Source organism: Solanum stenotomum, chromosome 1 (assembly GCF_019186545.1).
Source record: "Solanum stenotomum isolate F172 chromosome 1, ASM1918654v1, whole genome shotgun sequence".
Classification (NCBI taxonomy): domain Eukaryota; kingdom Viridiplantae; phylum Streptophyta; class Magnoliopsida; order Solanales; family Solanaceae; genus Solanum; species Solanum stenotomum.
In genome coordinates this window covers 94,355,033-94,410,325 of record NC_064282.1, presented here as the reverse complement: position 1 = coordinate 94,410,325, position 55,293 = coordinate 94,355,033, and the positions used below count along the sequence as shown (strand labels likewise).

General features: G+C 33.1%; 2 protein-coding genes, 1 non-coding gene and 5 pseudogenes across 3 annotated transcripts; 5 read left to right on the top strand and 3 right to left on the bottom strand.

Annotated features, from left to right (window-relative positions):
- Positions 1-19,103: 19,103 nt before the first annotated feature.
- On the bottom strand, positions 19,104-19,970 carry LOC125859437 (endoribonuclease Dicer homolog 2-like; annotated as a pseudogene).
- Positions 19,971-20,117: 147 nt separating this feature from the next.
- LOC125859427 (endoribonuclease Dicer homolog 2-like) lies at positions 20,118-21,222 on the top strand (annotated as a pseudogene).
- A 2,594-nt stretch (positions 21,223-23,816) lies between these two features.
- On the top strand, positions 23,817-26,380 carry LOC125859419 (endoribonuclease Dicer homolog 2-like; annotated as a pseudogene).
- Positions 26,381-29,660: 3,280 nt separating this feature from the next.
- LOC125859411 (endoribonuclease Dicer homolog 2-like) lies at positions 29,661-30,649 on the bottom strand (annotated as a pseudogene).
- A 291-nt stretch (positions 30,650-30,940) lies between these two features.
- Positions 30,941-31,703, top strand: LOC125859401 (endoribonuclease Dicer homolog 2-like; annotated as a pseudogene).
- A 2,259-nt stretch (positions 31,704-33,962) lies between these two features.
- Positions 33,963-37,417, top strand: LOC125870341 (uncharacterized). The gene is made up of 3 exons (XM_049550753.1): positions 33,963-34,290; positions 35,609-35,936; positions 36,814-37,417. The coding sequence occupies exons 1-3, from the start codon at positions 34,140-34,142 to the stop codon at positions 37,013-37,015; spliced, it is 681 nt and encodes a 226-aa protein (XP_049406710.1). The 5' UTR covers positions 33,963-34,139; the 3' UTR covers positions 37,016-37,417.
- A 602-nt stretch (positions 37,418-38,019) lies between these two features.
- On the bottom strand, positions 38,020-39,093 carry LOC125870326 (NDR1/HIN1-like protein 13). The gene has a single exon (XM_049550730.1). The coding sequence runs from the start codon at positions 38,967-38,969 to the stop codon at positions 38,157-38,159; it is 813 nt and encodes a 270-aa protein (XP_049406687.1). The 5' UTR covers positions 38,970-39,093; the 3' UTR covers positions 38,020-38,156.
- A 7,050-nt stretch (positions 39,094-46,143) lies between these two features.
- TRNAC-GCA (transfer RNA cysteine (anticodon GCA)) lies at positions 46,144-46,215 on the top strand. Its single transcript has one exon. It is a non-coding gene; the product is annotated as a tRNA-Cys (tRNA).
- The last annotated feature ends 9,078 nt before the right edge of the window (positions 46,216-55,293 follow it).

Here is a 55,293-nt window from a genome sequence, read left to right as displayed (position 1 = left end):
CAGTATAACTAGAAACTGATTGTAGCAGTTCACTCAACTTCTTCCCCCAATATTCAACTAAAATCTCAATACTTATTTTAACAACATTACCACAATGACACGATTTCTTAATTATAACTAATATTATTGCAAAAATTCATTAATTATTGAACAAGCACGATTATTTGAAGTATCATTAAAAATTAGCAGCAAAAGTAGAAAATAAAATCATAATTAATGAACCTAATGAGGAATTAATAAAGTGTTTTAGAGCTTATCATCAAAAGGTAAAACCTAACATGGATTTTTTTAAAAAAATTAAGCGAATTTTGAAACTTACACTGGATCGAGGGGGCTGTAGCCCGTGAAGCAGTTGTGGCCGTGAAATTCGCCAATGGAGGTGCTGCTGCTGCGGACATCATCGCCGGTAGAGAGACTACAGAATTCATCACCGGTGGAGGAAGACGAAGTGCCGATAAATAATGGGAAATAATCTGCGGTTTTTATTTCATACATATAATAAATATTTTTTAAAAAAATATATAAAGTGTAAACCTGAGCAAAAAAGATAATGGAAGGGAGTATTAGAATACTAAAAGATATGGATAAAGGGTATTTTTAAACGTTTTTCTATAGTCGAGGGGTATTTTTATTTTTTCCTGAATTTTATATTTTATAATAGTTTTTTAATGAGGTCTTTTTTTTTTAATCAAAGTAATCAACGAATATTTTATAAATAGAGACCTCGTGAGGTCGTTTTTTAAATATATTTTTTAAATTTTTTTTAAATCTTTGGAGATCTGATGAGGTTGTTATGTTTTCTTTGAAATTTAAAATTAACCTCGTAAGGTCATGGAGAATCTAATCATACACTTAATTTGCAGGAGCATTGAATATAGTTTCAAGTGCAATCACATGTATATAAATACGAACTATACTATATAAAGCTACAGTCTAAAATCATACATGTTACAATTGTTCGTTCCAACACTTTTTGAAGAAGAAAACTTCAAAGAATCTTCACGTGAACTTTACTAGAATTGTAGAAGGAAAAAGGAGAATAAGCGAAAGAAGTGTCGATTCTTTTGAAATTGTAGGGAATGAAAGATACGTTAATTTCTCCTATGAGAACCCTTTTCTAATAGTTGTATTTTCATTATATATATATATATATATATATTCTTCTCACATGGATTCGAATTGACCCACATGAGTGACCCAATCCAATTTCCTTCAAGTCGCTATTATTATTTGGCGGATTTTCTTTTTGATTTGAACGACATCATGAGGTCTCTTGCTTTAAAAAAAAAAGTTGAAAAATGTTTTGTGGAATAAAGACCCCATGAGGTCTTTTTTGGCGATTTGCTTTTTAGGTCTTTTTTTACTATTTTTTAATAGCGACACTCTCGTTTGAGTATTTAACTTGCTTAAGGGGATCACTTAGACTGATAGGTTACCCGGTACTTTGGACTATTCTTAGACCAGGAAAATTAAAATAGATTCGTGATCAACACCCAAACCAAAAATTTTAGGATCCAGCCACAACAACAACTTTTAGATGTGATTGTATGCCTTCGTCGGGTGTTGGTGTATGAGTTATACCCAGATATGTTGCCTAACGAGGAGCATAAGAGGTTTGAGATGTTCTAGAAAATAGATCTACTTTAGTTTCACATTGGACAAGGAGAGAACAGTTATGACTTTCTTGTGAGTTGTCATGAGACGTTACAAAATGTGGTGTTGGTGGAATCCCACATAGTGGATTACACTTTTTTTCACATGTGTGGCCTATCTAAGAAGTGGTGGCGGTTTGATGTCGATACTAGACTAACAGGTTCATTCCCTGTAACTTGCAAGAGGAGAAGTGGAGTTAGTTTGAGCACTTGACTTAAGATGGTATTTCAAATCGATTTTGGGACAAGATTTCATGCCTTGTTTCACTATGCTTTGGTGATTTTGCCAGATAAGACCAATAATTTGTCAATGCATGAGAAGTTTGACTTATCATATCCATGTAGTAACTTGTTAGACAACCTCGTCTAGAGCCTCATTTCAAAGAGTAATCGAGGTGGCCATGGAGGTTGAGCTTATTTGCCGCAAGGAATTTAGGGATTTGACGGACAAGAGGTCTTGAACTTCTTGTTATTTTAGTGGTACCTCATCTCGAGGTAGGGGATCTTTAAGGAGGGGTTTTCATCCTCGGTTCAGTGTACATGTTCATGTAGCTATTCAAGCGTCTGAGGGAGATTATTCTGGACAAGGCATCTACAACTCGGGTCAAAACTTATCAGGATTGTTGTTAGAGGTTTTCAGGTTATGATGACCATTCAATATATTCGGATACTTGTCAGTATATGTTTGTTCCTAGTCCTAGTATGAGTGTGGTGAGTCATGTAAATCAATAGAGATTTCTACAGACTTAGAGAGGGAAGCTGACATCAATAGTGTTTTGTAAACCGTTGTTTCATTTCCAATTTTATAAAATTGAAAAGTTCTTTTAAAAAAAAGTGAGTAAAATTTTCAAATTCAACTTGAAAAAAATGAACAATTTAAAACACTTATATCGTAAAAAAAATATGTTATTTTAAGAAAAGTAAATACAATTTATATATCACGATTTTTATGAGAAGATGACAATGAAAAAAAACACGTATTTCTTTTTGTCACATTCACATTAGCTGGTCTTGATTCATTCATATCTAATAACCACCCATTAACGCGAGGTATGCCTATTTTAAGAAGAAAAAAATTGGATCATAATTCACGAAGTTTTAGTTCCTCTAAAAAGAACACACAAAACTTTTCTTTAAACATGGAGAAAGTTAAAGAAGATATTGTGTTGGCAGGTTCAGTGCGACATCATGGATTAGAAAATTGGAAAATGATGGCTGTCAAATTCTCAAATTTCATTCCTGATCGACATCGATGTATTCTTCAATTTTCGTATGTAGAATGTCAGGTCGAGTATGAAAGTTTAAAAAGGCGTTCTAAGTGTCTATATCAGACATTACTGAAGAAGAAGATGATGTGAGTGCATTCATATGTTGATGACAGATAAACTTACTAAGACTTATTGAGATTATTGGTCAGAGCAAGTCAAACTAAGGGATACTTCATCTTTTTCATAAATCCCTCCTTTTTTCCTTTTTAATTATTCTTTACTTATGATGTTTGACGAATTATGAGTTTTCACTAATGTTTTGTTTGATCCACATTTATATGATGGTTTTTATAAAAACAAAATTTCTTAGGAGATACAAAATATATCCAAAGATATATTATCTTTTCTAAAGTATAGGTGTTGGAGCACAAATAAAGTATCACTAATTGGTACAATATGCACTAATTTTTTTAAATTTTTTTTTCCAAATAAAATGTTCTTGATTCCATTTTACTATTACCAGCAAAAAAAAAAAACCACTATCACTAAATATCAAAACTCCATTGTTAAAATATTTAGGGAAAAATTGTTAAACAATGCCATTAACTATATATTTTTTAATAACAAATTTCCTAGCTAATTCATGTTTTTCTTATAAAATCACTAATTGATTGTTAGCTTTGATAATTGGCCCCAAATAATTATTCATTAATTTTGGCTACGTTTATTGTCCAAATTTAGGTTGTAAATCTATTTTTTTGGTACACTTAAAAACACCTAAAAAGGAAAAAATAAATTTTGATAAGTCGAATTGCTTAATTCTCCCAAGAGAAAAAACTTTATATTATTTTTGGGGGAAAATGCATAAGTACCCCCCCCCCCCCGTCTATGCCCAAAATCTCTGAGACACACCTAACATTTACTAAGGTCCTATCCCCTCCCCCCCCGAACTTATTTGTTAATTAATTTTCTACCCCTTTTCGGCCTACGTGGCACTATCCTTGAAAAAATTGTCAACACGCGCTGGGCCCACAAGATAGTGCCACGTAGGCCGAAAAGGGGTAGAAAATTATATATAAAATAAGTTCGGGGGGTAATAGGACCTTAGTAAAGGTTAGGTGTGTCTCAAGAATTTTGGGCATAGGCTGGGGGGTACTTATGCATTTTCCCTATTTTTGGTGACTTTCCAAACTAGAAATTCTTCTTTATTTTAAAAAATAAAATAAAATTGGAGTTAGAGAAAGAGAAAATGGAGGAGGGGATTACAAGGTAGGGTCAAACCCTCACCAATAAATTAAAAATTCAGCTAGTCAACCAACATAGCTACTAAGATTCTCCAACTAGCAATTCTTTGTATGTTACGATCTTTATTTCTCAAAGAGTCTGTAAGATTATTTATAATCTCTCTTCGAATGCATATTTTATCCTTCATTTCTATCAAGTGTTTATAATTTTCACTAATAGCAATATGAGAGTGAAATTATATATCCACATTGTTTTATTATAAATTGACAGCAAAAATGTAATATGATTATTGATATCTTTAATTATGCTATGTTTATGTAGGAAAAAAATTCTGAATTTTTTCAAATAAGAAGCTGAAGAAAGAATAAAGTTAAATGAAGAAAAAAAGAGATGATAAATCCTAATGACAAAATGGAGAATATTAATCAAGATTTCATAAAAATTCTTGATGTGGTGAGATCTCACAAGCATTATTGTCTTTTAGAATCTCAACTTCTCAGAAAGGTAAATACTTGCTAATCTATATATATATGTTGTGGTTTCTTATACTTATATTTGTACTTTAATTATATACTAAAACTTAGACAATTAAAAAGAATACTTTCTTTCTTCTATTTCATGTGACGTTCTTTCCTCTTTAATCTATTATAAAAAAAAATAGTATTTTCTTAATTGAAACATGATGAAGTTTGAACCTCATATCTTTTGTATCTTTAAAGACGTGTTTACTTTGACTCTACATGGAACAAAGAATTCTAAAACTTGTGGTCTTGGATACGTTGTAATAATTGTGTGACTATAAAACTTCTCACTAATGATAAAATAAAAAATGTATAGCTTGATTATTTTCAAATATAGACATATGTCATATTTTTTTTAATAGATTGATAGTAAAATGGTGTTACATAAAATCGGAAAAAAGGAGTATCTGACATGTTTAATACCAAAGTCTTTTTTTTTTCTTTTTAAACTCATTATTGTGAGGTCAAATTTACAGTATAAAGATCATAAAACATGGATTGTATATTCGTTATTAGTGCTAATATTTATATTTTTTTCAAGAAGATATATATTATACTAAACAAATTAAGCAGCATATGGATTTCTACATTATTCAAAACATGTTAGAACAAGATAGGTTTTTTGAACTTGGAAAATGCCAATTTCTTTAAAGATATTTTATTAATTTTCAGCAACGTCATTGTTTATTACCCGAATGAAACTCTTCAATATTTTCTCGCGCCTGAACTCAGAGCCATTATTGTGAGAAACCCTAATTATGTCGCGAAATTGTGTGTGGATTAGCAGCAGCAGGCAAACCAATGTTGGCCAAACAAAAATTGGAGAACAGGGCATATTATGCACATAACAAAGCTCAAGAAGGTGAGTCGTTGGTGAGGAGGAGTACGAGAGTGAGAAATAAGGCTTGCGAATTCAAGAACGATCAGGATAATGATTGCAAAGGTAAACAAAGAAGAATGACAAAGTAAAAATAAGAATATTTTGGAAATAATGAGTGAAGCTTACTAGAAGGTGGTCAAATTTATAGATGTTTTTTAGGTATATTAAATTTCTTTTGTTTTCTAGTTCCGGTAATATTTCATAGTTTATTATCAATGTAGATTAGAGACTATAATTAATTTCCTAACCTTATCATGTGCTTTTTTTTCTCAAGATTTTATGTTTTGAACAGCAAAAAATGTCTCATAATTGAATTAACATAATTCAGTTGATGATATGAACAATTGTTTTGAATGTGATTTGCATCAACTTCTTTTTTTTTTTTTCAGGAAAAAAAATATTCATAAAATTGTTAGTATATTTGAACATTTTAATATTATTTTATTTTTAAATTGTCTCCTATCCTATCATCCTCTATTGCCCACTCTTCCTAGGAAAACGTTAGGAGAACATTGGGAGTAATTGTCTTTTATTTAGTGACTTAACGTGGTCAGTCATGGCCATAACTTCTCATTGAAACTATATTATATCACTCATTATTTTATCGTTTTATGTTTTGTAATGGGATAAAGCACAAGTCCCCCTAGAATATGACCAAAAATCTCAGAGACACACCTAAACTTAACTAGGGTCCTATTACCTCCCCCCCGAACTCATTATTTTCATATTTTTGTGCACCTTTTGTGCTGACGTGGCACGTTTAACCACCCAAGTAAGTTGTGTTTGTACATACTCGCCTTCCACGTGTGTAAATATATATATATATTATTTTTTTAAAAATTAATTTTTACTAAAAACAATTATTAAAATTTTTTCTTATTTTCTTTATCTTATGTTTAAATTAAGTTAATACACTTTTTTTACCTTGTACCGAAACTTCTGATTTTTACCTTCATTCATTGTTTTTGTATTGATTTTATTTTCTTTATCTTTCATTTTGATTTGATTTCAAATTTAATTCCAAATGTCTTGTATTTAAAATAACTTAATTTTGAACTGATATCAAAATAAGTGAAGAAAACCAAAATAAAACATCAAAAAATAAAACGTTAAAATTAAAGGGCACTTTTAAATTTTTTATTTTAAAAAAATATACATAATTTTTTTAAAAAAAAAATTGAAAGTGAAAAGATAACAAATTAATTTTTAAAAATTTAAAGTGAGAGAGAAATTAAAATAAATATTTTATAAAGAAAGAAATAAAAATAATTAAATGTATATAAGTTTTATAATCAATAAATATGTGTACTAACTAATTATAAAATTACTAATCAATAAATAACATGTGTCCTATTTGTGCACTCATCGCTTGTCTTCAAGTGAGTGTGCACACTTTCTATGCCATATTAGTGTATGTAGTATATTTATTCCATTTTAAATTAGTTTAGGGGGGGGGGGGGGGATAGGACCTAGTTAAATTTAGGTGTATTTCTGAGATTTCGGTCATAGTCCACAGGGGTACTTGTGCCTTATCCCTTTTGTAATCTATGTAACCTCTAGGCCATTTATCTACCCAATTTAATACCCAATAATCTTCCTTTTTGTTGCAAGGAAGAATTTATCCCCTATAAATAGTTATGATCTTACTCTATTAGCAGAACATTGAGAATAATTGTCTTTTGTTTAGTAACTGAACGTGGTCAACCATGGCCATAACTTCTCATTAAAACTCCATTATTTTATCTTTTTTTTGTTTTGTGATTCATGTAACCTCTTGGTCATTTATCTACCAAATTTACTATCACATAATCTTCCTATTCATTGCAAGGAAAATTTTCTCCCCTATAAATAGTGATGGTCTTACTTTTTTGGCAGAACTTTGAGAGTAATTGCCTTTTGTTTAGTGACTGAACGTGGTCAGCCATATTGGCCACAACTTCTCATTGAAACTCCATTATTTCACTCATTATTCTATCTTTCTATGTCTTCTAACTCATGTAACCTCTAGGTCATCAATTATCTACAAAATTTACTACCCCGTAATATTCTTATTCATTGCAAGGAAGAATGTCTCCCCTATAAATAGTGATGGTCTTACTTTGTTAGCACAACGTTGGAGTAATTGCCATTTATTTAGTGACTGAATGTGGTCAGCCATATTGGCCATAACTTCTCATTGAACTCTATTATTTCACTTATTATTCTATCTTTTTATGTCTTGAAACTTATGTAACCTCTAGGTCATTTGTCTATCCAATTTACTACTCCATAATCTTCCTATTCATGGAAAAGAAAGAATGTCTCCACTACAAATAATGATGATCTTACTTTTTTCGGTGTATAAAAAAATATAAAGTGCATAAAAGTGAGTAAAAAAAAGTTCTTATTAGTTGAAGGGAAATGTTGTTTTTATGAAGCTTTGGATTCAATTTTTGTCTCGTACTTGTTGACTTGTACTTTGAGATTGAGGTATGTTGTCCGGAGAGGACAAGTTAAGAAGATTATTGCTGGACTGGTGAAAAGACTTGTTGCCATGGGCTTAAATCTCCTTAAAAAGAGCAAGATATATATTCATGTCTCAACCTGGAAATTTATTTTCTTTATAGGGAAAAATGCATAAGTACCCCCCCCCCCCGAACTTATTATATATATAATTTTCTACCCCTTTTCGGCCTACGTGGCACTATCTTGTGGGCCCAGCGTGTGTTGACAATTTTTTCAAGGATTGTGCCACGTAGGCCGAAAAGGGGTAGAAAATTAATTAAAAAATAAGTTCGGGGGGGTAATAGGACTTTAGTAAAGGTTAGGTGTGTCTCAGGGATTTTGGGCATAGGCTGGGGATACTTATGCATTTTCCCTTTTATTTTCAATTGTAATTTTGTAATTTCACCAACAAAACTACTTGACTTTCCCATATTAATATATATCATCCTGTAATTTTTTTATTTTATTTTTTTTAACAAAAACTATACTATCTAATCAGTTGAAGAATATCTACGCATAAACCTAAATTTGTTTCTCTATTGCTATTTTATTGTCATATTTTTTTCCTTACAACCATGTTATGAACTTTTCTTTTGAATCGTGGGTCTATTAGAAATAATATTTTTATCACACAAAGATATGAGTAAAATATGTGTACGTCTTAATTCTTACCCTCCTCAAACTCACTTGTGAGATTATACCGAATGTTCACTACTAGAAAAACCAACTTCCAAAGAGGTCTGAATAAACCCATCTTTTGAATTGTGGATCAATTAGAAAAAAACTCTTTATCCCACAAAGATAGGGATAAGATATGTGTACATCCTACCTCCTAGATTCAACTGTAAGATGAATATGTTTTTCACTACTAAAATTTGATATTGGGCAAGACCTCATTAACATCAAGCTATGGTGATGTTAAAAAAATTGATCATAAATCTTGACAAATTGCCTTACAAAAAGTCATGGTGATCATCAAAAATTTGTCCACAAACCTGGATGAATCACCATAATATTTTCAGCATTAACGATAATATCATATTGTTTGATTTATCTCTTGATATATTTGGGATAATTCTGAAGGAAGTGGAACTGATACACTCCCTACTAGTATTGTTGAGCTATGTCCATTTATACTTTGTAATTTCATCATTCTCTTGCTATTAAACTAAAACTATGCTCTTGAAAACTCAACGATATATTAATGTGTGCGTAGAACTTTTCCAGCCCATTTCAATGGTATGTTTTTTCTTTACTAACCATGAATAGCTTGATTCTACGGGTTGAAATCTCTCTTTTCGAAAGGGTTAAACACGGTGAAGTTTGGCATTTTAGCTAAACAACTTTGTGATGAATTTACCAATTATGGGATAACGAGTGATGAACTTGTAGAAGTGATAGCTATGAGAAAGAAAGTCGCGAAGGACACTACGATAGCAATTTGGAATGCTAGTTTATCCATTAATATTTTCTTAAATGTATTTTTAAGGTTAGTTAACATTTCTCTTTCTTGACCTTCCTAGTAAGGTTGTAACTTAAAGAACTCTTAATTACCATTCCTATATTCCATTGTGCTAATCTAGGAATTCTTCCTTTTTGCCCCCATTCTTTGTCCTCAATTAATTGAAATGTTTTTATTTTTCGAGTTATCCCAAAATGTTGTTCGTATATTTATGAGGAAGCATCTCACCTATATTTCTTTGCACTTTTCAATNNCTTCATGCAAGGTGATTCAAACCAAAGGTAGGATTTTCTACCTTTAAGTCTGTGACATGAGTACTTGAACATGAGCCCGATTTCAATGTTTACCAGATTCCTCTACTATATAAGTCTAATGGTTAGGGGGACATAATTTCTTTAGATTTTCTTGATTACGGTGTATTAGAGTTTGATAGCTAAAGAGTAAATCATCCTTGGTCATTGTGCATATTGTGAGTTCGTTGAGAGAATCAACAAATTCGATTCATATTGTTCTCAAATTTTTGGAGGAGCTAGAAAACTCTTCAGGATTACTTATCTTTGGTGATCAATAAATCTCTCATAGTATCATTATCTACCATAGATGGAATTTTGATTTCTTATATTCCTACACAATCCGAATGTAAGTAGTTGTGATGGGGGATGAAGGTATTCTCTATATGAGGAACTCACGAAAATCTTGGCAATTTCATATTTTAACTGTTTTGAAAAAATTACATGATTGACATTTCTTTACCATATTTGATATTCCAATACTTTCTAAATTACCCTGAAAACCCTTTTTAAAGAATTTTTTTTTGGTCGTATAGGCCATTTTATTAATTATCAAAAAATGAAAATAAAGTTTTGGCCCAAGCCCAAAATAGAACAATCAAAACAACCTATTTCTAATCTGATTAGGGTAAAGCCCACTTTCATTAACCCTATCTATAAAAGCTAACTTCAACTTCCTCTTGAGATCACTTTCATTTATTCTTACTATGTTGCCTCCTTGCTCACGACTGAATGTTACTCTACTCCTTCTTCTCTTATGGGTTGTACCAGATCCCTATTCCAACGTTCTCATCTCTCTTCTTCTCATACAAGATGTGTCACTCAACCAAGGTAATGTAACTCCTATCTTTTCCCTTCTTTTATTCATCACTGTTCTAACTCTTTGTTGTTTATCCATGTGAAATAATTTTTTGTTAGAAAAACTTATTCTAGAATTTTGAAATTTTCTTTTGAGTTTAAAAATTGGCTAAAAGGGAAAAGTCATTTATGGGGAGAATCAAAGGAAACTCTTCAATTTCTTACCTAGAAGATGTTAATTACTTTATTTCAAATCACACATGTATTCATTACACATTACTAATATATATTTAGTGATTTGAGATTAAAACTTAAAATATTTAAGATTATATTCATGTAGTGGTGTTCTATACATATCATGATGTAATATGGATTAGTCATCATGGATATGAAGACCATCAAGTCGATTCGAAGTAATTTGGATACCTTAGAAGATTAATGAAAGAAGTATGGAAGATTTAAAATATACTAGAATGAAAATTTAAGCAAGAGGTGACTACATATTAAATAATTAATAGGCCAGACTTTCCTTCGTTTTAGCTTAAGGGTATTGTTTTAACTAGCTTAGGTTAGTTTATCTACTATTATAAATAGCAGAAACGAGGGTTTGTTTTAGGGGTTGGTTCTTGAATGAACATTTGATGTTTATGCTACTTTGTGAATTTGGGGAAACCCTCACATCTGTCCAATTGAACCCTCTTGATTATTTGGGTAAGTCTTCACTTTTATGAGTTCAATTTATTTTCACCTTTATATTTTACTCTAGTAATTAAATGCCTTTTAGTTGATAGATTGTCCTTTTTTTCTTCTAAACCTCTCTGTCTTTCTTTGTGTTTCTTAATAGTATATTTTGTTTGCTTGATTGTGGTTCACTTTATTGTTCTTGCATCTAGAATTACATCAAGTATCTCTCCATCTTCCTTTCTATTTCTAAACCATATATCTTGCTTGCTTGATCGTGGTACTAGGTAAGTCTATCCTTCAAGGAATAAATAGAAGAAATCACCTAGATTTTTTCCACCGCTGAAAATTGTACTTGATAGCTCATGGTTCTCAACTTACTTCCTTGTCGACCAGGTAATGTTTTGATTGCATGCTAAAAAAATAATATTTCTGATGCAAAAGGAATTTTCCTCTAGTGAACAATAAATTGAATTGCCTTTTTATTATGTTCCATGAACCCTACTATTCTAGGTAGGTATTAAGTAAATTTTGGTGCACCTCCAATCTCTGAAATTCTTTATGTCTTCATAATCCAATTATTAGGTTACCGTAGAGCGGGGATTGGAAGTATAACTTATACATGTCACCTATATATCCATTCCTTCTCGCCCTGATCAAAAAAACCAAGAGAATTGACCCCAACTAGCTTAGAATTGACACGTAATTGTTGTTTATATCAATTTTTGTTTGACAAATGTCTTTATCATAACTTTCACATAATGCCTTATGATGTAAACCTTTTATACTAGTATGATCAATATAATGCTAGCTTCGATATTCACTTAAAATTTGCTTACTTTAATAGTGGATTACTTAGCATTGGGTGTTATAGTGGGTGTTCAAGAGTTATTATTGTCCAGATACCTAATGGAAAGTGTCACTTGGCTTGGACCTTAGTGATCCATAGCTTATGTAAAAATATAGGACATAAGAGGAAACTTGTTAGCATTGTGTGTTGCAGGAGTTATTATTGTCTAGATACCTAATGCAAAGTGTGATTGGCTTGGACCGCAGTGATCCATAATGTCATGTCTCGCCACTTCACTGTTCAGATTCGGCATCAGGATAAGGGAGAAAATCTAAAGTTGTGGAGAGGTTAGTAGAACACTTTAGAACACCCTAGATATTTTCAAGAAGGCTTTAGACTTCCCTAGAACTTGTAGAGAATTCTAGAATAGGACTAAAGTGTAAATGTTGTAGAGAATTGTAAAGTAAATAAAATTTACACTTTAGGACCTTAGGCAATAATATAAATAGAGGGCCTCTCATTGGCAAGATGGTCCAACCAAGTGTAAAGCATTCGACAAAGTAATACAAAGCCTTCTTCCAAAGCTTTTCAAGTCTTTCTTGCATTCTCTTAGCTGTCTTAGTTTGAAAAGTCTTACTTGGGCTTACAAGACTATGAAAGATTCGTGAGTAAGTTGTCAGGTGTTGCACGAAACATTAGTGAGACTCTAAGTCTCCGACAACGTGGTATTAGAGCAAAGGTTTGTACTAAGGGAATGACCAACGAAGGAGATATAAACGTTGCTAGCACCACCAACATTAGGATGGATGGTGGTAGGAAGATCTGCAAAGGAAAGAAGCACCACAAGAGTAGTAAGAAAATGTTGTTCGACCCTACACCAAGCGAGGCGCTAACATGTCACCCACCTTCGACCATTGAAGTAAGTGATGATGAGCATGGTGAGGAGGCCATTGACGTCACCGCCAAAGAGGAATGGATCACAAGGGTTGAAATGGCGAGGCAGACCATGGAGATATTAGGTCGGCGTTTGAATAAGGTTGATGGAAGTTCAAGACTGTAGAAGACTTCACCCTTGAGGAAAACAACAACGTCTACAAAGAGTTGGAGGGCCGCCAGTGTGCCGAGTTTGAGATGAATGAGGCCATCGCTTTCTTAGAGTGTCGGCTCATTGATGCGCTAAGTATGATTGAAGCCATGAGATCCGAGAAGAAAGCACTCAAAGAGGGCGTTGAAGCTGAATGATTTACGTCATCAGACCGAGATAGGGAAGCCATCGTCGAGGCTCCCAAGCCACATATGTTCAAAGGCATCCGTGATGCCCAAGAGGTGGAGAACTTCTTATGGCACTTGGAGAATTACTTCAAGTGTAGTTGGGTAAAGAGCGACGAAAATAAGATGAACATTGTCGTGTTGTATCTTTCAGATATGGCCATGCTATGGTGGAGGGACAAGAAAACTAAGATAGGGAACGGGCGGTGCACCATAAACACTTGGGCATAATTTCGAGAAGAGTTATAGAAGGCATTTTTCCCTAACAACGTCATCTATGAGGCCAAACGCAAGTTAATGGAATTTAAGAAAACAAACAGCATTCGAGCATACGTGAAATAGTTCATTACTCTCACGGTTCAAATTCCTAACTTGACGAACGAAGACATGTTGTTCCACTTCATGGATGGATTGAAAATTGCGCTAAGATGAAGTTGGAATGATGGCATGTTAGGACCATAGATGAGGCCATCATACAAGTCGAAGTCTTGACTGACTTCAAGCATGACATGCATGATAAGGTGAAGGTGAAGGACGCGAGGACTAGTCATGTTAAAGGTGGGAAAGATCATGTCCTAGCTAAGGAGCAGCAGGCACAGTCTAAATAACACGACTCCTACAAGTCGAACGATAAGCGGTTCGGGCGCCAGAGCTACACGGAGAGGAAGACGCATACTATAAAAGGAGATGGTTGCTACATATGTGGTGGACCGCATGGTTATACCAGGTGCCCGGAAAGGAAGAACCTTGGTGCTATCCTACAGGTGTAAGGAGAATGACACACAAGAGAAAGGGCAGGATGCGGGCACGACCTAGCTAGCCATGGTCGGGCTATGCAGGGATATTGCCAAGAAGACGGAGAAGTCGGAAGACTATAACACACAATATGTAGAAATCTCCATTAATGGACGACCAACTCGTGCCATGGTAGACTCCGGTTCAGAAGCCAACATTACGACCAAGACGCGACAACAAGGTTGGGGCTAAGTTACAATCCAAATAACACCCACCTCAAGACTGTAAATGCACACCCTACTCCCGTGTGTGGAGTTGCCCAAAGAGTAAGCATCACGTTGGGTAAGTGGCAAGGTAAGACTAAATTTACCGTAGCTTCTTTAGATGTATTTGATATCAGTCTTGGGCAAGAATTCATCCAAAAGTGTCATACGATGATCGATCCCTACCTCCAACGACTCATGGTCATGGAGCGAGAAGGTTCATGCATGGTACATCTAGTTAATGCGCGAAAGAAGGAAGAACATGCCCAATTGTAGGCTATGCGGATCCTGAAGGACCTTAAAACAAGAGAGCCGACGTTCATAGCCACCATTTCAAGTTTGGGAGAAGACAATGGTGCCAAAGAGGCATTGCCACCAGTCATTGAGAAGGTTCTTAAAGAGAATAAAAATATGATGCCGAATGAGATGCCAACGAATTTAACTCCTAGGCGCAAGGTAGATCACAAGATCGAGTTGGAGGTTAGAACTAATCCACCCGCACATGCACCCTATCGCATGGCTCCACCCGAGTTAGAAGAGCTAAGGAAGTAGCTGAAGGAGCTCCTTGAGGCCGGTCACATTCACCCATCCAAAACACCTTATGGCACGCCAGTCTTTTTTCAAAAGAAGAAAGATGGGTCATAGAGACTATGCATCGACTACCGGGCTCTTAATAAGGTAACCATAAAAAATAAATACCATATCCCTCTTATTGCCGATTTGATAGACTTGGACATGCCAAGTATTTCACCAAGGTGGATCTTCGTAAAGGTTACTATCAGTTTCGCATTGCAGAAGTGGATGAGCAAAAAATGGTGTGCGTGACGAGATTTAGAACATACAAGTGGTTGGTGATGCCCTTCGGCTTAACCAACGCACCCACCACCTTTTGCACGTTGATGAACAAAATATTTATTCTCTACTTGGATCAGTTTATGGTAGTATATTTAGATGATATCATCATCTATAACTACACCTTGGAGGAGCACGTGGAGAACTTGAAGAAGGTTTACCAAGTCTTACAGGATAACCAACTCTATATCAAGTAGGAGAATTGCGAGTTCGCCCAGCACGAGGTACACTTCTTAGGGCAAATAATTTACCAAGGTGAACTGCGGATGGATGAAGCGAAGATACGTGCGATCAAAAAGTGGGAGGAACCCACAAAAGTGATCAAGTTGAGATCTTTCCTTGGACTTGCGAACTATTAGCGCAGATTCATAAGTGGATACTCCTCTAAGGCCACTCCGCTGACCGAGTTATTGTAGAAGAATAAGTTGTGGGTTTGGAGCGAGGAGTGCCAAAGGGTTCTCGAAAACCTCAAGGCCGCTGTGACTGAAGAGTCGGTCTTGACGCTGCCCGACTTCTGAAAGAACTTTGAGGTAGATACAGATGCTTCAAATTTCGCCATTGGGGGAGTATTGATGCAAGATAGACACCCAATAACATTTAAGAGCCACAAATTGAATGAGACCGAACGACGCTACACGGTGTAGGAAAAAGAGATGACAGTCATCTTACATTGCCTACGCACGTGGAGACACTAGTTACTAGGCTCCAAGTTAGTGGTTAAGACCAACAAGGAGGCCACTAGCTAATTCCGATCACAAAAAAATATCACCCCGAAGTAATTTAGGTGGCAATACTTTCTAGCCGAGTTTGACTACATCTTAGAGTATAAGCCGGGAAGGGGCAATGTAGTGGCCGACGCACTAAGTAGGAAGGTTGAGCTCGCTTCCATCACTACAACTCATTGTGACATCTAGGATGATATCAAGGATGGCATGCAAAACGATCCAAAGGCAAAGAAACTCATGGAATTGGTCGCCCAATGCAAGACAAGACGTTTTTGGGTGGAAGACCATCTCCTACTCACTACCGGTCAAAGGGTCTATGTGCCCAAGTTTGGGTCTATTAGGCGGCAAATCCACGGCGCACTGTGGTTGGGCATCCAAGGAAGTGACGAACTAGGGCGTTGATTGAGGAAATCTATTATTGGCCACGCATGTGAGACGACATAGAATGCTACATATAGACATGTCTGGTGTGTCAGCAGGACAAGGTGGAGCAGAGGCAATCGAGAGGGCTACTTGAGCCACTACCTGTAATAGAACGCCCATGGGAGAGCATGACTATGGACTTCATCATTTCCTTACCCAAGTCCGATGGGTATGGAATGATAAAGGTCGTGGTGGACATATTTTCAAAATATGCTACTTTCATGCCTGCCACAGCCGGTTGCATCGCTTAGGAGGCAGTCATGTTATTTTTCAAAAACGTGGATAAGTATTGGGGGATGCCAAGACATATCATTAGTGATCAAGACTGTCGCTTAACCGGGAACTTTTGGTGGGAGTTGTTTGAGATACTTGGCACGGAGCTTCACTTCTCCACAAGTTTCCACCCACAAATAGACGGGTAAGCCGAGCACGTCAATTCCCTACTAGAGTGTTATCTAAGGAACTACGTAAGTGCAGACTCGAAAAATTGGGCAGACTCCTAGACATGGAGCAATTTTCTTACAATTTGCAAAGGAGTGAGTCCACCGGGCGCACACCATTTGAGTTGGCGACTAGCCAACAACCCTAAACTCCACATTTGTTACCTGTCGCTTTTCATGGAAAGAGTTTGGGACCCTACCATCTTTCCAAAGGATGGGAGAAATAACTCAACACTGCCAAGTCCGACTTAGACAAGGCAACCAAAAGGATGAAAAAATTTGCTGACTGTAATCGACGTCCCACGAATTACCAAGTTGGAGACATGGTCTTGGTGAAGTTCAACCCAAGATAGTTTAAAGTACTAAGGATCGTACATTAGAACTTATTGCGAAAATATGAGGTCCCGTTCAAGATCATTGCTAAGGTAGGAAAGATCTCCAACAAAGTGGAGTTACCTCCATACTTCAAGATACATCTAGTCTTTCATGTGAGCGTCTTCAAGCTATACCATGAGGACAAAGATGATCCCAGCCAGAACTAGTCAAAATGGGCAACCATAACTATCATTGCCTCGCATAATTGAAAAATCAAGTCTATCATAGACTATCAAGCAAGAAGGAAGCGAGGACAACAAGTAAGTGCCATATTCCTTGTACATTGGAAGGTACAATCTTTGGAGGAGGCCACATGGGAGAGATATAAAGATTTTTGGTAGTTTAAGGACCGAATTCGGGAGTTCTTGCAGCAATGCGCCACACTCATTGCATCAACAAGTGGGGGAGAGTGTCATGTCCTGCCACTTCACTGTTCAAATTTGGCATCGAGATAAGGGAGAAGAATATAGAGTTGTTGAGAGGTTAGTAGAACACTTTAGAACTCCCTAGATATTTTCAAAAAGTCTTTAGAATTCCCCAGAACTTGTAGAGAATTCTAGAATAGAACTAAAGTGTAAATATTGTAAGAACTTGTAAAGTGAATAGTATTTACACTTAGGTCCTTAGGAGGTAGTATAAATAGAGGTCCTCTCATTTGCAAACTGATCCAACCAAGTGTAAAGCATTCACAAAGTAATACAAAGCCTTCTTCCAAAGCTTTCCCAGTCTTTCTTGCATTCTCTTAGCAATCTTAGTTTGAAAAGGCTTACTTGAGCTTACAAGACTGTGAAAGATTCGTGAGTAAGTTGCCAGGTGTCGCACGGAATATTAGTGAGACTCTAAGTTCGTGACACATAGCCTATGTAAAATATAGGACAAAAAAGAAAACTTGTTCTTCTATTAATAATAATAATCTTTTTTTCTATATTAAAGTATTTAGGCAACCTATTAAATGTTGAGACATTTAATACTAGAATTTTGGTAATTTGAATGAGAATGCTTTGTGTACATTGACAGTAATGATATTGAAACACAATTTAAACATGTCCTAAGCTACAAGTGTGTTAAGCTCGTTCGGGAGGATGTTCCCACTAATCGTGACTTAACAAATTGTCACCCTTTTCTTGAGGAAGTGACCTATCTCATAGAGTTCCACAAATTTTTGGTATCTATAAATTCCCACTACTTCAAGGCTTGTCAGAGTGTAAACCTGATAAACTCAAAGATGATACTTGAAGTACCCATAAAAATGGAGTTTCATTTTTTGCGGTTTGTGGCTTCATATATGCATTTTATTTGTGAGAGAAGAGATGAAGAGTAAATTAGGTCACACTAGGCGTGCAAATTTATTTGCACTATTTTTTTTGAAATATAAAAAAAATATTACAATCACAGAATAAATAAAAACGAATGAGTTTATTCATAAAGATTATGAGTACAAATATATTTATCCCTTGATTCTCCTCTCATAAGATTTCTCCATGATTCAAAGGCTATTAGTGTCACTCAAACTAGGATGATGTGGACCTTCTTAGGATTTATTTGATCTTCGTGAAATGATTTTACAGATCTTGTTAAAGTATTTGGTTGTCAAGAAGAGTGCTCCCATATCCTGATCACTTCACGAATATTTCATGAATATATGAAATTTTAGAGATGCCTATTCAAAGAAATAGGCTAGAGTTTAGTGTAAGTAGTCTCCAAAAATCCTAAATGAAATTGGACTCATTTTGTAGAGTCCCACAAATTTTGATGTCTCAAATGTCAAGCTCTTGTCCCATGAATTTTTTGGGTCACATAGTTCACTTAACAGTCTTGCTGGATAGAGTTTTATTGGTTGAGGTCTAATCAACTATTCCAGAAGAGGTCTTATGCTTAGAAATGTAGTATCTTTGTCGAAACTAGTATCAACAAAGATCGCTCTCTAGCAAGGGACTCAAAATCATCTCCAAGCACCTTTGGGAAAGTAGTTCCACTCTCCCATCCAAACGTGGACACAAGATCCAATTTCTAAAAATCCTCAACAGTACAACATAGCTGCCTTTGCAGATCGGGCGAGGCAAGAACAATATTAATGTGCTTATGCAGGCTAGCCTTGTCTATAATTTGAGCATAACATTCATTATTTACAAAAGTAGACCTCAAATAAGTAATTAGTCTTGGATTCAGTCTCGAATATTTGAAATAGAGATGTGTTGTAATAACATAACCTAGCACTATATCTCCAAGAAATTCCAAGTGCTAATAGCATCTTGGTATCTCAGGTAGCATGTAAGATCCGTGAGTTAGCGCTTTAACAAGCAACAAAGGGTCATAAAACTTGTAATGTAGCAATGATTTCCAAGTACCGTATAATGACTAGCTTCTCAACATTCATGAGGAAGTGCCTTAGCATAGGTGCATCAATAAAATCAATGTCCATCCCGATCCATTTCATAAATGATAAAGTTGCTACTTCCTCGCCTGAGTTGAGGTAGGCACCTATTAGTGCCTCAACTACATCAACTACTCTCTTGCTTCTAATCTCCTACTTTACCCTACTATCTATACATTTTTACTGAAGGAAAACTCTTTGCCAAAGTTTTAAACTTGAGAATTATCCTTAAGAATGAGCCCCATTTTAAGATTGAATGGTTCATTACGGATAAATCTCATAAATTTACGAGCACATCCAAGCTTGAACAATGCAACACTAAAAATTATTTTATATTTCTTAATGTTGAAAAGACCCTCATGATGATTTTCATAAGTCTTAAACAATTGTATACCGATAGCATATTTGAGAAAAGAGTCTCAAAGTTACCTAAGTGATTTCAAATGAAACTTCTGGAGGCATTTCTTTGTTGTCATCACTTCCAAAACCTTAGCAGTTGGGATAAAAAGTTTTAGTTTGCAGTGATAAAAAAGAATTATTTTCAAGTTTATTCTGATGGCTTCCCCTATAAAGTCTAAAGGTTCTAGCACGGCAGATAGTTATTGGCGAAAGATTCTTGACCTAGAGAATCTTATGAATCTAAGTTAAACATGTATGGCAGTGAATCTGTTCAGGTGAATTATAACAAATTCACTGCCATACGTGTATACCTTAGAATTCATAAGATTCTCGAGGTCTAAAATCTTTCGCAATACCTATCTGTTGTGCTACAACCTTTAGACTTTACAGGGAAGCAGTCATGCCGAATAAACTTAAAAAGAAAACTTTTGGATCACTACAAGCTAAAACTTTGTATCCCAACTGCTAAGGTTTTGGAAGTAATGACAATAAAGAAATGCCTCTAAAAGTTACATTTGGAATCACTTGGGAAACTTGGAGACTCTTTTCTTGAATGTGATGTTAGTATACAACTGTTTAAGACTTATGAAAGTCATCACGAGGGTTTTCTCAAAATTAAGAAAAATAAAATCATTTCCAATGTTACACTGTGCAAGTTTGGATGTGCTCGTAAAATATCAAAATTCATCCATAATGAACCATTCAATCTTAAAGCGTGAATCATTCATGATGATAATTCTCAAGTTCACAACTTTGATTAAGAGTTCATGTTGCCTTCAATAAAAATGTATAGTAGGCTAAGGCAAACGATTAGAAATAGTAAGAAGTAGTTGATGTGGTTGAGGCACTATTAGGTGCCTATCTCAACTTGTGTGGGGAAGTAGCGGCTTTACCATTTATGAAATGGCTTTGGTTGCACAGTGATTTTGTCGATGCACCTATGCCAAGACACTTCCCTGTGAATGCTGAGAAACTAGTTAATGTCTGGTACTTTGAATCCCTGCTACATTACAAGTTCAATTATCCTTTAGTTCTTGTTGAAGCTCTAACTCAAGGATCATACATGCTACCTGAGATTCCACGATGATGTTAACGTTCGGAGTTTCTTGGAGATGCAGTTCTAGATTATGTTGTTACAACACATCTCTATTTAAAATATTCAAACTGACTCCATGACTAATTATTGATTTGAGGTCTGCTTCTTTAAACAATGAATGATATGCTCAATCTGCAGGTAAGGTTGGCCTGAACAAGCACCTTCTTTATGCCTCGCCAAATCTACAAAGGCAGATATGTTGCACTGTTGAGGATTTTTGAGAAATTGGATCTTATGTCCACATTCGTATGGGAGGCTGAAACTACTTCCCAAATGTGCTTGGAGATGTTGTTGGGTCCGTTGTTTTGGCGATCTTTGTTGATTCTAGCTCCAACAAAGATACTAGTACATTTATAAACATAAGACCTCTTCTGGAACCGTTGATTACACCTCAAACAATAAAACTCCAGCCAACAAGAGAGTTCAGTGAACTATGTGACCATAAAGGTTTTTAAAAAAAGTAATCAGTTTCTTCATGAGACAAGAACTCGACATTCGTAGTTATCAAAATTGTGTGGCACTCTACCAGATGAGTCAAATTTCAGTTAGGATTCTTGTAAACTACTCCTAGCTTACACTATATAAAGGGTAGTATATCCCTTAGAGAGGGATCTTCAAAATTTCATAAATTCATGAAATATTTACAAAGGTATCAATATGTGGGTGGACTCTTCTTGATAACCAAATACTTCAAAAAAAGATCCACAAAAACCTCTTTACATGGATATCAAATAAAATTCATTTAAGGTGCAAATTATCCTACAAAAGAATCAAGAAAGGGACATAATTGTACCCAAACTGTTAATTAATAAAATATTCTTGTTTCGTCATATTTATTTTGTGGTCGGAGTTTATTTTCCATATATAAGATTTATTGCAAACAAATTTTGTCTCCTTGAACCCTAACTAAAATTTATAATTTTTTTTGGGGTTTGATTAGTTCGATCGGAATTGATTAATTTGTGAGAATTCGTTCGACATTGAAGAAAAAAATAAATATTCATTGATCAAATCATTCACTCCGTAGTCTGATAGATCTTTTGTAGAAATTAATTAATCAGATAGATCAAGTGTCTTTGGGGTCATCTGATACCTTCTATGTAATATTTATCTCCCAAAAGCTTGGAGATGCACACACAAGATTTGTTGAAGTTTGACTTAAAATAATGAGAATGACCTCAAACAGTATAATAGGCATTGTTCATATATATATATGATGACTAAATTTTAAATAATTAATAGGCTAGACTTTCCTTGGTTTTAGCTCAAGGGTATTATTGTAACTAGCTTAGGTTAGTTTATCTATTATTATAAATAGTAGAAACTAGGGTTTATTTTAGGAGTTGGTTTTTGAATGAACATTTGATGTTTAGGCTTCTTTGTGAGTTTGAAGAAACCCTCAATATATGTTCAATTGAACCCTCTTGATTACTTAGGTTAGTCTTTACTTGTATGAGTTCAATTTCTTTTCACCCTTAGATTTTATTCTAGTAATTAAATGTCTTTTAGTTGCTAGACCGTCTTTTTTTACTTCTAAATCTCTGTCTTTCTTTCTGTTTATTAATAGTATATTTTGTTTGCTTGATTGTGGTTCACTTTATTGTTCTTGCGTCTAGAATTACATCAATTGATATTTCTCCCTCTTCCTTTCTATTTCTAAACCATATATCTTGCTTTCTTGATTGTGGTATTAGGTAAGTCTATCCTTCAAGGCATAAATAGAAGAAGTCCCTAGATTTTTGCCACCGTTGAAAATTGTACTTGATACCTCATGATTCTCAACTTACTTCCTTGACGACCAGGTAATGTTTTGATTGAATGCTAAAAAATTATATTTCTGATGCAAAAGGAATTTTCCTCTAATGAAGAATATATTAGATTGCCTTTTTATTATGTTCCATGAACCCTACTATTCTAGGTAGGTATTAATTGAATTTTGGTGCACCTCCCATCTGTGAAGTTATTTTTGTCTTCATGATTTAATTATTAGATTAAGGTAGCGTGGGGATTGGAAGTATAACTTATACATGTCACCTATACATCCATTCCTCCTCGCCTTGATTCAAAAAAACCAAGAGAATTGACCCAAACTAGCTTAGAATTGACACATAGTTGTTGTTTATATCAATATTTTTTTGACAAATGCCTTTATCATAACTTCCACATAATGCCTAATAATGTAAACCTTTTATACTAGTATGATCAATATATTGCTAGCTTTGATATCCGCTTAAAATTTGCTTAATTTGGTATTTAATTACTTAGCATTAGGTGATGCAGTGGGTGTGCATGAGTTGTTATTGTCCAGATACCTAATGCAAAGTGTCACTTGGCTTGGACCACAGTGATCCATAACTTATGTAAAAATGTAGGACATAAAAGAAAACTTGTTAGCATTGTGTGTTGCAGTGAGTGTGCAAGAGTTATTATTGACCAGATACCTAATGCAAAGTGTCACTAGGCTTGGACCGCAGTGATCCATAGCCTATGTAAAAATATAGGACATAAAAGAAAACTAATAATTTTTTTTCTATATTAAAGTATTTGGGCGACCTATTAAATGTTGAGACATTTAATACTAGAATTTTGGTAATTTGAATGAGTATGATTTGTGTACATTGACAACAATGATATTAAAACCCAATTTAAACTTGTCCTAAGCTAGAAAGCGTGTTGAGCTCGTTAGGGAGGATGTTCCCACTAATGGTTTCCAAATTGTCATACTTTTCTTGAGGAAGTGTCTCATCGCATAGAGTTCCACAAAATTTTGGTATCTATAAATGCCCCCTACTTCAAGGCTTGTGGGAGTGTAAACTTGATAAACTCAAAGACAAGACTTGAAGTACCCACAAAAATGGAGTTTCAATCTTTGCGGTTTGTGGCTTCAGATTTGCATTTGATTTGTGAGAGAGGAGATAAAGGGTAAATTGGGTCACACTGGGCGTGCCAATTTATTTGCAATATTTTTTCTCAAATACAAAAAATATATTGCAATCATATAATAAATAAAAAAGAATGACTTTATTCATAAAGATTGTGAGTACAAATATGTTTATCCCTTGATTCCTTTCTCTTAAGATTTCTCCGTGATTCAAGGGTTGTTAGTGTCACTCAAACTAAAGATGATGTGGACCTCCTTAGGATTTATTTGATCTCCGTGAAATGATTTTATGGATCTTGTTAAAACATTTGGTTGTCAAGAAGAGTGCACCCACATCTTGATTACTTTATGAATATATGAAATTTTAGAGATGCCTATTCAAGGAAATACATTACACTTTATATAAGTGTGAGCTTGAGTTTAGGGTAAGTAGTCTCCAAGAACCTTAAATGAAATTGGACTCATCTTGTAGAGTCCCACATAATTTTGATGTATCACAAATGTCGAATTCTTGTCCCATGAATTTTTTTGGATCACATAGTTCACTTAACTGTCTTGTTGGATAGAGTTTTATTGTTTGATCGACTATTCCAGAAGAGGTCTTATGCTTAGAAATGTAGTATCTTTATAGAAGCCAGTATCAACAAAGATCACACTCTAGCAAAGGACTCAATAACATCTCCAAGCACATTTGGGAAAGTAGTTTCACTCTCTNGGGTCATAAAACTTGTAATGTAGCAGTGATTTCCAAGTACCGTACAATGACTAGCTTCTCAACATTCATGAGGAAGTGCCTTAGCATAGGTGCATCAATAAAATCAATGTTCATCCCGATCCATTTCATAAATGATAAAGTTGCTACTTCCCCGCCTGAGTTGAGGTAGGCACCTATTAGTGCCCCAACCACATCAACTACTCTCTTGCTTCTAATCTGCTACTTTACCCTACTATATATAAATTTTTACCGAAGGCAAACTCTTTGCCAAAGTTTTAAACTTGAGAATTATCCCTAGGAATGAGCCTCATTTTAAGATTGAATGGTTCATTATGGATAAATCTCAGAAATTTACGAGCACATCCAAGCTTGAACAATGCAACACTGAAAATTATTTTATATTTCTTAATGCTGAAAAGACCCTCATGATGATTTTCATAAGTCTTAAACAATTATATATTGATAGCATATTTGAGAAAAGAGTCTCAAAGTTACCTAAGTGAATTCAAATGAAACTTTTGGAGGCATTTCTTTGTTGTCATCACTTCCAAAACCTTAGCAGTTGGGATAAAAAGTTCTAGTTTGCAGTGATAAAAAAAAATTCTTTTCAAGTTTATTCTGATGGCTTCCCCTATAAAGTCTAAAGGTTCTAGCACGGCAGATAGTTATTGGCGAAAGATTCTTGACCTAGAGAATCTTATGAATCTAAGTTAAACATGTATGTCAGTAAATCTGTTCGGGTGAAGTATAACAAATTCACTGCCATACGTGTATACCTTAGAATTAATAAGATTCTCGAGGTCTAAAATCTTTCGCAATACCTATCTGTCGTGCTACAACCTTTAGACTTTATAGGGGAAGCAGTCATGCCGAATAAACTTAAAAAGAAAACTTTTGGATCACTACAAACTAAAACTTTGTATCCCAACTGCTAAGGTTTTGGAAGTAATGACAATAAAGAAATGCCTTTAAAAGTTACATTTGGAATCACTTGGGAAACTTGGAGACTCTTTTCTTGAATGTGATGTTAATATACAACTGTTTAAGACTTATGAAAGTCATCACGAGGGTTTTCTCAAAATTAAGAAAAATAAAATCATTTCCAATATTACACTGTGCAAGTTTTTATGTGCTTGTAAAATATCAAAATTCATCCATAATGAACCATTCAATCTTAAAGTGTGAATCATTCCTGATGATAATTCTCAAGTTCACACCTTTGATTAAAAGTTCATGTTGCCTTCAATAAAAATGTATAGTAGGCTAAGGCAAACACTTAGAAATAGTAAGAAGTAGTTGATGTGGTTGAGGCACTAATAAGTGCTTATCTCAACTTGTGTGGGGAAGTAGCGGCTTTACCATTTATGAAATGGCTTTGGTTGCACAGTGATTTTGTCGATGCACCTATGCTAAGACACTTCCCTGTGAATGCTGAGAAACTAGTTAATGTCTGGTACTTTGAATCCCTGCTACATTACAAGTTCAATTATCCTTCAGTGCTTGTTGAAGCTCTAACTCAAGGATCATACATGCTACCTGAGATTCCACGATGATGTTAATGTTCAGAGTTTCTTGGAGATGCAGTTCTAGATTATGTTGTTACAACACATCTCTATTTAAAATATTCGAACTGACTCCATGACTAATTACTGATTTGAGGTCTGCTTCTTTAAACAATGAATGATATGCTCAATCTGCAGGTAAGGCTGGCCTGAACAAGCACCTTCTTTATGCCTTGCCAAATCTACAAAGGCAGATATGTTGCACTGTTGAGGATTTTTGAGAAATTGGATCTTGTGTCCACGCTCGTATGGGAGGCTGAAACTACTTCCCAAATGTGCTTGGAGATGTTGTTGGGTCCATTGTTTTTGCGATCTTTGTTGATTCTAGCTCCAACAAAGATACTAATACATTTCTAAACATAAGACCTCTTCTGGAACCGTTGATTACACCTCAAACAATAAAACTCCACCCAACAAAAGAGTTCAGTGAACTATGTGACCATAAAGGCTTTTAAAAAAAGAAATCAGTTTCTTCATGAGACAAGAACTCGACATTTGTAGATATCAAAATTGTGTGGCACTCTACCAGATGAGTCAAATTTCAGTTAGGATTCTTGAAAACTATTCCTAGCTTACACTATATAAAGGGTAATATATCCCTTAGAGAGGGATCTTCAAAATTTCATAAATTCATGAAATATTTACAAAGGTATCAAGATGTGGGTGGACTCTTCTTGATAACCCAATACTTCAAAAAAAGATCCACAAAAACCTCTTTACATGGATATCAAATAAAATTCATTTAAGGTGCAAATTATCCTACAAAAGAATCAAGAAAGGGACATAATTGTACCCAAACTGTTAATTAATAAAATATTCTTGTTTCGTCATATTTATTTTGTGGTCGGAGTTTATTTTCCATATATAAGATTTATTGCAAACAAATTTTGTCTCCTTGAACCCTAACTAAAATTTATAAATTTTTTTGGGGTTTGATTAGTTCGATCAGAATTGATTAATTGGTGAGAATTCGTTCGACATTGAAAAAAAATGAATATTCATTGACCAAATCATTCACTCCGTAGTCTGATAGATCTTTTGTAGAAATTAATTAATCAGATAGATCAAGTGTCTTTGGGGTCATCTGATACCTTCTATGTAATATTTATCTCCCAAAAGCTTGGAGATGCACACACAAGATTTGTTGAAGTTTGACTTAAAATAATGAGAATGACCTCAAACAGTATAATAGGCATTGTTCATATATATATATGATGACTAAATTTTAAATAATTAATAGGCTAGACTTTCCTTGGTTTTAGCTCTAGGGTATTATTGTAACTAGCTTAGGTTAGTTTATCTATTATTATAAATAGTAGAAACTAGGGTTTATTTTAGGAGTTGGTTTTTGAATGAACATTTGATGTTTAGGCTTGTTTGTGAGTTTGAAGAAACCCTCATATATGTTCAATTGAACCCTCTTGATTACTTAGGTTAGGCTTCACTTGTATGAGTTCAATTTCTTTTACCCTTAGATTTTATTCAAGTAATTAAATGTCTTTTAGTTGCTAGACCGTCTTTTTTTACTTCAAATTCTCTGTCTTTCTTTCTGTTTATTAATAGTATATTTTGTTTGCTTGATTGTGGTTCACTTTATTGTTCTTGTGTCTAGAATTACATCAATTGATGTTTCTCCCTCTTCCTTTCTATTTCTAAACCATATATCTTGCTTTCTTGATTGTGGTATTAGGTAAGTCTATTCTTCAAGGCATAAATAGAAGAAGTCCCTAGATTTTTGCCACCGCTGGAAATTGTACTTGATACCTCATGGTTCTCAACTTACTTTCTTGACGACCAGGTAATGTTTTGATTGAATGCTACAAAAATATATTTCTGATGCAAAAGGAATTTTCCTCTAGTGAAGAATATATTTAATTGCCTTTTTATTATGTTCCATGAACCCTACTATTCTAGGTAGGTATTAATTGAATTTTGGTGTACCTCCCATCTGTGAAGTTATTTATGTCTTCATGATTTAATTATTAGATTAGTGTGGGGATTGGAAGTATAACTTATACATGTCACCTATACATCCATTCCTCCTCGCCTTGATTCAAAAAAACCAAGAGAATTGACCCCAACTAGCTTAGAATTGACACATAGTTGTTGTTTATATCAATATTTTTTTGACAAATGCCTTTATCATAACTTCCACATAATGCCTAATAATGTAAACCTTTTATACTAGTATGATCAATATATTGCTAGCTTTGATATTTGCTTAATTTGGTATTTAATTACTTAGCATTGGGTGATGCAGTGGGTGTGCATGAGTTAGTATTGTCCAGATACCTAATGCAAAGTGTCACTTGGCTTGGACCACAGTGACCCATAACTTATGTAAAAATATAGGACATAAAAGAAAACTTGTTAGCATTGTGTGTTGCAGTGAGTGTGCAATAGTTATTATTGTCCAGATACCTAATGCAAAGTGTCACTAGGCTTGGACCGCAGTGATCCATAGCCTATGTAAAAATATAGGACATAAAAGAAAACTAATAATCTTTTTTCTATATTAAACTAATAATCTTTTTTCTATATTAAAGTATTTGGGAGACCTATTAAGTGTTGAGACATTTAATACTAGAATTTTGGTAATTTGAATGAGTATGATTTGTGTACATTGACAACAATGATACTGAAACCCAACTTAAATTTGTCCTAAGCTAGAAAGCATGTTGAGCTCGTTAGGGAGGATGTTCCCACTAATGGTGACTTTCCAAATTGTCATACTTTTCTTGAGGAAGTGTCTCATCGCATAGAGTTCCACAAAATTTTGGTATCTATAAATGCCCCCTACTTCAAGGCTTGTGGGAGTGTAAACTTGATAAACTCAAAGACAAGACTTGAAGTACCCACAAAAATGGAGTTTCAATCTTTGCGGTTTGTGGCTTCAGATTCGCATTTGATTTGTGAGAGAGGAGATAAAGGGTAAATTGGGTCACACTGGGCGTGCCAATTTATTTGCAATATTTTTTCTCAAATACAAAAAATATATTGCAATCATATAATAAATAAAAAAGAATGACTTTATTCATAAAGATTGTGAGTACAAATATGTTTATCCCTTGATTCCTTTCTCTTAAGATTTCTCCGTGATTCAAGGGATGTTAGTGTCACTCAAACTAAAGATGATGTGGACCTCCTTAGGATTTATTTGATCTCCGTGAAATGATTTTATGGATCTTGTTAAAACATTTGGTTGTCAAGAAGAGTGCACCCACATCTTGATTACTTTATGAATATATGAAATTTTAGAGATGCCTATTCAAGGAAATACATTACACTTTATATAAGTGTGAGCTTGAGTTTAGGGTAAGTAGTCTCCAAGAACCTTAAATGAAATTGGACTCATCTTGTAGAGTCCCACATAATTTTGATGTATCACAAATGTCGAATTCTTGTCCCATGAATTTTTTTGGATCACATAGTTCACTTAACTGTCTTGTTGGATAGAGTTTTATTGTTTGATCGACTATTCCAGAAGAGGTCTTATGCTTAGAAATGTAGTATCTTTATAGAAGCCAGTATCAACAAAGATCACACTCTAGCAAAGGACTCAATAACATCTCCAAGCACATTTGGGAAAGTAGTTTCACTCTCCCATTTAAACGTGGACACAAGATCCAATTTCTCAAAATCCTCAACAGTACAAAATATCTGCCTTTGCAGATTTGGCGAGGCATGAAGAATGTGCTCATGCATGATTGCCTTAACTGCAGATTGAGCATAACATTCATCATTTACAAATGTAGACCGCAAATAAGTAATTAGTCTTGGAATCAGTCTCGAATATTTGAAATAAAGAAGTGTTGTAACAACATAATCTAGCACTACAACTCCAAGAAATTCCAAGTGCTAAAAGCATCGGGGAATATCAGGTAGCATGTAAGATCCGTGAGTTAGCGCTTTAATAAGCAGCGAAGGGTCGTGAAACATGTAATGTAGCAGTGATTTCCAAGTACCGTACATTGACTAGCTTCTCAGCATTCACGATGAAGTGCCTTAGCATAGGTGCATCAATAAAATCAATGTCCATCCCAATCCATTTCATAAATGATAAAGCTGCTACTTTTCCCGCCTGAGCTGAGGTAGGCACCTATTAGTTCCTCAACCACATAAGCTACTCTCTTGCTACTAATCTCTTACTTTACCCTACTACACATTTTTACTGAAGGCATCAAGAACTCTTTGCCAAAGTTGTAAACTTGAGAATTATCACTAGGAATGAGCCCCACTTTAAGATCAAATGGTTCATTACGGATAAATCTCATACTTTTATGAGCACATCCAAGCTTGAACAATGCAACATTGGAAATGATTTTATTTTTCTTAATGTTGGGAAGACCCTCATAATGATTTTCATAAGACTTAAACAGTTGTATACTAATAGCATATTTGAGAAAAGAGTCTCCAAGTTTCCCAAGTGACTCCAAATGAAACTTCTGGAGGCATTTCTTTGTTGTCATTACTTCCAAAATCTTAGCAGTTGGGATACAAAGTTTTAGTTTGCAGTGATTCAAAAGCATTCTTTTCAAGTTTATTCGGCATGAATGCTTCCCCTATAAAGTCTAAAGGTTCTAGCATGGCAGATAGTTATTGGCGAAAGATTCTTGACCTCAAGAATCTGATGAATTCTAAGGTATACATGTATGGCAGTGAATTCCCATACTCCGCCAGAACAGATTCACTGCTATACGTGTATACCTTAGAATTCATAAGATTCTTGAGGTCAAGAATCTTTTGCCAATAACTATCTATCGTGCTAGAACCTTTAGACTTTATAGGGGAAGCATTCATGCTGAATAAACTTGAAAAGAATGCTTTTGAATCATTGCAAACTAAAACTTTGTATCCCAACTGCTAAGATTTTGGAAGAATGACAACAAAGAAATGCCTCCAGAAGTTTCATTTGGAATCACTTGGGAAACTTGGAGACTTTTTTCTCAAATATGCTATTAGTATACAATTGTTTAAGACTTATGAAAATCATTATGAGGGTCTTTTCAACATTAAGAAAAATAAAATCATTTCCAATGCTGCATTGTTCAAGCTTGGATTTGCTCGTAAAATTCTAAGATTTATCCGTAATGAACCATTCGATCTTAAAGTGGGGCTCATTCCTAGTGATAATTCTCAAGTTTACAACTTTGGCAAAGAGTTCTTGATCGCTTCAATAAAAATGTGTAGTAGGGTAAAGTAGGAGATTAGAAGCAAGAGAGTAGTTGATGTGGTTGAGGAATTAATAAATGCCTACCTCAACTTAGGCGGGAAAAGTAGCAGCTTTATCATTTATGAAATGGATTGGGATGGACATTGATTTTATTGATGCACCTATGCTAAGGCACTTCATCGTGAATGCTGAGAAGCTAGTCAATGTACGATACTTGGAAATCACTGCTACATTACAAATTTCACGACCCTTCGCTGCTTGTTAAAGCACTAACTCACGGGTCTTACATGCTACCTGAGATTCCACGATGCTATTAGCACTTGGAATTTCTTGGAGATGTAGTGCTAGATTATGTTGTTACACACATATCTATTTCAAATATCCGATCTGACTCTATGACTAATTATTGATTTGAGGTATGCTTCTGTAAACAACGAATGATATGCTCAATCTGCAGTTAAGGCTGGCCTGCACAAGCCCTTCTTCATGCCTCGCCAAATCTGCAAAGACAAATATGTTGTACTGCTGAGGATTTTTGAGAAATTAGATCTTGTGTCCACGTTCTGATGGGAGGCTGAAACTACTTTCCCAAAGGTGCTTGGAGATGTTGTTGGTCCGTTGTTGGTTCGATTTTTGTTGATTCTAGCTTCGACAAAGATACTAATACATTTCTAAACATTAGACCTTTTCTAGAACCATTGATTACACCTCAAACAATAAAACTCCAGCCAATAAGAGAGTTAAGTGAACTATGTGCCCAGAAAGGTTATTTTAAAAAAAATCAGTTTCTTCATGAGACAGAGACTCGACATTTGTAGACATCAAAATTGTGTGGGACTCTACCAGATGAGACCAATTTCAGTTAGGATTCTTGAAGACTACTCCTAGCTCACACTATATAAAGGGTACTATATCAGGGATCTCAAAAATTTCATAAATTCATGGAACATTTACAAAGAGATCAAGATGTGGGCGGACTTTCCGTGACAACAAAATACTTCATGAAATCCCACAAAATCCGCTTTACATGGAGATCAAATAAAATCTATTTTAGGTGCAAATTATCCTATAGAAGAATCAAGAAAGGGACAAACAAATTTTGTGGTCGGAGTTTATTTTCCATATATAAGATTTGTTGCAAACAAATTTTGTCTCCAATAACCCTAACTAAAATTTATAATTTATTTTGGGGTTTGATTAGTTTAACCGGAGTTGAAGAATTGGTCAGAATCCATTCAACATTGTAGAAAGAATTGAATATTGATTGATCAAATCCTTCACTCAATAGTCAGATAGATTTTTTGAAGAAATTAATTAATCAGACAAGAGTGAAGATAAATCAAGTGCCTTTGGGGTCATCTCATACTTTCTAAGTAGTATTTATCTCCCAAAAGAGAATTTTCTGAAGTTTAACTTAAAATAATGAGATTGACCTCAATTAGTGTAATTGACACTGTTCATTGATATATGATGTCACAATAACGATGTCAAAATATCATTAAGTCTAATTTGATAAAATTGAGCATAACATACTCTTTTGCCATATATGGCACATGATATGAAAATGACATTGTATTTGAGATTAAATTGCATTGATTATGTATATGCATTTTCTGTCACTATTGAGTTGCACATGTATTGTATCCATAGAATCAGGGGCGAATTTAGGACGAGGTGAAGGTGTTCATCTGATTTTTCTTTTTTCTTTTTTTTTTATCAATTTTCGAATTGTGTTCCCTAATCTTTGTAGTTTGTTTATAGATGTTCCTTGACTATATTATCTATGCTATAAACTCTCGTTTTGGTCTATGAAAATGTGTTACTTATGAAATGTTTTGAGTATACACAATGAGTAATCAGTCAATCGTTGTTGACAATTACTCATCTGTTATAAAATATTTGTCACATTTCATTTAATTATGAGAACTATCACTGTGGCTGGAGCTGATCCATCTCCTGGATATAACAATGGTATGTTGCTTGTAGATTTGTGCTTGTTTCTCATCTTTAATATTATTTTATTATCTTATAAAAATTAAGATGGTTTGGACATACGAAGAGACGATGTGTAGACGACATACCAATGAGGAGGTGAGAGAGGTTGGTTATAGAGGGTGCGAGGAGAGGCAGAGGTAGACCGAAGAAATATTGAAGAGAGGTGATAAGACATAATTTGATGCAACTTCATATCACCGAGGACATGACTTTAAATAGGAAATTGTGGAGGACACATATTAGGATAACAGGTTAGTAGGTAATGTAGGGATATCTTGCTTAAGGTGGTTGGTGTTTGCCATTGTATAGTTCTTGTTTTTGATATATAACATTGTTTATTCTTATTTTAAATAATCTATCTTAGTATATTGTTTATTGATTATCACACTACAATGTTGTTGCCTCTGCACCCTTTCGATAGATTTTGCACTATTTCCTTGTTACTTACTATCTTTTTTTTTTAGTTGAGCCAAAAGTCTTTCAGAAATAATCTTTTTACCTTCACGAGATAATGGTATGATAGACGTATATTCAATCCTCCTCAAATTCCATTTGTAAAATTTCACTAGTTACTAAACTATTTTTGTAATATGACAGTTCGGTACACTATTTGGATTCAAGAAAGTCAAAAGCAAAAGTCTATTGTAAGTCGTAATTTTATTCAATATTTATATCGGAAGTTATTTTCACAGCTCAAATTCGTGATTAACCCGAGTCCACAAGACCCGATGATAATCTCTGTATTGCCATTTGCCACCCTGTAGCCATTTTTCTCTTGCAGATTCAAATTCTGCCAAAAAAAAAATCTCAAAAAGTTGATGTTTTTCTGAATAAATCAGCAAAATTTAAGGATGGAAAGTGGGTTTACTGCAGAAGATCTATCCAAGATCGGAGGTATTGCTACCGTATCACTGCTTCATTCCTTCATCCCAACTCATTGGTTGCCATTTTCCATTGTGGGTCGTGCTCAAAAATGGACTCTTTCAAGAACCCTTTTCGTCAGTTAGTACTCTCCTCCTCTCTTTTAATTGTATAATGTTTGTTTTAGTAAAGATCTTTGCACAATTTTGCAGAAAATGAGCTGAAAATTCGTAATGGGTGTTTGATTATGTGATTGAAATTGAGTTTTTTTGTTGATGGGAGTAATTTCTTTACCAATTAGCATGCCCCTTTGATTAATCTGCTAGAAGGAAGAAGAATTTGGGAGATTTTGAGAAATGGGTGAATTTTGATTATGTGGTAGGAATTGAGTGTTGTGTTGTGAGCTAAGGGTCTATTGGAAACAGTCTCTCTAAGGTAGGGGTAATGTTGTGTACACACTATCCTCTTCAGACCACACTTGTGGGGTCGTCTTGTTGTTGTAATTGAGTGTTGTGTTGTGAGCTGAGGATATATTGGAAATAGCCTCTCTACTCTTACTAGTAGGGGTAAGGTTGCGTATACAACGCCCTCCCCAGAACCCATTTGTGGCGTTATACTGGGTACATTGTTGTTATAATTGAGTGTTGTGTTGCTGAGGTAATTTCAATATGAACTTGCCCATTTCTTGATTAACCACTGATGCTACATTCTGTAAGTAAAGGTGTTAGGAAAACTGCCTACAAAGCTTAACAGATAGATTCAAGTCTGAATGTTGTAGCAGGAATTTGAACCTAGATATCTTTAGGTTGTTAATCCTATGCCTCAACCACTCAGCTATTCTCTTGGCATAATGAATATAGAGTAGTCATACAGCGTAACTGAATCAGTTTGGGATTGAAGTGTAATAATTGTTGGCAATGGGTTTTCATGGCTAGCATAAGAGACAATTGCGTTTAATTATGCTGATAAAAGACTTGCGTAGAATTTATATCCTCTTATTGTATGCTTATTTGAAAATAGTGAATTTTTATAGGTAAAGTATCATTTGAGTTTCTCTGGCCAACCGCCTTTTTCTCCCATATTAAGAATTTTGAAGTCATTCAAGAATTCTATATGCCCTTTTCCCATTTGTTTTTGTGCTTTGGCCTCGTTGATATTTTAAAAGTTAAAATAATGTCTACTTAGGCCACAATTTTCTTGATTATCCTTTTGGTAACTTTAATTTCCAAAATTTGTGGCTTGTAGTACCTCTCTTTGTAGTTTCCGAATACCTAAATTTCAACTTAACATTTAATTATTGATGGTTGAATTCAACCTTGAAGTTATTACATTAGGTCCTAATTATCGAATTAGATCATTCATTTTTTCACACTAAAACAAGTACTAAAAAGCAATTAAAATTCAGTTGAGATCCATTGAATTAAGTGATAATAACTGTTTTTGTCACTGCTGCCTACAGCTGCATTTGGAGCAGTATTGCACGTGTTATCCACCTCACTTCTTGGCATAACGGCAATAACAATATCAAACACAATTGCTGGGGAGGAAACAGTGCACAAACTGGCTTCCTTATTGCTTGTAGTTCTTGGTGGTAGTTATGTCATCTTGCATCTCTTTGGAAAGGGTGGTCATAGCCATTCACACAATCAACCAATGGAGAAGATGGCTGTGGCAGGTCTTATACTTGTTCCTGCATTGTCTCCTTGTGCAACCACTCTGCCTGTATTTCTTGCTGTTGGAAATTCGTCCTCCATGATGGTGCTTGCCATCATAGTTTTACTTTTCAGGTATTAGTTTGATTTTAAATTTTCAATTTACACTATGTAACTGTACTTCGAACCTTTCTGTTTTCGTACTTGTTCGTTTTCTAGACATAGATTAGTCTTGATATATTGCAATAATACATGGCCTTGTTTGAAAAAGGAAAGAGAAGGAATCAGGGGTTGGGGTTTAGCTGATGTGTACCTTGTACTGTAATCTTACTGGAGATTTTCTGGAGGGAATAGTTCTCTTTCCTGGAGTAAGCATAGTGAATAAGATAGTTTTAGAGGTATTTGGTGTTTTAACCAATACTTGGTATTATTCAAATCCAGTTGCATTTGCTGATAACCCTTCGACACAACATTATTTGGGCTCCATAGAATTATCTAATTGCATTTCTTTGGATGTATTTTGAGGTTTCGTAGACTGTCGGAAATGATTTTTTTAGACTTGCATTGCTACCTTCAAGACTGCCCCAGGGCTTTGGACAGTAATAAGGATGCAACACATGATGTGATAATTAGGTGCATATCATGGGTTCAAACCCTGTCAAAGATGAAACTTTGGTATTTAAGTTGGGACGATGGTAGAGAGACATGTTCATACTCCTAGGCGTTTCAAACTTGTGTACCAACTGGAGTCCAGCCAGAAGCCCACAGTGGATTTCTCTGATATAAAAAAATTATAGCCTTTAAGACTGCTTCAATCTTTTGGTGGTCAGAATAGATGCAACTTTTATGCCCTCTCTGGACGAAAGCCAATTTCAAGCAGGTTGGATTGATGAACGTCTACATCCTAGGATTCGAAGAAATTAGTTTCTCTATTTGTGCACCTGTATTCTTTACTTCTTTTATATATCCGAATTTTTCATTGTGTAACATAAGTTGATACTTCATTTTGCAGTACTATTACTGTAATGACCTCATTGGTGGCTCTATCATTTTATGGTGCAAGTCAACTCAAGTTCCAATGGGTGGAACGCTACGATAAGCTTCTCGTTGGTTCTGTGCTGTGTTTGGTGGGCATTTTGACCCTTATTTTTCACGATCACGATGAAGTAGGTTCCTCAGGAGTCCACGTGCACAGAAAACTTAGTTTGCTGTAGGAGTTATTCTTCAGCCAGTGAATCTGTTATGTGAAGAAATACACGAACTTCCCCGTTTTTGTTATTATGTAATAGTGAGTGTTCAAATATGTTATCATTTCCCCCATATTCCAGACACAGGGGTCGACTTTTCTGTATGAGGATTCACCATTTTCCAGTTGAGTAGTCTCGTCTTGCAACCAGCTCATGATGCTGGCATGGTAAAGCCAGCATGAGACTTTGGACAGTTGATTTTAATTTAGAGTTATGTTAAAATTTATTTCAAGATAGCAGTTTGAAGAGAATTTGTATTTTAAAGGATTATCCTTTGAACCCTTTTCACTGTAAATGTCAAGTGTACAATACTCGTCGAGGGAATAAACCGTTCTCTTCTTTATATAGTCTTTGGCAATCCTCACCTTAATAGAGCTTAACTTTACGGTTGTGTTAGATCCATGGTTCATTTTCTTTACGGTAAAGGCGGAAGAGAATACTGCGAGACTAACTCATTCCTATCTTGTAGACACCTGATGCTAACATGACACATAAATTTTGGAGATGTCTAGATGATCATTTGGTAAGTTTTAGTGTTCAATTGATTCGATAGAGATGAGGTTTCTAAATAGACATACTCAAAATTAGAGCATTTACTAGTCAACTAAGGCCAAGTTTGAATATATGTTTATATATTATGCCTTTTTACAGTTACTAACTTGAATCAATAGATAGTCGACCTAATCATGTTGTGCACATAAATCCCTAAAACTTGCAAGGGAAGTCCTATAAAGATCACCACGGGACGTTGTGATGGGATGAATGACATCCTTCACATCCTTGACTGGAGGAGGGCTCGAGTGACACAAATGGAGAAATCTACGATAGGAAGTAATTCTCCTATAATAAATTGTATGAATGAATTTAGATTAATCGAATCAATGAGTACTCAAACTAGAGGAAAATAAAACCAATGTTCAAATTTATTTATTGTTCAACTTCTCTATAAATGAATTCACTAGCATTTTTCAGTCTATAAAAATATAACCATTTTTCTCAAACCAAAAGAGAAAAAAGTAGTAATACATAATTTCTACAATATGTTTTAGTATATAGTAGAGTAATAAACAAAAAATCAAATTTAAAATGTGATTAAACTTTAAACCCTCTACCAAAGCCTCACACTATAATCACAATCCTTAGATACCAATTTCGACTTAACGGTCAACGCATCCACCGTTACGTCACAGTTAACTTTAACGGTGATTTCCCAGGTCTTCACTGCCCCAATCTTAATCTTAACCGGCGCTTTAATATTCACTCTGAACGGCACTTTCCCTTTCATCTGTTCATTTCTTAACGTCGACTTAACGGCGTTTCCAAGTATAACGTTCGAACCTTTCAACGCCGTTTGAAAAACCGTTACATTATTCGCCGGCTGATAAAACGCCGGTAATGCACCGGCGGAAAGATCCACGCCGGAGTAAACCACCGTAACTGAACTTCCTTTCCGGTAGTAAATTCCTAATTTGTTGTTCGGATTTTCAGCTCTGACGGAAATGTCGAACTCAGGCGAGATTCTCGAAGACGCTGTGAAGTTGAAATTCTTAATCGCAATGCTGGAAATGGTGTACTTCGGTGCTTCAGGGCGGTACACAAGGTATAGAACTCCGGCGGTGATTCCGATTGATATAATAAGCAGAAGTAGAACGGAGAAAGTGAAGCAGAGACAACGACAGCAGCAGCTCCGGCGAGGCTTTCGTTTAGTAAGAGACTCATACCGGCGAGAATTCTCTGGTGGAGGATACTTGTAAATTTGATCCTTCGGAACTTGAACTACGTAAGTTCCCGCCGGTGGCTGTACAGGCTTCGCCGGCGATGGAAATGATGGTTTTTTCGGTGAAACTACTTCGCCGGAGTTGTTCGAGGACGGAGGATTGCTTGATGATGGTAAATCCATAGGATGTACTCGATCCGCCATCGTGCTACAAAATCTAATTGAAAATTCAGAATTCAAATTCGAGATCTTCAAATAAATATGAAGAATATGAAGTTGAAACGAAAAAACGTGAAGAGCTGTAATACAGCAAAATGAAAATGGAAGTTTCAATAAGTGTGTGTGAGTTATGTGAATTTATATATGTATTTTTTTCGCCGTGTAATAAAAGAAAAACCGCGTTAGATGTGACGCACAATATTAACGGCTATTTAACTAATAACAATTAATTTCATTTATTATTTTATTTATTTATGGAGGTTAGGTATTATATTTTAATTTTTTTTTTGTTGGTACAGTTCAATATTAGTTGTAGAGCACAAATAAATTAACGCAAGTAATTAATTACAAAAGTAACCGTAAATACAGACATTCAAAATATATAAAAGGAATAAAGAAATGCCTTGTTCGACTCGTAAAATGTGAAAGATTTTAGGTAAATTGAGATGAAATAATTACTAAATTTTTGTCAACATACTTGAAAGTGTCACTATACCAAAAATTATTTTTAGCGACAATTAATTAGCGATAATTAATTAACGAAAATAGTTTTAATTGCCGCTAAATATGTTCTTTTAGAGACAATCAACACACTTTATTTATGTCCCTAAAGTCTATAGTCAGATTGGATTCAGTGATAATTAACTGAATTCGGTAAAGGCTTTAGCACAATCTTTGTTAATGTAAATATTTATTGTCGCATTTTTCTCTTTAATGTGTGTGTTTTTGTTCAACAAAACGATCTCTTATAATCATTTACAAATTGAATAGAATAAAATGACATTTTCTGATCTTGTATATAAATGAAGTTTTTTTTATGTATAAAATTTATTAAAAAATTACTAAAATTAAAAATAAATTTATAAAAGACTACAAAACCTCTTTTGTATATGTCCATACAAACAAATAAAGGTTACAAGTTGAAAGTCGTCGTGCCATAGGTATTATTAATTAATTATGAAGTACTCATTTATTAATATTGAATAAGACCAAATCTACATTATATATTATTAATAACGATCAGGCACGTTCTAACCCTATGTGTATATTTTATTAGTGTCATTATTATTTAGATATATATTGAACATAAAAAGAAATTACAGAAGCTACAAAGAAGCATCTAGCTGCTAGTATAATTATTTTAATCATTTAATTTGTGTAAAAGTAATTTGATGTTTACTTAGTAATTGTATTTAAAATGTGATTAGCTAGCTAACTTGTTGGTTCCTACTAATTAATCTAATTGTCATTATCCTATGACCTCATAGAGATGACTTAATTACCATTTAATTTCAAGTCAATTGCTATATATAGAGAGACTAAAAATTTAGACTATTTCTCACTTTGTATGTAGAATTTATCAAACCTTTGGGAAAATTAATATTGGTGAGAGAGGAGTAAAGTAGAATGAGTAAAAGATTAATGAATAATTCAAACAAGAAACACATGAAATAACTAATTTAACAAGAAAAGATAATTTTGAGGGCTTATTTTACCCAAAATTTGGAATATATCATAAATATACTTTGGTCATAATTTAGGGGATAGCTAACAATCTAGTGAAGAACTTCAAGAAAAATGGCAGAATATAAGTTAATTAGTTGGCCTTGCAATTTTTCTCTTTCTACTTTTTTTTTGGCGCATTTATATCACTAGATAGTGTTTAGTGGCGTTTTGTTAGAAAAAAAAACTCAGTGATAAGTACAATCAAGGAGGGCTAGACCTTAACTTATCAAATCCTAATGAAGTATCGAACCTTTACTAATTAACAAGCATGATGAAAATAAGAACTAAAGAGAACTAGATATTTTATGATCAACACATAATTTGTAATATTATACTATGATGCAGCTGAGGCGGACCTACATGTTAGGGTGGGGGTGCACGTGCACCCGTTAACTTCAAAAAAATGATGTGTATATATGTATATCTATTTAGAGAAATTGGCAGAAACTAGGATATAACTAATAGTGCACCCATGAGGAGCATAAGAGTGTCTTGTTGGTACTAGCTAAATTATTCACTCACAAGATCACTGTTTGAATCCAACTAGAGCCTTTTTTATTATTTTTATTTAAAGTTTAGCTTAAAGATCATATTTGGTGCACCCGAAGTGTTCAAATTCTGAATTCGCCTCTGCTATGATGATATTACAAATGAGGATGTTTAAATAATACAAAATTATAAAAGTCAAGAAGAAAGTTGAGTTTTCAAACTCTTTTTACCTATATTCGGTATTTATATAAATATAATCTAATAAATACATAATATATATTCTTGCATTTCATGTTATCACTAAACCATAGTTAAGTAATTCATATTATCACCTCAATTTATCACTTAGAAATAATAAATTATTATGATTAGGTGTAAACATAGTCGCTAAATTTTATCATTGGCTCCATATTCGATTCTACATTAAGTTATTGGCATAATGCAATTAAAGGCGGATCTACGGTGGTTATTATAGATAAGCTCAATAGTTTTTATCATATTATGTATATGTATTAAGAAATTTATTAAAGTGATAAATATTTGATTGTAAGTCTTACTACTATCGTATATTAACTTAAAATTGATTTAGAAAATTATAAACTTTAAATCTTAAATCTGGTCCTATGCATCCCTGGTTTCTCCGAATACCCTGGCCTAAACAAGTGTCATTTGCAAATGTTTAATTGGTTCATGCAAAAGTGCAAAAAAAAAAAAAAAACTCAAAAAAAGAAGAAAGAACAAATCCATGCACATTTGCAACCTCATAATGAAAGAAAGAAAACAGATAGGATCAAAATTTAAGATAAAAAACTTGAAGAAGAAAAGGAAAACATATTGTATGAACATTGATTAGATTGACTCTCGTACTCTGAATCAAGCCACATAAATTGAAATATATATAGGAATATAAAAGAGTATGAACATTGATTATTTTGACCCTCGTACTCTGAACCAAACCACATAAATGGAAACATATATAGAAATATAAAAAAGTATGAACATTAATTAGTTTGACCCTCGTACTCTGAATCAAGCCACATAAATTGAAACATATATAGGAATATAAAAGAATATGAACATTAATTAGTTTGACCCTCATACTCTGAATCAAACCACATAAATTGAAACATAGGAATATAATTAGTAGAAGAAATCAATTACCTCAGACACAAGATTTGCAAGTTTGGATGAGAAAGCACACACCACAATTCTCTCCTTTTTGTTATTTCTTCTTTAATCTTATTGGCACACTTAGAAAAGATATGTTATATGTCTTCTTGACTAAGCCTTCTTAAGAAGGACGATTTGCACAAATAATCTTATTGGCACACATAGAAAAGATATGTGATATGTCTTCTTGACTAGGCCTTCTTAAGAAGGAAGATTTGCACAAATAAGGGTAGTTGGGAATGAGTTGAATTTGTTTATTTTTTTTATTTTTTTTTATGACAAGGGAAACCCACACCCGCTACCCTTTGGGTGACAAGGTAAAACCCCCGCTCCTATGCAATAGCTCGCAAATATTAGAGGACAATAGCACAAAAAGAAGAAAGAAAGAAAAGTAAGGAGAGGGACAATTATCTGGATTATGATACAGTCGTGGGACTACTCCATCCGTAATTAGAATTTTGGATTTGAATTTTGAGTATGGAGAAAATTTTATTGAAAATAAAACCCGTAAAATGAGTCATGCAATGTGCAATCCAAATTAAATTGAAACTCCAATATTGGACATTTTATTTTTATTTTTTAAAAAAAGAGGGACAGTTCATTAATTGTTGTCAACATGAGTTAAAAATGAGAAAAGAAGAAGACAACATAAACATTGTCTTTGTCTTCTTGTCTTTGTATTCATTGAAAAAGTAAAATAATTAAGAAGAAAAATAAGCTATCCATTAGCTTATTTTATTGCGGACTAAAAGGAAATTAAACTATAGATGCTAAAGTATCATATGCATTAACATGACTTGGCCAAATGGAGTTTGCATATTCAACTTCCACCTTGTAGATTTCAATTTTCAAGATTCATTTCAATATTCTTGTGTTTACATTTGGCATTGTCATGAATTTTGGCTTAAATGATGTAGATTAGTACTTCTTCCGTCTCAAATTATTTATCAAGATTTTTTTTACATGTCTCTTAACAAACATTCATTAGAAGAGAGGTTTGTCTATTTAATTTACTCCTATTTATAATCGGCATATATAAAACAGAAATATGTCTTTAATTTGACCTCATTTCACATTTATGTCCTCCAACTTTGGTGTACACAAACATATACTTAAACTTATATAAAGTTGAACAAATAGACACACATGCCCTATCACCTATGTGACATACTACATGACAATTTGTGTTCTACATGTATTATGTCACATAGAACTCATGTTCTACTTGTTCAATTTTATACAAGTTTAAGTGTCTACTTGTGCACACCAAAAGTTAAAAGCATAAATATAAAATAAGGTCAAATCAAAAGGACACATTTATATATTATCTATTTATAATCGTACAAATATCTCTAACTTATATTAAACTATAATTTATTTATTTTTAAATAATTTTAAATATCAAGTCAAACAACGTCAATGTGGCATTGTAGTGGAACGATGGATAACCGCGTAGGTAACTAAGGGCGGCCCTTAGATTTGTTCACTAAGTATCAAAGAGCACGTTTGTCAATATTCTTGCTGGCAAACGCTCACACCTTGGACTTGGCCACTTCATACATATGGAATCCAATTAATCAAAGTATCATTTCAAATATACTCTATTTCTCACAAAATATTTATTGTAATTACTAAAAATATTTGTTACTTTAAAAGGTTAAGATAAAACTTATTTTTTTCTTTTTATTTTATGAGTTAAAGATTAAAAATATATTTAAACTATATATTCCAATTTTTCGAGTTTCATATTTGAACGGTTAGGAATATTAGTTTCTTACCAGAACTATCACTCATTAATTAGCAAAGACAGAGGCTACATTAGAACAATTGTATGTTGAACTAGGAGACAAAGGCATAGATAAGAAATTGTACATGCTCGCAAAAGCAAGAGATAGGAAGGCAAGAGAGCAGGATGAAGTAAAGTGCATCAAAGATGAAGAAGGCAAGGTGTTAGTGGAAGAGTCCCACATTAAGCCGAGATGGCAAGCGTACTTTCACAAACTATTAAATGAAGATGGGGGCATAGACATTGTGTTGGGAGATTCGGAGTACAACGAGATACATTGAGATTTTGGATATTGTAGGTGTATTACGGTTGAGGAGGTCAAAAGCGTTATTAGAAAGATGAGTAGGGGAAGAGAAACTGGACTTGATGAAATCCCAACAGGAATTTGGAAAGAGCACAGATAGGGTTTGTATGGAGTGGTTAACAGATATGTTTAATACAACTAAAATACCCGAAGAATAATGGCGAAGTACAATGATTTCGTTGTACATGAACAAGTGTGATATCTAAAATTGTAATAATTATAGTGATATCAAGTTATTAAGTCATACTATGAAAGTTTGGGCGTGAGTGGTAGAGGTGAGTTTAAGGAGGGGGTGTCCACCTTTGAGAACCAGCTCGTATTGATGTCAAGGGTGATTGAGTACAAAATTCATCCCTCTTGTGAGAAGACTAATGGAGAAATATCGGAAAAAATGACTTACATATAGTGTTCATTGACCTTAAAAAGGCTTGCAACAAAATCTTGAGGAAAGTTCTCTAGAGATGCTTGGAGGTTAAGGAGGTACTTTCCAATTAAGATAGGGTTGCACCAGGGATCAACTCTTAGCACGTTTCGATTTGTCTTAGTGATGGATGAATTGACGTGGGATATTTAAGATGAACTATCTCGGTGCATGTTATTTAAGATGAGGAGTCTCGGTGCATGTTATTTGCGGATGATATAATATTGATTGATAAGACATGCAGTAGAGTTAATGTTAGGCTGAAAATGTGGAGACAATAATCTAAGGGATTCGGGTTGAGCAAGACTAAAATAGAGTTTTTACCTTTTAGAGTGCAAATTTAGTGAAACCGTGCATGAGGTAGACATGGATGGTTTCCCAAGAAAAAATTCAAGTATCGTAGGTCTATAATCTAGAAAAATGGGGATATCGACACCGATATCACACAACGTATTAGTTTGGCGTGTTTGAAGTGGAGTCTTGTGTGATAAAAATGTACTACCAAACTTAAAGATAAGTTCTATAGAGTGGTAGTTAGACCGACATTGTTGTACAAAGGTAGAGTGTTAGCCAATTAAGAACTTATATATTCAAAAGATACATGGCGGGGAAATAAGGATGCTGAGATGGTAGTTTGTAATTACTAGGAGCGATATGATTAGGAATAACGTAATCTAAGATAAGGTAAGAGTAGCCTTTGTGACGGACAAAATGAGAGAAGCGAAATTACGATGGCTTAGACATATGGAAATGTGAAGACGCCCTAGTGAGGAGGTGCAAGAATGGATGTAGTAGGCATAAGGAGAGGTAGAGGTAGAACGAAAAATATTTGGGGAGAAGTGATTAAATAGGACATGCACATCTTCAAGGACCTGACATTAGATAGGTAGGTATAAAAATTGTGTATTAGGATAGAAGTTTAGTATGTAGTGGAGTGTTGTCTTGCTTTCGAGGGTTCAAATTTGTTGGTGTTTGTCGTTATACTAGCCCCTATTCTTGTGAGTTCTAGTTTTTGACAATTATCTTCATCTGTTTGTTATGTTTCGATACTGCATTATTCTGATTTTGTTCGTATTCTTTTCTTGTAGGCATTGCATTGCTTCTCCTATATAGTAGTTATTATGTTTGGTCACTATTTTCTCTTTATTTATACTTGAAATTGTTGCACTTGAGCCGAGGGTCATAAGTAACAACCTCTCTACCTCCATGAGGTAGTGGTAAGGTGTGTGTACCCACTTGTGAAAATTACTCAGTATATGTTGTTGTTGTAGACTGGCTAATATTTTAACAAGTTCAGTTATGATAGATATTAATAAATTTGAAAAATATTTTTAGAAATCTAGAATATTAATTGAGAGGTGAAACATACACTTGTCTAACTAACTAAAGACCAAAATGTAATTAAAAAAAAGAACCCAAATTGGTTTATAATGGAGAATTAAATTCATTCTAATAAAACAATATTTAATATTATACACAACAAGGGTCCATAGCTCAGTGGTAGAGCATTTGACTGCAGATCAAGAGGTCACCGGTTCGAACCCGGTTGGGCCCTTTTATTTTAAATATATTTAATTGTTTTGATTTTCTAAAGGGAAAAGGCTCAAAAATAACCTTAACCTATTAGAAATAGTTCAAAAACGCCCTTCTTCCACCTATTGGTTTAAAAATACCCTTAGGGGTCGTTTGGTAGAGTGTATAAAAACAATGCAAAATAGAGTGCATTAGTACTTAGTAGTGCTTGCATTAGTAATGTCTGCATTAGTTATGCAAGCATTATTTCTTATACACGGTTTGGTTTGATGTAATAGAAATAACAACTTGCATAATTTCTATTAAAAAATATATGTTTACTAAAATACCCTTAACCACTTTATTTATTTGTACACTTCCTTTGCAACAAAGTTCTTTTCTAAAACATCAAAAAAAAATTATTTGCTAAAACATCATTAACTCTTCTTCTTCTTTTTTTATCAAAAATAATATTAAATAGTTGTACTATAGCGTCAAAATATTTTTGTGAAAAGTTGGCAAAGATTTTTTTTTTTATCAAATTTATCGTTACGATAGTAAATTTTTTGATTAAATCATATTGAAATTAGATTTTTTAAAAAATACTTAAGAGACCATAAAGCCTATTAAGAAACCAACAGAATAAAAGACATTGAAAAGAAAATCAAAATAAAAATAAAAATTTATGACAACAAAGAAAATGAAAAGATTCTAGAGCTATGGGAAAATGCTAGGAAATGTTTTAAAAAGGCTTTGAGGGTAGTTTTGTAATTATTGAATTTAATGCAAGTGTTAAAATGCTATGTATTACTCATGCATAGAATTCCTTGGTATTAGTAATACATAACTTAATATACAATCGAGTGTATTCATGAAAAAATGTATCAAACAAGGTACTACTAATACACACTTAATGCATGCATTATATATTTCCTAATACACTCTACCAAACGATCCCTAAACGTTTTCTCTAGGTTCAAAAATGCCCAATAATTAACAGATATATGACATGGAATTTAACTTAATAAGTGACCATTTTATATTGGTCCACATAAATTTTTTTACCCAGTTAAAAGATCCGACCCAACCCAATACCCAGACCCATATTTTCACTGATGATTGAAGCCTTTTCTCTGTTCTTTCTTCCTCTGTTTTTTTCTTCATAAATGATAGATGTTTAATAGCTTTCAATCAAAAAAATAACTCACAATTGTTAGCAATAGCACATAACTAAATTTTGAAGTTCTTCAATTGAAGGGCATTCCTATTTCGTGTAAAAAGAGATTATTGAAGACTCACAAGATTCCTTTGGAAGATCAATGTTGGGTTTGGGTATTTGATTCGGTTCTTTTAATTGGGTAAATAATGATGTGGATCAATATAAAATTGCCATTAAATTTCATGTCATATTTTTGTTAATTAATGGACATTTTTGAATTTATAGAAAACGTTAAGGGTATTTTTAAACCAATAGATGGAAGGAGAACATTTTTGAACCTTTTTCCTTTTCTAAAAAATCCACATAAAATATTTCTTTGTACAGACATTTTTTTTTTTACTTTTATGAAATTTTAAAATGATGATAACAAATAATTAGACAAAAAAAGTAAAAATTATAAAAACATTTATCATTTGAAAGTCAAAAAATAGGAAATGAACACAAATTATCTAATAAGGTATACCAACCATTAGCAGTAATTTTCTTGCATTTTAAATATGTTTAGTTATTTGTAATTTTAGTTAATTAAAATATTTTATTATATTGAATTTCTCTTTTTTATTTTAGTATTTATTTGTTGTTTTGCTTCAAAATTATCTTAAATGTAATTAGACGAAATTTCATTGGTGTGGATTTTCATATAGAAAAAAGTTTTTTTTTTTTTTTAAAAAAAAGGATCACATCTTAAAGATGTAAGTATATGATTTTCATAATATAAAGGTGGTAAGTATTTGATTTAAAATAGAAGGGGTCAATCTGTAATCAAGTCTTAGTTCATGGGTATTTAGTGTAGTTAAAATAACTAAAAAGAAATAAATTCATGATTAGTCAGATTTATAACTATTATTTGAATATAAGTTATGTTTCAAGGAGAATTATAGTATAGTTCAATTGATTACTTTCATCTAATATGTTGGTTTCACATATAAATGTTTGAATTTCATGAGAAGTTCATTGAACTTTATCATAGAGGAAGATACCATTTACTTACAAGATTTTTTTTTTTGACAAAAGAATTGAGCATGTATGAACAATTTAGTGGAGCATTTTCCAACTAAATTGCATCTACATGTTCAATTATTTTTTTATATTATTCAATACTATATAAAAAGCCTATATTCTTATTCCACAAACGATGTGGGACTCCAACAGTAATGTTATACGATCGTTTAAAGTGATATTGTAATTATCATAAATTGATTACTATATTTAGAAAATTCTCGAATACTCTGTTCTGCTTAGTCGAGTAATTGATTCTTTCCAAATCTACAAGTGATATTGTAGTCATCGTAAATTAATTACTATCTCCCAAATCGCCTCTTCCATATTTCTTAGATATATAGCTTCTTTTAGTGTTAGAGAAGTATAAAAGAAGTGATTAGAGAAATATTTTAAAGTGTTATGTGCTATTGCTAACAATTAGTATATCCACAATTGTTTCCAGGTCAGTGTATCTAAAATGAATTACACTCAATTTTGACTTCATGTATCTAGAGATACATGTATTTGGACATATGTAAGATACATAATATTGCAAACTATAGTGCATCTAAGTAATTATCTCCTTAACTAGTGGGATTTCTATAAGCTTCCCATGAAAAATTCAATTAAATAGGTTGGGTGATTTTGTAGGTAAAATAAATTGAATGACTTTGCGGTTATCAAAAGAAAGTTGAGTGACTTTTTAAGAAAAAAACCTTTATTGCAAATTTTCCGCTCATGCTCTAGAATTTTTTTTGTAGATCTGGAAAGAACCAAGCACCGACTAAGGAGGACAAAGTATTCGAGAATTTTCTAGATATAGTAATTAATTTACAAAAAATACAATGTCACTTTAAGAAATTGTATAACATTATTGTTGGAGTCCCACATCGTTTGTGGAACAAAAATATAGACTTTTTATATAGTCTTGAATAATATAAAATTTTAGCAGAAGAAATTGGTGCAGTTTAGTCGGAAAATGTTCCTCTAAAATGTACCACAATCTACTGCCTCTTTTGTCAAAAAATAATATATATATATATATATATATATATAAACAGTTTTAGATTACGATTCTATAATTAAAAAGACTATAAACTCTAACACGTTAAACTCCTAAGTTCTACGATTCATAGCGTTGTCATTTCATTCTATTCTACATAGAAACATTGTTCACATGACAAATTATCCTTATCAGCAATAGCAGAGTCAAGATTTTCATTATGGAGGTTCAAAATAAATATAAAAAAAATTAAATACATAAACTAGTTGAAGGGGGTTCACACGAGTCACGTCTAATATATATTAACTAAGTATAAATAATGTGATTTTCCAACGAATAAAGTTCGGATGACCTTTGCCCAAATTGGCTCCGTTACAAGACTATTCTTATAATGTTATGTCCATAATGTCTTTGACGATCATATATAAGGGTGTTCACGGGTCGGTTTGGATCGGTTATTGGTAAAAACTAAAATCAAACCAACTTAATTGGTTTTAAAATTATCAAAACCAAACCAAACTAAATTTAGTATATATTTATCGGTTTGGTTGTTATCGGTTTTGGTTCGATTTGGTTTGGTTATTCGATTATTAACCATAGACAAAAATAAAAGAAACAATTCATTCAAAACGTGAAAAAAGTGACAACAATTCATTTAAAACGAAAATAGTTAGAATGACTGATGTTACATAACTTTCAATCATTAAATTTACTATGAATAAAGCTTCAAAATTCATTATTTTGGCCTAGAAGAAAGAGACACTGATATTTTCAATCTTATAAAGAATTGTCATAGACACACTCTATACATAAAACCAATAAGATAAATATTCTCACCTTGGACATTTTTCTTTCATAAGTAAATTATAAATAAATTTTGATGAAAACACATATAAGATCTTTAAAATTGTTTATAAAAATAATATATTATGTATGTATAATAATAAAATATATGTATATAATTTATCGGTTCGGTTTGGTTATTTCTTCGGTTTTTTTCGAACAAAACCATAACCAACCCATATACTATCGGTTTTTAAAAATCTAAAACCAAACCACAACTAACTCAAATAAAAATCAATTTATTTAATCGGTTTGGTTCAGTTTTTCGGTTTGGGTCAATTTTTATCCAAACCGTGAACACCCCTAATCATATGTATGATAATAGTGCATTGGTATAATATCGTTCCTATGATAAATTATCCTTACAACACATGATTCCAATTAGAGGTCTAAAAACATATCATATTTTCTTTATCTGTTAAGTTTCTGTGATACTTAGCATGTTAAAACTGTGATATTTTCTTTCTATATATAATATATTTATGTGTATATATACATATAATATACATTCTTTATATATAATTAACGCCCTCTAAAAAATATGATATAACAAACTAAACAATCAATAAAATACAATATCAGAATAACTAATTCAACATAGCTTGTCTTTTAATCAAACGACCCATAAGTGTGACTAACTTAATTTTTTCCATACTCAAATCCCACAGACCAATAACCACGATAAAATTTGAATAGATTGTTTTAGATATAAAACTTAGTATTGTCTGATCTTTTATGTGGTAATGTTACTAATCGTGATATAACCTAAACACTAAATTCCTCAATAAAACAACGAATTTTCTTAAAGTATCCCTGAGATCCCTTAGACCCTTTTTCTAATAAATAAAATATTATTTTTATAAATTTCACAATCAAGAGTTAATTAATGAATAATTAAGTGATATTTATACTATAATAACGAGTATCGCGTTACATTAAATAAGAATATGGTGAGAAAACATTCAAATTTCAAGTGGCTAAATTATTCTTAGATTAATTCACTCTAACTATTGCTAAATAGTCATTCATACGTTTTGATATATGTTATTACCATATACTTACTATATAAGTAATAATGAATTTATGCGTAGACGCCTTGTGCTTTATTTATTTTATTTTATTTTTTTGACAAAAAGAATTGAACATGTAGAGGTAATTTAGTGGAACATTTTCCAACTAAATTGCATCTACATCTTCAATTATTTTTTTATATTATTCAATACTATATAAAGAGTCTATATTCTTATTCCACAAACGATGTGGGACTCCAACAGTAATGTTATATGATCTCTTAAAGTGATATTGTAGTCATCATAAATTGATTACTATATCCAGAAAATTTTCGAATACTCTGATCTGCTTAGTCGAGTAATTGCTTCTTTCTAGATCTACAAGAAATTCTAGTTCGAGATAATATCTCAGATGATCAGTCAACTAATGATTCACTCAACTTTATTTTATAACTTCAAAGTCTATCAACTATGAATATTATAATTGAGAAAATTATCAAATGTTCTTAAATTAATCCACTCTATAGCTATCGCTAAATATTTAAAATTATATGACAGTTTTCAACCATTTAAAGCAGAAGAGGATAAATAATACTTCCTCTATCCAACAATAGTTATCCACTATTGACTTGACACATACCTTAAGAAACAATAAATAATAGGGGTATATTACCCTTTGCAAAATATTTACTTTTATCCTTGTTCACCATGGGCTTTCATATTGAACCTCAATTTGTGTATATTAAAACCACACACTGAATAAGATAGTCAAGGTAAGTGACGACACTAAGAGCAAATATATGTCAAAAGTTCAACAATAGAAGCACCAGTGAGCCAAACTTTAAACAGACGGTAATGCGAAACTTTTCTCAAGTACATGAGTAAATATGACCTTTTCCCCGAACCTACCCAATCATATACACCCTTAATCTTGCTCTCTAGCTCTTTCTTGTCTTGCTCATCACATGGCAAGCTATCTTTTTGGATTCCTCGAGCGGAGGATCAATCAAAATTAATTCATTTGTCTAGATAATGTTAAAAAGTAATTGTGTCAGTAAATTTAAATCCTAAAATAATATCTCTCATGTCGCCTCTTCTTATTTCTCCGATATATTGCTTCTTTTAGCGTCCGAGAAATATAAAAGAAGCGATTAGAGAAATATTTTTAAGTATTATGTGATATTGCTAACAATTGATATATACACAATTGTTTCAGGTTATGGGTATAAGTAGGAGCTTCTTGAATGCAATAATCCCTTCAACTTTATGTTATAGCCTTCATGCTCTCAATCCAAAGGTCCTCATTCTCCCACCTCCAGGTTGGGTGATTTGTAGGTGAAATATTCCTAGTTGAGTGACTCTAAGGTAGTAAAANNCCTACCCGATCATATACACCCTTAATCTTGCTCTCTAGCTCTTTCTTGTCTTCCTCATCACATGACAAGCTATTGTTTTGGATTCCTCAAGCGGAGGATCAATCAAAATTAATTCATTTGTCTAGATAATGTTGAAAAGTAATTGTGTCAGTAAATTTAAATCCTAAAATAATATCTCTCATGTCGCCTCTTCATATTTCTCCGATATATTGCTTCTTTTAGTGTCCGAGAAATATAAAAGAAGCGATTAGAGAAATATTTTTAAGTATCATGTGATATTGCTAACAATTGATATATACACAATTGTTTCAGGTTATGGGTATAAGTAGGAGCTTCTTGAATGCAATAATCCCTTCAACTTTATGTTATAGCCTTCATGCTCTCAATCCAAAGGTCCTCATTCTCCCACCTCCAGGTTGGGTGATTTGTAGGTGAAATATTCCTAGTTGAGTGACTCTAAGGTAGTAAAAGAAAGCTAAGTCACTTTTTGAAGAAAAAAAAATGTTAGTTGAGTAACCATTTGAGATATTATCTCAAACAACTAATAGCAATTTTTGTGTATGGAAAATGACAATTGTTTATGTTTGAATTTTTTTTTTATCATGCTCTAGAATTTCTTATAAAATTGGAAAGAATTGCAAGCATTGACCAAGGAGGATAGAGTATTCAAGAATATCCTAGAACATAGTAATCAATTTGTGAAGATTGTAGTATCACTTCAAAAGATCGCATAATATTATTATTGGAGTCCCATATCGTTTGTGGAGAAAACACATAAACTTTTTATATAGTTTTGAATTATATAAAAATATAGTTGAACATGTAATTGCAATTTAGTTGAAAAAATATTTCTCTAAATTGCAACATCTTGTTCAACCTTTTATTTTACACGCAAAGTGTCACGCATAAGTACTTTGTTGGTTATGTTATATGATAATTAACATATGAATAAGTACTACGTATTCTTTCCTTAATATTCTTTTTCCGTACTCATTTTTACCTTAGCAAATCTGATTTTTGTATTTATTACTAGATAATATTGCCTGAACTATGCAGGGCCCAAGGCCCAATATATGGTATATTTTGGGGCTAATAACCGAGTTTTTGAAGCGATTGTTTGCGTGGATAAATGAATAAGTTTTTTTATCACAAACCTTTACTTTCTTTGACGCTATTTAAGGCACAATAAGACTACCCACTTACAACATTTTTGAAATATTTTATGTTGTCAATTATCATGATTTATAGTATTTTTACGATAGATTCACTTCAAGAATCAGTGAAATTTTTTGTATTTTTTTTCAAAACATATTTTATGTTGTCAATTATCATGATTTATAGTATTTTTACGCAATTTTAAAAATAAAACAAATAAATTAAAATGGACCCAATATATGTTATTTTTGTTGTCTCAATTTATGTGACACAAATGAAATATGGAGAGTCATCCAAATTTTCATATCTTTTTTAAAAATGTTTGAAGTTATTAATTATTGTGATTTATAATATTTTTATGTAACTTTGAAATAATGTACATTACTGGTCACTTTGTCCTAATTTATGTGATATAGATAAAATTACAAAATTAACCCTTTTAAAATGTCTTTTGGATATTTTAGGTTGTTAATTATTATTATTTATAATACTTTTTTGGTAATATTAAAATGATATGTGTTATTTTTTATGTCCCAATATATGTGAGTCTGATAGAATTCTGAGAGTCAACCTATGTTATTATATAGCTTTTAAATATTTTAAATTGGTAATTATTGTAATTTTTAATATTTTTTTAAGTCATTTGTAAATGATATATGTTGCTTCCTTGATTGGGACTTTTTCATTTGTGAGATATATATATATATATATATATATATATATATACACACACACACATATCGTGCTATGCACGGGCCCAATAATATAAATGGTATGTTTTGGGGCTAATAACCGAGTTTTTGAAGCGATTGTTTGCGTGGATAAAGGAATAAGTTTTTTTTATCACAAACCTGTACTTTCTTTGACGCTATTTAAGGCATAATAAGACTACCCACATGCAACATTTTTGAAAAATTTTATGTTGTCAATTATCATGATTTATAGTATTTTTACGATAGAATCACTTCAAGAATCAGTGAAATTTTTTGTATTTTTTTTCAAAACATATTTTATGTTGTCAATTATCATGATTTATAGTATTTTTACGCAATTTTTAAAAATAAAAAAATAAAAAAATAAGACAAATAAATTAAAATGGACCCAATATATGTTATTTTGTTGTCTCAATTTATGTGACACAAATGAAATTTGGAGAGTCATCCAAATTTTCATATATTTTTTTAAATGTTTGAAGTTATTAATTATTGTGATTTATAATATTTTTATGTAACTTTGAAATAATGTACATTACTGGTCACTTTGTCTTAATTTATGTGATATGGATAAAATTACAAAATTAACCTTTTTAAAATGTCTTTCAGATATTTTAAGTTGTTAATTATTATTATTTATAATACTTTTTTGGTAATATTAAAATAATATGTGTTATTTTTTCTGTCCCAATATATGTGAGCTTGATAGAATTCTGAGAGTCAACCTATTTTATTATATAGATTTTAAATATTTTAAAGCTTTTTAAGTCATTTGTAAATGATATATGTTGCTTCCTTGATTGAGACTTTTCCATTTGTGA

What these genes read in the sequence shown, in the direction of transcription:
- LOC125870341 (XM_049550753.1), top strand. Translation starts at nt 34,140, where the DNA reads ATGGAAAGTGGGTTTACTGCAGAAGATCTATCCAAGATCGGAGGTATT. An exon ending in TTCAAGAACCCTTTTCGTCA is followed by an intron (nt 34,291 to 35,608) that starts GTTAGTACTCTC and finishes TGCTGCCTACAG; the next exon opens with CTGCATTTGGAGCAGTATTG. An exon ending in ATCATAGTTTTACTTTTCAG is followed by an intron (nt 35,937 to 36,813) that starts GTATTAGTTTGA and finishes TTCATTTTGCAG; the next exon opens with TACTATTACTGTAATGACCT.
- LOC125870326 (XM_049550730.1), bottom strand. Translation starts at nt 38,969, where the DNA reads ATGGCGGATCGAGTACATCCTATGGATTTACCATCATCAAGCAATCCT.